This window comes from Mercenaria mercenaria, unplaced genomic scaffold (assembly GCF_021730395.1).
Source record: "Mercenaria mercenaria strain notata unplaced genomic scaffold, MADL_Memer_1 contig_5000, whole genome shotgun sequence".
Lineage (NCBI taxonomy): Eukaryota > Metazoa > Mollusca > Bivalvia > Venerida > Veneridae > Mercenaria > Mercenaria mercenaria.
The window spans coordinates 1-68,864 of NW_026463278.1; the positions used below are offsets into that span (position 1 = coordinate 1).

Here is a 68,864-nt window from a genome sequence, read left to right on the forward strand (position 1 = left end):
GATCTTGTTTTGCACTGTTTTACAAGTTTTAAATAACTTTTACATAAAACATCTAGAAGGGAATATTCTCATACGAATTCGGCTCTGCAAATACATTATGAAAGAAGTAAGGAGTGTTTAAAAATGCATTTTTTTTTTATTTATTACATCAAACAGATACAATAAATTGTAACTAAATTATTTTCCCCCGATTTTCGCTTTTATTACAGAGGAATAATTATTTGTTGTAATGACGAAAATATCGGATATTGTGCACCTTGTTAAGACATAAAACAAAAGGAAAACATAATAATAACGTTTTTTTTTTTAATTTGCTCACCTTCTTGCTCGCCAAGAAATAAAGGACGTAGAAAGGCACTATTTTTCTTTAAAATATTATGAACGATAATTTTTGTTTCTAAAAATGTCGAATCAAGAAAAGAAATCATGCGCAAATCAAATCGTTATAGAAAATGAATTCATTAACCTTAACACGATATTTAATTTTGTAGGAGCACACGCCAGTTCTCAATTTTCTGCACGGTAATGATGACTGTAATCTTTCATTTAATTGTTAGTTTATGAGAACGCAATTCTATGAATTCATATCTCTTTAAAATTGATCGTTATGCAAATCAAATGGACATTTATTATCATATTATATCCATAATGTGTCCATCAAACCAAGTCGTAACGGTGACAAAGTCTTCAAAAATATGCCGAGACCGTGACCAGCTAGACTTTTAACGATGACGCAAGCGAAGAAACATAGGATTACATAAGAGATGGACGTAAATCATACCCGCATGGATATTGACTATATATAGATATTATAACGTATTTTGAAATGTTATTTACACAAAAATAAAAGATGAACAGTGGCGTAGTGTTTATTTCTCATTGTTTCCAATATCTAAAATGGAGGTAAATCGTACGTCATTTCGGTCAAATGAGTCCCTACCCGAAAATTGACTACATCCAATCCAAGATAGCAGCTTTATATAGACAAAGAAGGGAAAACGGGATCAAGAGTGCCATCCTCCACTACTCACAAGGATTATCTCCAGTAAGGTGTGAAATGTCCTAGTCTCAAATAATTCTAATATATTCTTTTGAATGTTTGATATATATTTTTTCACTAGATTTTCTCAGTGTTTCTTTATAAACACTTTAATTTCAACAATAAAATCAAAGTAAAAGTGTTATCTTTGGAAATCTTTATGGAAAAAGAAACTGGAATACTAGAATAATAACTCAATTAAAATAATACTTTTGTATACTCATTGCATTTGGGCGATATGATGTTTTCCAGAAATACTGAGGACATATTAGCTAAAAAAAGATATTTTCCAAGCAGTGAAAATTCCCTACTGTGAGGCACAATTATATCGTTATCAGATTTGACCATTTGTTGCTATTATTGTTGACAGACATACAAAAGAATTGACAGACAAACATAACCTAAACACAAACACAGAGACAAACAGACAAATACTCCAATTTATGGCTCATATTCTTGTATGGCTGTCCATCAGGGTTTTGATATAATATTTGCGTGAATGAAAACATACATTCAGGCATTACTTCACGTTTGCAGTACACAACATTCTTACGCTCTATTACATTCTCTTTTTCCTTGTTCTGGTAAGGTAGTAAATTTAATAATAATGCGATAAAAGTGATTTGAAATTTGAATAATAACTGAATAATTTTACTAAAATAAATAAGCCAATCGGACAAGTCAATACTATAAACTAACAGACTACTAACCATATAAACATGAAATATTAGTCCTGAATTAAACTTTATGAATATTATTTATGATATAAATTTAAAATTGTTTTAAGGCAGCTAACTAAATAAAGACGATGATTTAGAAATGCTGACGTTTTGTTATATAATATATATATTTATCTTTTTATTTTAGTATTGTATTTCAATGTTTTATGTGATCGATGTTCATGTATCTAAATATATGTAGAAATTGAATGAAATTGATTTTATAGGAATTGTACCCTTAAACATTTTGTAATATGTTATGTTAAAAATACAGTGCTGAGACATTGTGGTAAAATCTAGAATGCATTAATGTCCCGAGATGACCTGAGCTAACCACCGAAATGTCCACAGATGTTATCAATGCCTGAAATTCACACCCAGAACATTTGTTAACTTTATGACCTGAACACTCACGGTGTTAATTATATGTGCAAAACATCCAAAAAATCCCTTGGACAGGCAAAGAGGGACTTTAAACAAGAAACTCTGCCTCTACTTTATCTAATGATTTAAATGATACGGATATATACTTGCGTGTATTTGGGAAATAGATTTTAGTTTTGTGTGCTTAGTTGGCAAATTAATCACGGTTTTGAACAATAAAAAGTATTTTATTTGCCAACAAAGCACGCAAAACTAGAATATATTTCCATTCTAACACGTTCGAATTACATTTGCCTATATGCCTTTTGCATTAAAAGTCAATGTTTTGATTTGATACTTTTAATTTGTTAGAGCTGTAACATGTTACTTACAGTAAGTGTACAATCTAAATTGCGTTCTTTAATGTTTAGGACATAGAATATGTGATAAACAAACTACCTGACCATAACAAGTTCTGCCATATTAACCAAAACGACGGATACTTAAATATTTTTTCAAAAGTGTCCCCTTTTAAAAAGGAATGCTACTTGTAAATAGATAAAAGTAAACAATTGCTGAGAGCTATGTTCAACCTATTTATGTGCATTTCAACACTGGGAAAGTTTTGAAAATGCATTGAAACAAAGATATGTAACAGTGCATTGAAAATGTCAAAAGTCCCCTAAAAACAGTCCTTTTCCAGATTTCAATGTATAATTCAGTAAACTGACGTTTGTGTTGTAGAGTGATATGCATGTTTTATATACTGCTGAACTTGCATGTGAAAAAAACCTTTCTTTCTTAAATTTTGTTGTTGTTTGCTTTTATTCTCAGTTTGTTTGTTGTTTTTTTGGAGGGGGTTGGGGGGGGGGGGGGGTGTGGTTAATGCCGTTTTTCAACAGTATTTCAGTTATGTAACGGCGGGCAGTTAACCTAACCAGTGTTCCTGGATTCTGTACCAGTACAAACCTGTTCTCCGCAAGTAACTGCCAACTTCCCCACATGAATCAGAGGTGGAGGACTAATGATTTCAGAGACAATGTCGTTGATCAAATAGTCACGGAGAACACACACCCCGCCCGAGGATCGAACTCGCGACCCCTCGATCCGTAGACCGACGCTCTACCTACTTTTATTCTCAGAGCTAAGCGTTAAGTATTTCTAAAGGTATTTGTAAAAGTGTTGCGTTCCTTTACTTATTCAACGAAAGTATTTCAGAATCGTAAACCACGTGACTTCCATCTCTTCTGCACAAACTGCACTTATAATAAACTTGCTACAGTTGTTCTTCTGTTTTTTCAAACATTTCACGGCCATATTGTTATTAAAGTCAAAGACTTTTTTCCTATCGTTTCATAGGTAGTCCGTGGGCCAAAGCCAAAAAAAATGAAAGTCGTAACCCAGAAATTAGGCAAAGGTTGAGCTATACCGTGATGTTATACTATTATTCAGGAAACCTTTAAGGGTGGATGTCGGTCTAAGTAACATGTCAGTAAGATTGAAAGACGCTTTTAAAATCGTTGGTGTCTAATGAATACAATTTAGCATTATATAGAGATAACGCTGATTTGGATGGTGGAAAAGAAATATATGTGACATTTATTATAATAAATCTTATCTTTGTATGCCTAAAATAATCAATAAATTACATTGGTTGAAAAAGTAGGGGTTGATTTACCCCACCCACCACATTACAGCATATACTTACGTAAGAACTCTTAAGAACTTCTAATCCTTTGAAATAGAATAGAACCCGGATGTTAATAATAAAGAAAACAAAATGGATGAATAATTAACTAGAAATTCAGAGACCTTTGCACTGTTATATCAGTTTGCTAAACCTATGGTTACTGTTTCATTTCTGGGCGATTTGCATACTGACAGACCTATTCTTTACAAGTGGAGTAGAAATTACCCATTTATTGCAAAAGCTGATACGACGGAAGTTCCATGTGGAGGTCATCAAAAGAGAAGCAGATCCAGCAATATAAATCATTATTCAAGATGACAGCTATTTCAAAATAATCCGATTTTTTTTACGTATGAGCAAATGCCTCCAAAATTGTCATATTTTGATGACTAATTCTCTTCTGTGCTGGCTTGGATCTTTTTGTATCATTACGTACCTTTTAAATAAGTCACTGAAATTTAAGTTTATTAAATTACCAGCAAAATAGGTTATTTAGTAACACAGAGTATTCAAGTTAAGATGGCCAGCATTTTTGCAAATTTCAAATAACTGCCTTACGTTCAATCAAACATGTACGTATGAAAGAGATATAATTCTTCAAATTTCAACGCTATAACAGAAATCACCTGATATTGATTAAACACGTTTCAATGAATTTTACCGCTCAAAAAATGATCACCTGAAATCGGTTACATGTACAAATATTGACGAGCTACTTCTGTTCAAATGTTCAGTATTATAAAACAATTCAAGTAGGTTTTCAAGGGATTAATGTTCAGATATAATTCAGATAATTGTTATAAAGAAACTGTCATGTCATTTTCAAACTGGTCCCCAAAAAAAAGTTTGCAAACATACGGATGAGATCTAAGTAATCATTGCTGTGATAGAAGTCATCTGATTTCGTTAGAATTATTTCATTTGAAAATTACGTTACCAACATGACCTACTTCTCTTAATTAGTTTGGCGCAATTTTCAAACTGTGTACGTGACAGACGTTACAATAATATAAATTAAATGCTGCTTTTATTCCTTTTAGAATTAAACATGTTACTCTCAGTTTTCATTCAAAATATTTTGAATGCAGCTATAATGTAATATTAATTTATATCAAAATGGATGCCTGACAGATGTTACATCTTCAGTGTATCCTAGTAAAGTAACGAGAAATGGAGAATCGAACGTATAATGAAATTGCCATTTTCTTTTAAAAGTCAAGTAAAATGATCTTTGTACAAACAGTTTTGTTTTTAAACATTTGAAAAGATTTACAAAGTCTATGTTCTAATGCAAACTGCGTTTGTCTGTCACAATTAAGGTAAGTATTTACGACCTCTTTTTAGAGGACAAAACCCTGATTACACAAACGGAAATGAGCTAGACAGTTCTAAACCTTAAAAAGCAATTTATGATATACGAGGAGTGTTCGATATGAATTGCTTATTGTCCTCTAGCTCGATATCCACGTGGGGCACGATAAAAACCAATACCTACCTGTATAGGGTTATTCAATACCTACACAACGGTATATAAATATACATGTTAGACTAAGTGTAAGACATAAAATTTGCCATTTGAATACACGCAATCATTGACCACTCTAGTAAAAATGGTTGGTAGAAGCGTCGACAAGAAAGATGAAATACGGGCTTACATCAAAGCTCGCTCAAAACTTGGTTGTTCTTTGAGGCAGCTGATGACTGAACTTTCTACTGCTTATGGACCTTCTTGTGTGTCTTATGACACAGTTCGGCGGCGGAAAAAGAAATTTGAGTCTGGTGTAGAGTCCATCAAAAATGCACCGAAATCAGGTAGGCCAAAATCTTCATCTCGTAAAGAAATCATTTCCAAAATAAAGGAAATCATTGAAGGAGATGCCAGATTTACAGTTCGTGATATTGCACGAAAGGTAGGCATATCACTATCAACGGTTCACCTTATTTTGAAGAAGCATTTGAAAGTCAGAAAGATTTCTGCTAGATGGGTGCCACATCTGTTGACTGATGAGCAAAAGAGGCAACGGGTTAAAGTGGCCAAAAAGCTGCTTCAAATGTTTCCAAAATATGACAAAAAGCAGTTTGCCAATGTCGTCACAGGTGATGAAACCTGGGTCCATTATTTTGAGCCCGTCAGAAAGGTTAGCAATAAGATCTGGGCCACTAAACACAGCAAACGCCCAATAATTGCCAAACGTTCTTTCAGTGCAAAGAAGGTTTTGTATGCAATCTTCTTCTCTGGTGAAGGAGTCGCAATAAAAGTGCCGGTGAAAAAGGGCAAAAGCATCACCGGAAAGTATTACAAAGACGTAGTACTGAAGAAACTTAAAAAGTATTATCAGAAACGACGTCCTGCCACTGGTTTTAAACATGTCTGTCTTCTACATGACAATGCCCCCGCTCATACCTCCGCAATAGTTACGGCGTTTCTGAAGAAAGAAAAAGTAACTGTTTTGCCTCACCCCCGTATTCCCCAGACCTTGCCCCCTGTGATTTCTTTTTGTTTCCGAAATTGAAATCATTCCTTGCTGGGCGGAAATACCAGTCCCGACAGGCACTTGGATCTGCCATTCATCAGTACCTTATTACTGTGCCCAAATCAGCGTACTGTGACGCCTTCAAGAAGTGGATACATCGGCTGAAACTTAGCATTTCTAGCCACGGGGAGTACTTCGAGGTCATGAAATGAGCCCTTTGGGCTAACTTGAAATTTGAAGTCTCCAGATAGAAATAAGCAATTCATTTCGAACATCCCTCGTATATATGTTGATGTTCCTTTGGTGGTGCTTTAACGTTTTATTTATTTTGTTTGACATAGAAATTTACAGATATATCACAATACCAAATCCCTTCAATATCCTTCAACAAAATCATTTCAATACGTATGCCTCTGAAAAAGTGTCAAACTATTATGAATACATCTATAGTGCTTGACATTATGAACAGGAAGTACAGTGCTTCACAGCTGTAAATTACGCAAGTCCTGGAATCAAGAAGTCGTGTATCGTATCTGTTTGTTGTTTGGTCATATGGGCAATACTAATCCGTATTGTTGTAATTGATATTTAAAGTAACGTATGTTTCAGTCCATTTTAGGATGTAGCTTAATAATACTACGGAAGAAAGCCCTCAACCAAAATGGTTTTTACAAATATGTCACAAAGAAATCAATGCACCACTGGCGTGTTCCAAGCAAATGGTGCAGACTCTGTAATTGTGTACAATATGCATATATGCATGTATGATGAACTTATTCTGATACTAATGCCAAAAAGAGACTTCTAGCAACCTCTCGCATCAAATTTTAGAGCATATTTCTGTCATATGGTGTACATTTGTGTTATAATGTGTCCTCTTGTGTAATTCTAAAACATACGTTACCGAATTTAGATAAAGGTACTTACTAGACTTAATGTTTTAATCTCAGTTCCATACCGAGATAATCTATATGTAACAATTGAATAAAATCGTCTTTTGAAAGAACTAGTTTGTTTGAGTTTGTTAATAGTTTTAAAAGTAGAATATTGAATTTAATTAATAGCTCAGAATTGACAACAATGATACCACTTCCACAATATGAACAAGGAGACTCATCTTTGCTTTTGTTAAGGAAGTGTAATATGATAGTTAAGTGATTCCGTCCCACAGTTTAAGTGATATTTGAAAATCACTATGGTCAGAGAAACAGAACTACTTGAAGAAACATGTTTTACCAGAATTAATTTGTTTCACTACCTATGTTGCACTTCATACGTATGATGTTCTATAACTTCAAAATGTATTTTACATTAGGAATTACATCAGCAACTTCGAATACATAATGCATATAAACCGATAATTTCAGTAATATATACAATCTTACCTTCCATAGCAAACAACACTTTGAAAATATAACAACCTCTGTCTTTAAACCAACACAGTCCATCTAAACCCCAAAAACTTTACTAGCTAAAATGTTATATGATGTTCTGTGTAATCTTGGTAACGTATGTTTCATCTTTGTAATGGTATAAAAACTAATTAAGTTGGTGCTTTGCAATGCCAATAAGCATGATTTTTGCATAAGCCTGGAATAATAATAATAATTTATGAAATATGAAATTGAATAAGTGAACTTTAAAACCTAGGTAACGTATATTCTGTTTTTAGATACCCTCATATTCTGTATTTCGTTTGAATGAAAGTCAAAAGTATTCAGACTGCACACACACTGTAACCAAGTGTACTGTTAATTCTCAATATGCTGTATATGTTTTAAGCAGAAGCCATACAAATTGGTAATCTATGCTTTTTACAGTAATGCTGAAAGAGGCATCATTGTTTTACTATAGTTTGTCGACATCCTATATTTGAGAATAGTAACAGGGTTAAGTCCAACAAAATGAAAACCGTCATGTGTGCATGTTCGGTAAACATGATTTATTGAAATAAAAAACATACAAATGCAATTGTTGGAGTGTTTCCAATGTTGCTAATTCTTCAAGATGGAAAATTTGAGTGGCGACTGTTACGTATGTTACATTTTAAAGTATCTTTATCAACTAAAAGTCAAAATCATACAAGTAAGCTTACTTTGACATCTTAAAAAGGAGGAAACTATTGGTACAACAAACCTTTCTGAATGAAACACAAAAAAGCTCGATTTATTGAGAAACAATATGTGATTTATAGGTATGACATTTTTATGCGCGTTGTCTAGAACCTAAACTGATTGCAAAATATTATATCTCATCATGAAAATATGTAAAATTGTGAATCTTAACATAAAAATTTGATGATGTTTAAATAAAAAGATATGGTAATTTTGATTATTGTACGAGGTAAAAAAAAAAATGGCGAAAATGTAACTCGGGTGGGTGGGGTATTTTAACCCCTAATTTTTGGTAGAAATCGTCAAAATTTTGAATAAATTATTACAGTGAGCCTTTAATTTATTTAGACTAGTACCATAAGCAAAATGCTAATATCTGAACATAAGTATTGAAACAATCTACGAACAATTTGAGTGTAGCCAACAATACATTCAAAGAGGGAGAGTTCCGCATTTTTCATACGAAAGCTTTACTCAAATGAGCATAATTTTTGTTGGACATATGGTAGAAGGCGACATCCGGTCTTAAACTATCCCGGAATGAATGTATTAATGGCTACAATGGATGAACCTTTGCCTAATTTCTGGGTTACGAAATCGAAAAACTAGAGGACTTACAGAAACTGGCCCACAGACCATAAAGGTTGTTTGTATCATTATCCATTAAAGCACGCACGCACGCACATCTCAATGGCATACATTTTCACTATTATGTTCTTACTTCTCCAGCCTTAAAGAATAATTGCCATTTGGCTTGCCCGGGTAATTACCCGCTCAGCGCAAATGTTCACGTATTTTGACGGCATAATTTTGTTTTACATGTCAGTGTAAATTTTTCATTCTTTTGAAATTTTATACCACAAGCGCTATCAATTTGAAATAAATCATAACTTCTATAAGTTCCATAGTCATGATACAAAAGAGGTTTCGCTTTCAATATTATTCCAAAGTTACATATACGCGTGAGCGTATCCTTGTAAACTTCCGATGAGTGTACTGTTAAATTGTTGGAAAATTGTTACATTCTGAAGTTTAAAACTTTAGACGCTTATGGAAATAAAAAATACACATTACACGTACTCATACAAATACTTATACGAAAACAGGGGTTGCAAGTTTGAGCCGCCGGTTCTTGAGTCTCCCATACAGATAATGGCAACATAGAAATACACATGTTTAGCATTCAATCGCTGTTAAGTTACAGCGAGTCTCAATCACAACCGCTATTTTCTTTCATTTATTTTCTTTTTCTCACCGGCTTAGCTCAGTAGAACGAGCGAAGATCTATAAATCATAAGTTTGATCCCCGGGTAGGGGATTGAAGACACGTGGCCGAAATCATCCGTCTTCCACCTTTGATATTTGTGGTGAAGTTGGAGTTACTTATTGAGAATACAGAATTCAGGAACACGGGCTAGCTTAACTGCAAGCCGTAATATAGAAAACAGCGTTAATCCCAAAAACAAACAAAAAGTCTTTCGAATATTTAACTGTTTTAGCAAAGTGCTTACTCGTATTTGTGATGTTTGATATGTTCCTAATGTTAGGAAAATATTATATATGGAATATGTTTCTATTATGTGTCTATGAATTCAACGATAAACTTTCTTTTCACGCACCACTGGAGAACTAAAACCTCTTTGCAAAGGATGGTGTTTCTATCTAGCCAAGTTGCTAAATAATGAACCTTTTCAGACCAACTGCCTCCATACAACAAATATACTCTGTTACACCGCGGTTATTCACAGAAGACGCACTAACCCCGCGGTTATTCACAGAAGACGCACTATATTCAAAATCGGGGTGTCCGAGTACTCTTCAAACACATCAATATTTTTTTTCCGAGTTATGTGTTCTGGTAAAATGAATATTTCTCATGTTCACCTCCTTTTTACTTTTTTTCCGTACTGAGCCCAGGTTGGCAAGGTTCTGTATACCCCAGTGTTATTTTTCTGAAGACTAATTGTCGTTCGGATCCTTAAGAATACCTGTATTAACTAATAAATATTTTATGGCATATATGTAGGCCTATATTTGTTTGCCTCAATGCTATTAGGTGCATAAAGTACAAGTTCTTTATGTAACCATTTTTATTCATAGATACAGGCACTTGTTAAAATTAAAAGGTTGAGATAATTCAAATGCAGGATTTTCAATATATTCTGTCTTTTTTCTTATTTATTTTTGTTATGTTTACAATGTAATGTGCACCAATACATGAGTTTTCATGTATTACCATTAACTTGCGAGATAAATCATTTCAGTCTTAACGGTGAATGAAATCATTGCACAGTTGTAAATGACTCTTTTGATTAAATTCTACTTAAAATAGGTTAAAATGAGTCTGTCATGATCAGGATACATAAGAAACATTGAATTACATATAACTTTTATCTGGGGTGGGGAATAGTAATGTAGTTTAGTGCAAAGGTAATGGAGTGCAGTCTCATATAATGAACATAAGTTCTACACTGACATAATTTCGCCCAAGGTAGCAGAATTTTAAAGGCTGTTTTGATTTAATTATACTAAGAAAAATAAAAATGTGGAGTTTACCTTAAAAATTGGAGATGCGGGAAAATATTCAGTTGCGTTATCTTTTGATTTGGGGCTAGGGGTAGCGTAGTGTGATTTTAGGCTAAAATGAATTCGGTGACCCTATACTTTTATTTTTTTTTAATTTTTCAATCGAGGGAAAATGAACTTTTCAACAATATGTTTGTTTTTGGTCAAATTCTATCGTTTGGGTTTTACATTAGACAGGATTTAAACAAACATTTTATTCAAAACTTAACGTCGTATTAGTCGCTCTTACGTCACTGTAACGTAAATATTAACTTTCACGTTAAAATGATCTCTACAAATAATACTTAACTTTAAAGACATTTTAGATAAAATATGACGAGTAACAAGCAATTTGATACTTGTTGAATGAATAGAGCGATTTACGAAAACAGTCTAGCGGACCTGAAATCATAAAAATATCGACGTCAAAATAGCCGTGTTTGAAAGATTGCAGAGAAAAGATACAGAAATATAAAAATGTAAAATACGCATAAATATGAGGAATATGCTGAATTTTATATTAAATACAATGTCGAAACGGAACCCGATAACTTCAACTTAAAATGTGTATAGAAATACACTGTCACGTCATGACGTTGCTTTTCGATGCCCGTATTTTTATTTGCGTATGGCAATTTTCAAAGTTATTTTGCGAAATATCAACCGTGAACACATACCTTTTCTATTTCATTTATTTAATCAACATACCTCAAAAAAATGTAATGCCAGGAAATAAAAAAAAAAACTTTTAATAACTGTTTAGATATAGCTTGAAAATTTGTTCTTGAGTATTCACTTGCAATATGAAAAACAGTAAACAGGCAGGAAAAAAATGAATTCGGATCATTTTCTACTAAATAATGGCGGAAAAACAAACTTTTCCGTGATCAAAGCAGGTACCGCTAGGTGGCGCTACACGTAACACATTAGACAGGAAGTGTGCAAAATACATATGCATTTTTGAAAAATATAGTCTTCAGTCTACATTTAGAGCAAAGTTCTTTAATGTACGTTAATATTTGACTTTTTTGGTCTAAGTTATGGAGCCACCTTAAATGGTAATCGTCAATATATTTTTCTTTTCGACTACCTGATCTATACATCTTTAACTAATATATGTATCTTTAAACTATTTGAAAAGGCATATTTTTTTCCAGTTTAACCTTGCCTGATCTGCCTTTTTCGATCAGTGTAGATCATGATCAGCCTGCACATCCATGCAGTCTGATCATGATCTGCATTGTTCGTCATTTATATAATATGTTTCTGGTATGCCCCACTTTCAGCAGTTAATGGTTATGTCTAAGTTGAAAGATGGGAAAATGCATTATAGAAATTCTGCAGGGTAAGGTTAATATAAATCACCAATAAAATCACCAATATTTTCTAAGTCATGGAGACTTGAGACAAAAGTTATTTACTAAAAATATTCACGGACTTGCTTTTATGGAGTTAAATGACTATTACTTTTTCATGTATTTAGTTTAGCAAATATTTGGTTTTAAGCATTATGACATTTATTGTTTCGCATTTTGCAATATAAAAGTAGCATTTATCATTATTCAATAGTATCCTTTATTGAGAGTATTAATTTATCATAGAACCATTAAGGTGTTTATTATTGTAAGAGCTTAGCAATAAGCAACTAGTGTTCTTTGCATTTATAATTTGACATTTACAGTGTCAGAATATTATCTATGGAAATTCATTCTAATTGCCAAATGCTTAATTTTAAAACAGTGCAAAATGCTGTTGCCAAATGCTTAATGTACAAATATTGACTGCCAAACAGCGATTCACAAATGATAAATGGCAATAGTTAATTGAGAGCTGTGAAATGATATATATGCCAAGTTCTAACAACTAAGTGCTTGGTCAAGGAAATACTTATACATACGAAGGAATGAATGCTTGTCCTTTGTTACGTAACTTTGCCCTTTGTTATATAACTTTGTTGTTTTAAGTAAACTGTAGACACAATTGAACATGTTATTGTTTCAATTCAAACTGGTAGTTACATGCATTTGTTTATGAAATGCATAAGCTACTTCACATTAAATTTAGCGTTTCGCGTGTAATACTAGTATATATGACAATGACTAATGTTCACAAATAGTATGAAATTTATAATCAATGTCCCTGTAGGAGTGGCTTGTCAAACTCGTTCTAGCTACAGAGAATACGTTACCTCCGTATGACATCTCAAAAAACAACTGTAGTAGACAAACATAAAAACTTGAAAACTTCAACATGTTCACACTAATATGTATTGCAGTCACACACAGAAATGACTGCAAGTATCATTGACAAATATTAGATGATACTGGGACTGTCCAGCTGCAATATTGTTAGACGAGCCTAGCACGTGATCTTCAATACACATTTTAAAACTACAGTAGTAGAACCATCTGACATTTGGCAAGTCAGTTGAATTGTCTCTTACCTAACGTATAACAATAGGTGAACTGCTAAAATATTCATAAATCATAGCAAATACAAAGCAAACAGTTAATTTACATAATATTAATACAATATTACAAAGATAATTTGATGAAAAGCGGTAACAAAGAAAATAATGCACAATTAGCTTTACGCTTAAAGATGGCTATTTGATGTTTCAAACAGTTTGTGACTGAACTAACTTACAATGGAATCATTTTGATATAAAGGGCAAATAGATATTTTTATTATATAGCTATATAAATTCTGTCAAAAATGCAGCTTGCATACTGCAAGGAAATACGAACAGTCTGAAAAAAAATCCAGTACTGTACCTTCCGTACTGTATGTTGCCGGACTACTTTTATTAATATGCATGAGCTGACACAGTTATGTAAATAGCGCACACAGAAACATCACTCATTTCATTTTGACATCAACAAATATTTAAGATTTCGTTCGATTACAAATAAAAAAACAAAAAGATGGAGGTATATAATAAAAGGGTCATTACAACAGTAGCTCGATCTGGGATTCTGTATTCGGCCGGCTCTCGTGGATTTTGCAAGAACGGATCACACCCGGCGAATGCGCGCCTCGTGAGATCCGATCTGGCAAAATCCACTCGAGTCGAATACAGCATCCCAGATCGAGTTGCTGTTGTAATAACCCTATTGTATTAATCAGACTAAAAGTACAAGCTAATTCTTCTCAAGACAGAAGAAGTAATGACCTGTATGAAGTAGTCTTTAGAATTCCATCTTACAGTTTTCAGAAATATCCTAGATTTGATGCGTGTAAATATAAAATTTCTGTATATGAAAATGAACATGTAATCAAGAATACATACTTAACTTCTGTCAAGTCTTCCAGTTAGCTAGGCGGTAAGAATTTCACGAAAATTCTTGTTCTTCACTCCTTTTCCTCCGATCCTGTTTCTTCTTCGCTTGGTATATCTGATTCAGACTCATCTTTAGGCATATTACCAGCATTAAGAAGAGAATAATTTCTACCGGGAATTTCTAAACTTCTGAAATGAAAATAGCCCAGGTACCAAATGACACTCGCAACATGTGCGCAACACCCTACTACCCTTGCACCAACTTTGCATGTGCAATACCATCCTTGAATAGGGTCATCTGTATTTGGTTCGAATAAAATCCACAAGGAGTGTTCCATACTATTTTAAACATGAATAGTTCTCTTCCTTATGCACGTATATTAGATAATCTCCATCTTCCATATGTTCTCTTGTGTAGTAAGGGGCTTGCTTCAATTTGAATACACCTAGTGTAATGTCCCGTAGCTGGTCATAAGTAATTATAGGAAAGCAGTCTAGACATTCAATTTTTGAATCTACCAAATGATAAACAACCCTTTTGGTAAGCATTCCAGTTTCCTGAATACGTCAAACAGGTCATTACTTCTTCTAGAACGAATTAACATTTTTCGCGCAATATCTGCAGATTCTGGTTGGTCTTGGCTGAAAGGTCTTCTATATTTTTTAATCAATGCACCAGTAATTTGCAAATAATCTGTGATGACAGCAATTGTGTTTTTGCTAATTACTTTATCCAAACGTTTGAATTGTTTAAGTCTGCCATTGGCACTTTCAACTACCCATCTCACCTTTATTATAAGTCGAATTTGATTTGCTTCTTGGCAACTGTGCTGTTTTTGCCCCTTCTTTAAAAAACTTGGCATACGCACTTGAATACCTCTTTCCTCCAGTAATTCTTTACTGTCCCGAAAACCTGTGTCAACAATACATGTGTCATTTTCCTTCATCAAATCATCAATATTTCCTTCATTAGTTGCCATCAAATGTTCAGATATATTCGCGTCATTGTTTTTTTCCATCTGAAAAGTAGGGACCCAAAATTGCTAGGATATAACCATCTGTGCCAACCATTACCATTGGTTTCACTAAAGGCCTGTGTGTATGCATCGAGTACGACCTACGTTGAAACTCATAATTGGAGCTTTTTTGAACATAAACATAAGTTCCATCCATAACAAGTACTGCTTGATCATCTGCATTTATGAAAAGTTCCTTTGCATTAGGTGTAGTATGATTTTCACAAAATTCGGAATGTGAGATATGCTCAAAATCAATGTTTTCTGGAAAAAAGGACTCCATTAGATCTAACCTTGCAGATGTAATAGACCTTTGTATTTGAGTAGGTGTAAATTCGAAGAGAACTGACAGAAGCTTGTTTGACAAGGCTGTTCTCAACTTAACCAAACATATACCGATGCAATTTCTTGCAGTACGAACTTCTCTATCACGAAGTTTATCAACCGATTTTACTATATCTTCAAATTTGCCTTTTGAAATTCCAGTCAATGTGTGAAAGTCATCATGTAACATATTATATGTGCAATCAAAGTTCAGTTATTTTGACTGCAACATAAATGTCCGTACATTTTTAGAAGATGTAGAATGTCAGTCCTTGAAAGTCGATCAGCCAATTTATTTTCTTTTATTGATTCATTTCTGAAATGGTATTTTCGATATGTTAGGCACAGCACCTGTTCTTTAAGTCTACAAAAATGATTTTTTCCACAAAAACTTGAGCAATAACTGAAGATGGAAATTTCATGATTTTATTTTTTGAAGTAGCATTCTTCTTACAGACTATTCAGGTCTTGTGTGAACGGGCTGAAACCGGTAATTTCAATGAAGCGCTTTTCGGGCTGTTCAGAGGATTTTCAACATGCTTATTTCCTGTTCTTTAAATAGGTTGCCCTGTCTTTCTTTTAGCATAAAGACTAAAACAGGCGCCACAAATATACTTTTCGTCTCCAGGGGGTCTTGTGAGACATTTACTGGCGTATTTTTTCAATTTTTCGTCAAGAATTCGCCTCCTGCTGTTAGATTTACACCTCTTTTTGCATAGGCAACAACTGATTGACTTTGACATACCTGAAGAAATGAAGTAATTCTTTAAAACTGTTATTTATAAATATTGTCAGTACACGTCAGTACCTTGAAACCAGTTATCACCATCGATGATGCGAAAGTTCCTTGAAAATACGTTAATATACAACACTTACCTGACAGTTATATAGTTACAGTTTCCATATGAAAATACAGTTTTTGAAAAGTAACCGGTTAGTATTTGCTTCTAAATCGTGCACTTCTATATATATGGTGTAGCACAAAGCGGAAAAACTTAATGCGTATGGACGGACAGATAGACGGACAGACAGACGGATAGCAATGGTAAAAACAATATGTCTCACCTATGTATGAGTGAGATATTCATATCTATGTTGAGACATACGTATCTTCCAATCCAGTTTTGTAGGTAGTAACTTACATCCAAAACTTTTACCAGGTTTGTAAGTCCAAAAGGGGGCATAATTTGGCCAAGTCATGTCAAAGTTATGGGCCATGATGCTATCATCTAGTTTTATAAGCTCGAAGACACAACTGGAATTTCAGTCTAATACCTGCATCAGTTTTTGAGATGGGAACTTGATCCTCTGAGGTTGGTTATTGGTTAAAAAAAATGTCAAGCTGTTTGCCTTTAAATGATAGCTATATATCAGAGCGGACACAAATGGAAGGCTCAGACCTTTAACCCTAAATTGTGGCATTGACCGTGAGCCGGCATGGCTGACTCATGAGTTTTGCACATCCTCTTGATGAGGTGATCATTTAACCGAAGCTTTTTAAAATTCCTTTAAGTAGTTTAAGAGATAAAGGGCGGACACGAAATTGAAGGCTTAAACTATTGACCTTGACTTGTGTCCTTGACCTTGAGCCAACATAGCTGACACATGAGTTCTGCACATCGTCTTCATGAGATGATCATTTGAACCAAGTTTTAGGAAAATCCCTCAAGGGGTTTAGGGAAAATGGACCGGACACTAAAGTGTTACGGACAGACCAAAGGAAAAACGGACGGAGATCATTCCTATAACCCTTCCCCCCACCACTTGTGGCGGAATATTAAAAGTTGCATTTGGCTTATGGCCTAATAACAGCAGACACTTCTAATTTGATTCAAATCTTTCACAATTTAAAATGATGGAGAGGACAAGATTTTGTTGTTAGACAGATACATGAATGATTTGTTTGACAGATGGTATGTCTGCCTCAATAAGAGGTGACATAATGACAAGTTCTTAATATGGTTTACATAAACTTTCGTTGATTTATCAACGCTGACCCAGTGATATTAACATCTGTTCAGATAAAATCAATTTTCAGTTAAAAGTATCTATAAATTATAAGTATTTAAATTCAAATAGGCTTATTTATTTTCATAACCAGTGTTTAAAATTCCTTTTATACTTATTTACTCCAAGGCAATGTCAATAGTGATACTTGCAGAAATGTGTTTATTTAAGTGTGTGTTAATAAACAAGTGGACCCTGAAGGACCTGTATCGCTCACCTGACCTAATTCTAACACCTGATATGTTAGAATCAAAGCTGGTGTTGATTTCATAGAGACCAAAATTTTGACGATGTTTCATGAAGGTAAAGTAGTTAATGTGACTTTTTCTTGCGTTTTATATGAGTGTTATTCTAGCGCTCCAAAAAGCAAGGTGCTGTTTTAAATTGGAAAAGTACAACTCAAATTCAAATTTGGTGTAAACACCATCAAGACAAAAATTTCTGACAAAGTTCCATAATGAAAGGGTAAATAATATGGACTCTATAGAGTTTACAAGCTTTACTTAGATTTGACCTGGATACATAGTTTTTGACCTCACTTGATCCAAATTCAAACTTGACCTTAAGATCATCAAGATCGACATTCTGTGCAAGGTTCATGATAATAGGGTCATACATATGGACTCTTAGAGCGTAAAAAAGGTTTTCCTTTGATTTGGCATTGAGATCTAGTTTTTAACACCACCTGACCAAGATGTGAACTTGACCTAAATATCACTAAGATAAACATTCTGTACAAGTTCCATGAAGATATGATCATAAATATGGACTCTAGAGACTTAACAAGCTTTTCCATTGATTTTACCTGGAGGCTTACTGACCTGGAGACCTAGATTTTCACCCCACATGACCCAGATTCAAGCTTGACCTATAGATAATCAATGATAACATTCTGACCAAGTTCCATAAAGATGTGGTAATAAATGAAAGCTCTAGAGTGTTAATTAGCTTTTCATTTGATTTGAACTAGTGACAAAGGTTTTGACCCCATATGACCTAGAATCAAACATGACCTAATGATCTTTAATAATAACATTCAGTCATACCAATTTTCGTGAAGACAGGGTCATAAATATGGACTCTAGAGTGTAAACTAGCTTTTCTTCAGATTTGACCTTGTGACCTAGATTTGTACCAACAGTATACAGATTCTAACTTGACCTAAAGATCAGAAAGAATAATGCTTAATTCAAACTTAAAATTAGGTCTCTTTAGAGTGTTAAGCTTTTCCTTGACCTAATGGCCTAGGTTTTGACCACACATGACCCAATAAGTCTCAAAGAAATATTAACATAAATGTGACCTCTCAAGTAATAACAAGCTTTTCCTTCAATTTGACCTGGTGACCTAATTTTTTACCCCAGATGACCCAATTTCACCTTGTGATTTAGTTTTTAACCTAAGATGACCCAATATGGAACTTGTCCAAGATTTTATTGAGGATAACATTTTGACCAATTTTCTTAAATATTAGGCCAAAATATGACCTATAATGTGTTAACAGTCAAATTGTTGTGTTGACAAGAGGGCCAAGCTTGCCCTAGGTCGCTCACCTGAGAAACACACCATAACAGTGTAAACATGTTAGACCTAGGGATTACATGGAAACAAATATTCTGGCCAATTTTCGTTAGAATTGGACCCCAAATATGGTCTCCTGAGTTTAAATAAATATTTTATTTGATATGACCTAGTGACCTAGTTTTTGACCCAAGATAACCCATATTCAAATTTGACTTAGATTTCATCAAGGCAATCATTCTGACCAAATTTTATGAAGATCAATTGAAAATACAGCTTCTATTGCATGCACAGGTCGTTACTTTGAATTGACCTAGTGCTAGTTTTGACTACGAGACCCATATTCAAACTTGACTTCATTTTATCAAGCAATCATACTGACCAAATTTCATGAAGATCAATGGAAAAATACAGCCTCTATCGCTACACAAGGTTTTTTTCTTTGATTTTGACCGATGACCTAGTTTTTGACCCCAGATGACCCATCAGCTAAGTTGATCTAGAGTTATCAATGCATTAATTCTGACAAAATGTCAGAAGATCATCGAAAAAGACAGTCTCTGGCACATACAAAGGTTTTTTCTTTGATTGACCCTGGTCAATGTTTTTGACCCAGTTTACTCATATTCCAACCTGCGCTAAATTCATGAAGATCAGTTTACATTTGATTTTACCTAGTGACCTAGTTTTTTGAACCCAGATAACCATTTTCAAACATGGCCTAATTTGATCAAGGTTACATTCTGACCCAAAATCTCATGAAGATCAAAGTAAAAATATAGCCTCTATGCATACACACGGTTTTCCGTGATTTGACGAGTGACCTCAGTTTTTGATGACAGATACCTTTTTTCCGAAAACGGCATAGATTTTATCAAGGCAATCATATGACAAAAATTCATGAAGAGCACATTGAAAAACACGAAATCTATCGACAACGCATGTTTTTCTTGATTTGACCTTTACTTAGTCTTTGACCGCAATTACTTTTTTTACGAACTCGCCTAAGTTCATCTAGTATTCAATTCTGACCAAGTTATATTAAATCAGTTGAAAAAAACAAGCTTCTATCGCAACGAAACACACACGACAGACACGGACGCCGGACATCGAGCGCTCAGAAAAACTCACCTGAGCATTGTCTCGAGAGTGAGCTAACAAAGAACACAGGTACGATCACAAAGCTCAATCTAGGAGTTCGTGCTCAAGAGAGCTAAAAAACAAATCCATTACTAGACTCTAGAATTCAGTCCAAGAAATCAGCGGCCTTTTCCAGATTTCACTTTCCATTTCGCCTTCAAGAATAGCAAACTTTGGGACTCTCATTTGAAAACTTCACTTGATCTATCTTCAATAACTATAAACTCTCCTGAAAGGATGCGAATTTCTTTTACTACATTAACAGTTCGTTTGTGCACGGTTCATTTCCATTTGATTCATGTTTCGTCTTTCATTTTCTGTAAACAGAAGAACGAAATTTCTATTCTGTATGGCAAACTTGGAATTCCTTCCATTACTTTTAAAAGTTTATTAAGCTCATTGAGAAAGCAAACAATCATTTTATTTCAAATGTTTGAACTTCTTTCTTGTTTTATGCTCTGAGCTTTATATATGACTCGGATAATGTTGCTTCTATTTCCAATACAAACTGAAGAGGTGTTCTACGCAATCCATTGCTGTAACGTGTATTTATAGCCTGAAAACAAACACCATAAACTGTAATTTATAAGGTTCTTGAAAGACTGCGATCGGAATAATAGCAAGAATCCTCAATACCTTATGATGAAAATAAGTTTATTCAGTTGTGTGTTTATACCCCATTTTATAACTGTTTTTAAAAGTGCCCTACACGACGGAATATCTCGAGTTCATAGCAGGCTACTGCATGTGTCCGAGATGATTACATCACAGAATTATTTACTCAAAGTTGGTGAATCACAATTGAATAAAAATGCTCAAGTAAGAGACGGAAATCTAATTTTCGAATCTTCAGGAACTTCAGGACCCGAAGTATAAAACACCTGTACAATCTTGATGGTTTTTCAAACTTGTCAGCCTCATACCCATGAAAATTCTGACCAAGTTGAAAGTAGGAGGCGTTTTAGACTTGTCAAAGACAGCAGTTCAATTTTAACCGGACCCATCGGGTTATCAAACTATGTCCAACATTATGCCAGACAAATTCTGGCCACGTTATGAAATCAATCTAAAGAACACTGCAAGGTAGAGAAACAGACAATCTAGTGGACCTTTAAAGACTACCCTCCAGATGTGTTGCCATAATATGGTCTTTAATTACATGCATTAAAAATTCTTTAAATATTGCCTCGAAAGAAATTATGTATAATAGTGTACACAAATTGCTTAAGAAGTAAATCAAAACAGGTTACTGATAACTGAAATACAATTGAGTTTATGTAATTAAACACTTCAAAATTGCAGTCAAGCATTTTTTGTGTGATTTAAATTGCACACCTAATACATGTACCTATGAACATTTTACAGACTTTAGCCAGACAAAGTATGATACTTTAGAAGATTTTGCTAATAATGATTAACAAATACATCTTCAACAATTACTATCCAGAAATAGTAAATTTTAAAAAAAATAGCTTACCTCTGATCGTGTATCATTTTGCATAAAATCCATAATAAACTATTCTTGGGATAACTGTTCATCCATAAACCATAACGTTGTTACAAACATTGCCAAACTCAATTAAACAAAGAAATCGATTTAACATTCTGAAACAAAATGTTACAAAAATAGACTGATAAAATACATCTGTAAATGTTTATATACCACGTCAGAAAGTAATTCTATTATGATTGATATATTATAAACAAACACACTATGCTAGAATGACATTCACATTAAAAAAATACGATGAAAGTCAAAGTTATTGTTTGCTACCAAGAAAGACACTGTATATTTTATCTACTGCTTTAGGATATACGCATATTAAACTAAATAATTTAATAGCAAATCCATGTTTTTTTACTATTTATACACTAGGGCGTTAATACGTCTTACAATAATTTCTTTCAGCTGCACACCCTGAATTATTACGCTAACCTATAAATGTTCACGTGCATAAAATGTAAATGCACTCTTTTGCTAATCAATTCATTTCTTAAATTAAGTATCATCAGCTTGTTTCCCAATTAGGGTATAATGCGATGTGGGCAAAACAGGAAGGTGATAGCATCCAAAACCCATTTGCCCATTCAATCTAGCAAAAACATATACATCGCAGGATAAAATCTTCTTTTGCTTTTAGTATATGCTTCACACCCTACGTTATGTGTTTCACATGAAAAACGATCTTAAATTAATTTAGACATTACTATAGGAAACCAACTCACAAGGTAATAATGTTAAGGAAATGTTTAACTTCTGGAAATGCCACAAACTTTACCCCCTAAAAAAGAGTCTGTCCGAAAGACACCAACGGCTCACTATTTGATTTATTGACCCAGAAGCAGGAAAATGCTACCCTAAATATTTGAAAATGCTACAATTTTAATCCAGAATCGCATTCTGTTTGGAAATAGTTACTTGCAATGCGAAACTTTAACCAAAGTTTGTATGTTCAAAAGGGACAGAATTCGACTAAAATGCATGCCAAGTACGGGAGTTGATGCAATAAACTCTTTTTATAATCCCAAAGCACATGTGAAGTTTCTGCCATTTGGTTCTACAGATATAACTTCTGCCTGCAAAATCGTTTACAACAAAAGAATTTTCTATTGTCTAAAACGGGGCATACTGTGCCGCCCAGTATACCTGTAAAGGCTAGAAAACTTGACTCAGGTGAGGAGTTAACTATCTAGAAAAAAAAGCTGGTTTAGAATATATATGCCCTTAAAGTAATAGCTGTATGTAACTGCACCAAATCTTGACTAGATTTATCTTAGTCTTAAAGATTTAAAAGGGTTAATTAATGAAATATAGTGCTATAGAATGGTACCAATGTCATCTACATTGTTGTGATGTGAAAGAATTACTTCAATGTTTGAAACAATCCTTGCTGTAATGATAGATGTAGGTAAGTGAAAAGCATCCAAAGATCCGGATCCCGAGGAAAAAGGCCAAAAATCATGAATAATAGGTGCCATAGTGTGCGACGTAGTACCATGATATTTACTTAACATTCAAAGTGAAAGAAAGGGGAGTATAGAATATGCATATGTCCTGCCCCGTGTCATATAATGTGGTGATATTGAGCACGGCATAAAACTAGAAGCCAATCTGAGATATAGGAAAAGTGCTTGATAACTTATTCTGAGAATATCTCTCCATACACTTCAAACAGTCAATTTAAAACTGAACATGTTTAATGCCGATTGGATTACTTACTGTTTAACTTGATTACACAGCTTTTCTTTATCTCTCTCATCCTAAGTACTGTAGACTACGGGAAAATATAGAGGTTACCAGGATTAAAAGATACAGAGTCTTTTGGTGAATTGAATGGGACTGCAATAAAAGAGTTTTTACACTAGCGCACATGTTTTCTTAATCGGCGTTCTTATATGTAGCGATAAATAGTAGACGCATTAATTAAGATTGTTCTTAAGTAATTTTGTATGCAGATATTCATTGTTAAAAAAATGACCAGACATTTAATAAATTCGTTACTCAACTGCATATACTTTGAAATAAAACCAAGTCTAATGTCATAGGTAAGAAATAGTATACATTTGAAAACGTCTGTTTATCATTCGTTCTAAAATTGCATCCATAGTGAAAATATAATTTCAATTACTACTCCACCACAAAGTAAAAATACATACAACAAAATAAATGAAAATCATAGTATATAACAGCCATGAATTAACATTCCAATAGATGTTTGTCAAAGAGTATTAATTCTTTCAAACTCTTGACCAAATATGCCCAAGTCTAACAACAATGACTGATTCACTGTAAACTCATATATCTATTCATAAATATAGAACTCAAGTATATGTGCAGGTTGAAGTTTATGTTAAAATTTTATTACGTAAACCTTTTCGCTTACTTTTTTCAAACGAATTAATGTCAATGAAAGTACGAAATCAATCGAAAAACACTTCATACATTGTAAAATGTAGGTTTGAAGAGAACTCTGGCAAAGGTAGGAAGGCCGTACTTCTTCAAAGAAAGATCAACTGCTGTGCCAACAACTGCCACACTAAGAGACCAATAGTCTTATAGCTTTAGCTCTGGCAGTCTAAAACGATTTTCAGTACGAAATGACTGGTCTCTAGAAAATGAAAATATATACATGTCAAAAAACATTTATAAAACATAATATTTGCATTTCTTCTGTAGCACTATCGGTTAAAACCTGAACCTATGTACGAGTTTTAATCAGAGTATAGCTACACTTGACGTTTCCAAGCGAATAAGCAATGATAAATATACTACAACGCAAAAAAACTAGCCAGATGAAACTGCACATTCCGGTAATAAAGAAAAAAATATATTATTCAAATTTGATGTTACAAAACACGAAAAACAAAAAAAAAAAACAACAGAAATCCATGACGTGCGGGACGGGAGCCCTTAAGGCTCCCGCCGCCCGGAGGGAGGGGCGGCGGGAGCCAATTAGTGTTGGAGGCGCCGTGTGGGGTTATATTTCAATGGTTCTGGGGCCAAGAGGTTTGTTTTTGTTTGTTTAGCTTGTAGTGTAAACCGAGATCTGAGCACATCTTGGATTCGTAGAATAGGCAGTCCTTGCCAGGTCCCAACATCCATATTAGTTACACTTCCTCAGTAACCAACGGTGACCCCTGCGCATGACCCCTGACTACTACAATCAAATATGGCTTTTTCTTTCAGTTTAGCATTTCTCTACTTTCATTTTTTTTCTTGCCGGAAAATATGCATAAAGGTCGCGTGACTCATTTTCTTTGTCTAAAACATATTTATGCCTCGAGATTGCATAAAATAGGTTGCTGGCCTCCTTAGGTTATAAAAATATGGTCAATATTTTCCTAATTCTCATCACACGTCGCACCATTGATCAAAAAATCATGTGAACTAACCCGGATAATCACCAGAACTCATAAGACGAATCTCCGGATGAGTGTATAGTCAGGGTACCTAAGTCGGACTAGAATACGTTCAAAACCAGTACAAATCTTATTAAGAAGACCTCCGGCTCTCAGAGTAGCGATCGTCAGTCAATAGAGCAGCAGCTTACAGTATTACGAGCCACCCGGGAGTTCGAGAGTCCCGGTCTCTGAGCTGCACAGTTTCTCACCCTTTACTTTTGGTCCGCCACTTTGGACTGAGTGATAGGTAGACACTGAGAGCTCATCCTTCCTTCGGCCGATGAATTGCTATATATACATAAGAGGTTACGCTAAAAGCTTGGAAGAAAAATCCAAGACAAATCTTGTTTCAAAATGGTGGGAAATTCTATTGTCACGGTATAGGACATCGAATAATTAAACACGGTGAGATGAAAGTAGGTTGCCCTGGGGACTCAGTTTAAGCATCTGAAGATGTTCCAGACAGCGCTGTGGAGTTTGAATCCCCACAAGTTCCGAACTGTACTTACATTCTTCTAGAAACCCTGTGACATACAAATCTTAATAACCAGTAGATAAAGTAAATTGCTTCACCCTAGTAATAGAGTTTATGACGTGAAGTTTCCATAGACATTAGTCTTCAATACGGGTTGTTTTTGAGTTATCATTCTCATCTAGTAACATTAGCCTCGCGCGTGGAACAAGAGTATTTCTAATTTGTAATTTGAATCTGAAGAATAAGATCTAATTGGAATAAAGAGAAAATATCTCTCAGTGAATAAAAATCCGATAAATTTCTAGTTTTCTAAAACCCTACTACTTCGCATATCAACATTGACGAAAATAAAATTACTTAGAACTTCAGTACAGTGTCGTAACCTACCATTTATGGGTACCATGATAACAGTAGACTTTATGTTGGTTCGACCTAATGATTAACTTTTAGGTATTTGACTAAACATGGTCTCAATCTAAGCTTAGCTCTAGTGTTAAATGTTTTTATTTGAGCTTTATTTGTCTGTTTTGGTGTGGTTTGTTACATGATTGTGTTCTCCATTCCACATCTTGAGGCACGAGTAAGGCTCAACCATCAGCGCGCCGCAAAATAAGAAAGATTCAAATATATGATACACTTGCGTCTTCTCTCTTGTCTCCGCACATCGGACATTCTATTCTAGAAAAGTATTAATCGATATCTCTAGTCTTACGATTGCTTTTCATCAACATATCCCTCTTTACTGCGTTAACACTCCCACTTAATCATGTCCAGCAGACAGCAAAGTCTATACCTGGATAGCATTGCAGGGTCCAGTTCGAACAACAGCACACCAGCAGGGGCACCGAAAGCGTGTCTGTAGACATCGTAGGATTGTTGTGAAGGCGGTAAAGTGGTTTTAGACTCCAACCCTTATGTTTTTTGTCAACTTTAGTAACTATTGCGCTTTGAGCTTACTGTCTACTTGTCGCACAGATCGAAATCCTGTCGGTCCTGCCAGATCTACAAAGAGTGTGCCGGTGGTAGGCCCAGGTACAAAGGCATGGTCATCCATGGTGTTATAGTAGGTGATTTTAAGTTAAAGGTAGTTGACTCCGGGTGGTTTTTCTGTCAGAGCTGGGTTACTGGTACGATTCTTTCTGTAACTTCAACATTACAGAGAGCATAGCACACGAAAAAAAACATACAAACAGCTGCGCCCGGTACCCTAATTCAATCTCCATGGTTAGATTATGTTTAAAGTAAAAGGTTTCGCAAACTTTGTATTTTCTGTCATATCTTTGGTACTGTTACGTATTTCTTACTGGAATTGTCACTGGAACATTGTCCAGCAACTTCAAAACTGTGGCAGGGCTGGCATATATACCTAAGGTCAAGGTCTAAAAGTGTATTCAGGAATGATGGCATGGATTGGTTTTACAAAAGCTTCGTTTATAGATATACGGGTGGGCGTTTTTAAATATTTCTTTATTATTAGCATCTGCTTGTGGGAGTTACATTCTCATAGCTCGTATTTATTTTTTGTCTATTTGCCCCTTCATACTCAAATTTGGGCAATCTGCGCTTCTTATAGAACGTTACTGCAACATAAATAAGATTTGAAACTTAAGTTGGTGCTTGGATCATCATATCGCTGTGTGGTAACAATCCCCCATAACTCTGATTTGTATTTTGAGGTAGTTGATGCCCCTTTTCATACTTTAATGTTGGACAATTTGTTTGCTGGGCATAACTTTGTACTTAGAAGAGAATGACTTGAAACTCAAATTATATCTATACCATCGTCCATAAGCAGGTCGGTAACAATCCAAATTATTCTTATTTGTGTCGTGACAAATTATCCCCTTAGTGTATCTTCCTTTAATAAGTCTCTTATTGAGATATATAGGCATTTACTGTCATATCGCTGAATAGTGACCGCGGTCTTACTGACACTCCTGTTTAAAATTCTGTTTTATAATGTTAATACTTTGTCACAAGAAGATCTTATTGTCAAATTTGCTTCAGTTGAACGACAAGCCCCACGTGGGCGCTTGTTTTCTGATGTCTTATTATAAAAACTTACTGCATGATTGTGCCAGTCAATAGTCAAAACTGTGATCCTCAGCTACCTCGCAAAACTTACTGATATCCTCAATTATGCAGGAAGTGTATATTATCAGGACTCCAAAAAAGTTTTTAATGTGTCTCTTTGTAATAGTTGCACAACTCAAATAGTCATTAACTTATAGAATATGAAAGTAACTTGACCCAAAATAATCCAGAGTTGAAATCGTTTGGAACTGAGGATTTTTATCGGACATTTAACCACATATATGTTAAAACTCTTTGAATTGATTTGAAATTTTTTTTATGCTATCCCGCACATAGATTTGTACAACACTAAGCAAAATACGTGAATGATGTTTTTCGGAATTTCAGTTTTGGAAAGAGTCAACTCATTAAAACCAACTAAGGCAAATGTGCGGTGCCATCTAGGTTCGGATTACAGACAATTAGAACAAAACTTTCGTAATTTCATTACGTCAGTCCACCCAACGGTTATCTCAAAAAATTCAGATAACAAATGTACTTTTCATTTTTCTTTAAATATGCGGCTTTCTCCTGTTCTCTAAATATAGTTTTAACCTTTACCCTGCTAAATTTATAAAATGGACTAGCCCTGTCAGATATTTGGGCATATAATTTATTATTAAGAAGGGGTGTTCACTCAAAATTTAATGACCGAATAGCAAACAAGGCAGGCCATGAGCGCCCGCACATCTTCCTGCAATGTCGCAAACAGAACAACTTGCCGCCAAAAAGTCTTACATTCATTTTGCTGAAGCTCCATGGGTGGTTCGACTGGACAGCCACGTGATCATTTTTCCGGCTAAGTTTTTTTACTGATAAGTTACAGATACGTTTTAATGTCCCAAATTGTACATTTATGTGTAAGTACAATTGCCACTTTTTACTGTAGATGAATAGTCAGACAGTCGTACACAGGCGGAAAGAAATCCAAAATTATCTTAAGATTTCTATAATTTACGAACTTAACTCGTACTCCAAAACGACATGTGTGCGTTATTAGCTCCGCAATTCAAATAAAAGGTATACATTTTTTATAGGGACAAAAAAACTTGTTTCGAAAAGTTCAAGGCTTACGCCTTTGATAATTGGTGTAGCTTCCTAGAGAATCTCTAACATGAAGTGTCAAATTATGCCCGGTTGAAAAAGGACACACACTGGGTCACTTGGTTACATAAGTTATATAGGTATAATACTTCAAAAAAAATTATCAATCATATTTCCTACACTGTTTAATTATTATTACCTGATGACCCCACTATAAGGTCACATGTCTGTGACCGGGACTGACTGACCTACTTCCTTGTTTTGTTTTAATCAGCCTTGAAATTTGGATGACATGTACAGTTTGCACACTGATCTGATAAACTGACTTTCAGTAACCATGAATGTACTACTGACACTACGTCCTATTCTTTAGTCATCAGTTTTGCCATTTTAAACAGGTGGCTCATATACTTAGTGAGCGATCAAGAGCATATGACCAGTTGTTTTGTAAAAAATATTAAATAATTCGTCCTATCACGATTCTATTTTGCGCTGGCTTGTTTTTTATTCTACTTTATTTATTTTCTATACCATTTCAAGCAGTCTTACTATTACTTATTTTTACGACATTTTGTTCGTGGTACAGGTCATGTAACGGATCAAAAAGTCATGCCGAATGACACAAAATGTTGGACACAGATCGTATTTGAGACTTAAATCTTCAGATATAACTTAAATAAAACTCGGTTATATTCAAACTGCGAAGTGCTTTCGATGGCGAGTAAAACAGTTGTTTCTCTTCTTGAAGCATATACAATAGTTACGTAGCATTCAAATGAATGCTGTCAAGTAACAAGATGAATGAACATTGGCAGTGAATAGGTATGGAAAGTTAGCTTCTGCCAGATCGAAAATGATGTTTGCATGCATATTTTATCGAGCAGCTGCAGAACGACAACGAAACTCTTGTTGAGATTATTTGTGGACAGACTGTTTGACGGTTAGCCCGTTTTGGCGAGACGTATTACTTAGTTGTAGACAAAATTCTGCGATAAAGTCCGGAAATCGCGCTGGTGAAAACAACTCGAATTATGATGTTCCCCTAATGAAAAAAATATGCGTCGAACAAAGCTGTTATTACTCCCCGAAAGAAAGTCACTTGCGTCGGGCCACTGCATTTTTTACCAGCATCGGAAGATAGTATCCGTTCAGGAATAGAGTCTTGTCCTGGAGCCACTACTCTGCCTTACTGTTGCCCTCTTTTCTCTGTCTCGACCTTCCGTGTGCTTGCAACCTCCGACTCTCGATCCATAGGCGGAACGCCCCCCTACGAACTGAGCTGATCCAGGCACACGATCCGTTAACAGTGCTGAAGAATTTGTCTAATTGTATAGCGATGTTTAAAAATGTTAAAAAAGTTATTTTTACGAGCGTTAAGGCCTGCAACGGCCGCATACTAGCGTTTTTTATAAATCTAAGCTTGTTTACATAAAATTCATTTACAATTAATTGCCAAGCCATCAGCTGCATAACCGACAATTTATATTGGAAGCGAGACAAGAACAGACGAATACAATACATATCATTCGCGCTAAGTAACCATAAGACAGTTTGCTGAGGTATTGACCACTAAATACTCTAATAAATAGGGCCTTGAGCTGCTGCAGCGCGCACGGAACAATGCACACACCTCGGGGGGGGGCCATTTGAAAGGTCTATGACTTATTATTTTTTCTTGAGGAATGTTGTCAGTGCAGTATACAAATTGGAAAGAATACTTAGTTTCGTGACATTCTGGGCTTTTTTAAGAACGAAAATGCTTACCAACATATCAAGGATATCTGTAATAATGTGAGCCAAAAAAATGCATCACTAGAAAGGAATTGTATTTTCTTCAGAGCCAAAAATGCAACTATAGAATCCTAATTTTCTGTCAATTTTTTTTCGCGCCATTTTCCTGTTTGTTGATGTCAGTATACCTAGCTGAATTGTAATGTTGCACTTACTTGGAAACAAATATTTTTAAAATGCAGAATTTAATGAATCCTGATTTTGGAAAACAAGGACATCAAGGCGATTAAAATGAATAAGATCTCGTATGCTTGATTTATGTAAGACCATTCGCCTTAATTTGTTCGAAATTGTAGTAGATTGACGAGTTTTCATACTTCAACATTTTCTGTTAGGTAAATGACGACAGTTAACCTAACCAGTTCTTTTATTTTGTACCTGTCAAACTTGTTCCTCCGCAAGTAACGGCCAACTTCCCCACATGAATCTAGTGGAGACAATGAATTGCAGGTACATTCTTTATCAAATCGCACAAGAGACATACGCCTCGCCCGAATCGGTACGTAGATCGGCGCATTCTTAAGCTTAGCGGCGGAACGGGAAACAAGTACAAATAACCCTGGATTCTACACAATGGTTTGAGTTGAAGCTTTTTTTTTATCCACTGAATGAACAGATATTACTGCCAAAACCAATTATTGCTGGTTATTAAGCGCACCTTCCTCAAAGGACAAGGTGAGCTTTTGTGATCACCCTCGTCCGCGTCAGTCCGTGCTCCGTCTGCGTCAACAATTTCTTATCTGCACGATAAGATTTCATTAATGATTTTATTTTAAACCAAACTTGCACATAACTTAATCACCATAAGATCTTGATTCCTTTCGTGAACTGGCCAAATCCTCTTTTGCGTTCAGAGTTATGCCCCAGAAATGGACCAGATGTACTTTTTTGACCTTGTCTGCTCAATAGCACTTCATTTATGATTTGAATTTAATCAAACTTGCACACAACTTTTATCACCATAACGTCTTAGTCCTTTCGTGAACCGGCCAAACTGCATTATGTTTCCAGAGTGATGGCCCCTGAAAGAGCCAAATTACTTTTTTGACCTTGCCGCACTATAGCAGACTTCTTTTATATGTGAATTTAATCAAGCTTCACACAACTTGGCTCCATAGATCTCGGTTTCTTTCTTGAACTGGCCCAATTCCCCACTTGGTGCCGAGAGTTATGCCCGTGAATAAGGCCAAAATTAGCGATTTTAACCTGGCTGCACAATAGCACTTCATTTATATTTGCTTTTAACGAAATTTTGCGCACAACTTGTATCACCACAAGCTTTACCCTTTCTTGAAACTGCAATTCCAGCATGGGTTCTAGGGTTAGCCCCTCAGGTCCAAAATTGGCTATGTTGCCGTGGCAACCATAGAGAGATTTCTTTTATGTTTGACATGATATGAACTTCCAAAATATCTTCACCAACAATAACTCTGGATTCCATAGTTATTTAATATCTGATTACTCCCCTGACTGTAATCAAAATGGATTTATATCATAAGTACTTACAGGACTTATTTGAGAATTTCATTTTTGTCATTAGTTGGACTGAGACCATCAGTGGTAAGATGGACTGATTCAAATTACCTCCATTTATTTTGAAATTAAAATGGATATAAAACTTCGAACCAACGAAGATACTGATCTGAAATGGCATTTATGTCAACAGATGACCTTGACAAGCAGTAAGATACATATTGACTAAATGTATGACAATTTCCTTGCCCTGTATTTTTTATCTAAAGAATACACGTACTATCTTCAAATGAGATGTGTTGAAACGGTATTTATGTCTTTCATGGAAGAAATATCGATTAGGTAACTCCTGATAGAACATTTATCAATATGAATACTTACTAATATATTGCTGAATAGGCTTGTAACTCTGTATCTTCTACTTGCATATACAATGCATCATACCTCCCCTGATGTAATAAAATGGATGTTGATAAACTCATTTGAGTTCCTCATTATTGTTTTAGTTTGACTGAGGAAACCGGGGTAATATATGGACTGATTTTATTCAATTACCTCCGTTGTTTCAAATTAAAATGGTGTAGCTCAATACCAAGAAACACTGAATTTGAAATGTCATTTGTCCTGCATAGATCGACAATCAGGTGCGAGTTCAGACGGGAGTTACTGAATTTTTAGCACATTTAACCTTCCCGTTATTTTAGGTGCGAGACAATATTATAAGTATGTAAGAAATATATGTTAGTACAAATAGGAGGCATTTGAGTGGGTTTTGTTGTTTGGGTTGTGGGTTAACGCTGAGATGGTTGCAACATGATTTCAATCAGTTACGGCGGCAGTTAACCTAACTATTTCCTGGATTCTGTACCAAGTACAGACCTGTTCTCCGCAGTAACTGCCAAGTCCCCACATGAATCAGAGGGGGGAGGACTAATATATCAGACACAATGTCTTTCACATAATACCACGAAACATACGCCCCGCCCGAGATCGAACTCGCGACCCCAATCCGTAGACCAACGCGCTGAACCTATTACTAACGGGCGGCCGCAGCATTTGAGCCTAGACCTCTAAGTCAAAACTATGATCAATCAGTTGGACAATGGTACTCCCGGGAGGCGATACGGACCTCATGGCCCTCTGGACTTATTGTTGTAATTGAAAAACGGCACCATCTAAGTTTGCTTTTTACGAAAATGATAATTTTGTTTAACTTAATTACTTTTTAAACTATTTTGTTTTCTAGATAGATGATACAGCGTTTTGTGCACATACGTGTTGAAATCATGAAAGTTGCGGTCCTGTTTAATTTGCTGCGTACTGTATTATTGCTTGCAGAGAATAAATTTTATACAAAAATAAAGTTGATTTATTTCATGTTGAGATTTAAATATTTTTTATCGTTTGTCCTGTCCGTTCGACCTTTAACTCACATTTTGCTACTGATGCATACCAACGTTTCAGAAACTCTCTAAACCGATAAACGGGTTTACTCATCTATCACGAAATCAATAATCCAATACGCAGCGCTACCAGATCATTCGTCGAATTTCCGTATTATTGTTGGTTTTTGTATGTATAAACACGGGATGGGTCGATAATTAACACTTTGGTCTTTGTGTCTGGCGGCGGTTTGCGAAACATATACTTGAATGAAGTTTTAATATTATTAAAGTGTCGAACTTTTAGATTATACTTTACAGTTGTCAAATAAAAGTGATATGTAAATACGAATATGTTCTCTAAAATATTTAGGAAATCGTTACATTTTATACATCAAACACAAAATTTACGGGATTTCATTACATGAAACTTCCATGTTAAACAATAGATCTATGTACAAAAAAAAAAAAAGAAATATTTACGCAGAAAAGAAAAGAAAACATCTGTAAATAAAATAAATATTCAAGATAATGAATAGGCCATCTTAATATTTTAAAAAGCGTAACATTTTTTTTTTTTAATCTAACTCATATTTACGATCATTAATGATATCTGCTGCTCATCGCATGCAGACTGATCATGATCTGCATGTTGCCATGTCAACAGTAACTGATTTGGTATGCACCCCTTTCATAATTTATAGTACTGTCCAAATTGAAAGAATAGACTAGTTCAAAAGAGAAATTTACATGAGACGGATTAATTTTCTTATATCGTGCTTAAATAGAAATATCATATTTCGTGACTTGAATATACTGTTGGAGGGACAAATACTTAACTACATAGTATATTTTAAACTATAAATACATTAAAAAATCAACTTTAAATAACAATAACTTAAGCAATAGGCGCCATTTTAGAATAGCAGACTTTACTACTAGTTTAGTTTTTTTCCATGAAATTTGGGCCAATCTTTAATAGTAAAATATTACGAACACGTCTATTAACGATTTATTATAATCCTAAATTCATCATGACAAGTATAAATATTCTGTGAAGCCTAAATTCTCCTACTGTCATACATTAATAAAATATGGGTAAAAATCATAAAATAACTCCCGAATGGAAATGGGAAGAAGACTACAGAAAAGACAGAAGAATGTGAAATATATACATACAACGCAAAAACCCAAAAAATACCCCTTATTAGTATCACGGGAAGTAATGTAACGTTTTTTTTATGACCCGATTTGAAACAACACTGACCGGAACATAGTGTTTACCCCTAGGCAAATATTGTAATGTCACATAAATACCAAAGGGGAATATTAAAAACATTTACAATTAAATCATATTATGCAATGTGTGCAATCATTGGGACAAAGAAATAATAGATAACCAATTTTAAACGAATAATTAAAAAATGTATCAAAATTAATGCATTAATTTAAGAATATCTAATAAAATAATGCTTATATAGGCAAATTTATCTGAGTTCCGACAGAGCGATGTTGACAAAAAAGTTTCGGAATGTACAGCACGTGCTTGAACTAAAGATCACTTAGATATCGGGAGACAAGTGCATCTTACAGAACATGAGGTCCTGTTTGAAGATATTCGGATTATATTCCTGTATGTAGCCAATATTTTCGGTCCAAAAGTACTAATAAAATCCGGACATTTAACTTACATAGAATGCAGAGCAGTAAACAAAACATTACTACTTGAATGCATTTATAATTATCTCCATTTTGTACTTGATTCTTCCGCCAAGCTCATTTTCAAAATTGTAATAAATGGAAATCGTGATAGGGGAACAAGTAAAATTGCACAGAATCTTTACTCAATTTAAGTCATATTGAAACTGTTTCCTTCTGAAACTGTTTCCTTTTGTCCTCTGCCAAAACGGAAAAGATTTTTCTGTGTTGCCCGTCCCCTGTCCAGACTGGGTGTTTATAAATGAGGAGTTATTAAGCTAGAATCGCCCCAAATTTTACATCACGTTTATCCCCACCTGACCCGTAAATGCATTTATGGCCCTTGATTGTTAATAAACAGGAAAAGAGTAGTCAAATTAAAAAGCACCAGAGTCATATAGGATAATTCATCATAGTGCAACTACTCATTGAGCTGATCATGATGTTGTGGCAGAGGCGGGGTGTGTGGCTCTGTGGCCGAGTCGGTCGGTCGTTTGACGTCAAAAAATGATGCGTGTGCGTTACATTTTGTATGCTATATCTAGGGTAACGCCCCCTCGGAAAGAGATAGTATATCTCAAGTGGTGCAACCACGTACATATCATCTGATTAGTCCTTCTCTTTTGGATCACAATATCACTTTGTAGTCTGTAAATTCTATGAAATATCAAAGTAAAATGAAAACTATATAATCGAACCTTCGTTACGGAGATAATTTTCTTTCTTTTTTTTTTGTCGCGTTCTGCTGCCAAATACACAAACTTGAATAGCAATTTAGATGGACAAAGCAAATGGTAGAATTTGCTGTGCCGAATTATTACGTTCCCCTCCCATTTTTTATACAAACGAAATAATACATTAATCTGGATTGCAGAAATAGGTCTACAACTGTTTGAAATTTTTAGAAATATAGAATCAGGTGTGTAATACTTTTATATTTTTATAAGCCAGTAAGCTTTTCGTCTGACGAGAAAATCATTACCACACCCCCCCCCCCCAAACCCCCTCGCGTTTTTTACTAATGTTGGGTAACAGTAATTTCACGATTTGATTATAAACTTGAAAACTGATAAGTATGTTAAACACACTTAAAACACATTGTTTGTTGAAGTTTAATGGGATGACTTTTTCGACATCGGGCAATATTTTTTCCACTGTTTAACCGGCAAGCGATCCTTCAGTAGCTAATTGCTCAGCAGAAGAAATTTCCCTGCAATTACATTTCATACAGGAAATAATAGTACCGCTGTATTCGGGGGGGGGGGGCTAGATATCTAGCTAACATTAATAGCATAAACTGTGACCGATCGACTTAAATAAGATATACTTTATAAAAAAATATCCCTACACGAGAATGAAAAGGTCCCCCATAAGACGAACAAAGTAAAATATATTTGGCCGTTTTTGACATGAGTTTTATCGCAGAATTTTCCATTCGTCACATAATTTTGTATTCCTTTCCCCAACTATAGACAGAGTGTACCCGCATGAACACTGTGGTTTAAAATTACAAAAAAAGTTTTTTGTTTTGGGGGTATGGGATACATAGACTAGTGCTTTATTCTATTAAAGGGTTCGAATTTTAAACTGCTTGAAGATATTTTTAAACAGCTGTTCTTCTATTACCCCAATATTTGCAATATAAAAGATTGTACCCAACTATTCGATACTAAAAAATGTACTAGTTGGTAGACTCCATTCTGATTATAGATCACAAACTACACGTAACGTTTTCCGCCAAAGCGGTATTGCACTTTGGATCCTCTGACTGGCAGATGGCATATTGTGTCATCCCGTTTCCATTAATTGTTTGTTTTAGCGGAGTAGCATTTGCCGCAGTTTAAATGTGTATAATTCTTTATAACTAATATAGGTGTATTACAATTTTGCGAAAGAACTTAATGTTCGTCTTTTTATTAGATATTACGACATGCCTTATGATAAATTTTTTCTGATGGTCCGTGATAGATTAGATTATAATAAATTACATTTATATAAAGTATACGCATTTCTCCCGTTCTTTGTTTTTGTGGGATTTTTTAGAACAGATGAAAGATTAAAGTGACATACTAAAAAAAACGTATCTAGCTCCCGAGAATATTCCTGTGTTTTTTGTCCCTAATGTGAATAATCTATCATTTCAGCCTGTAATCTGTGACAGGTTGACTCTCACGTAAATTTTAAATATTTACAATTATTCAGCCTCAAAAGTTATTTACAACATTCATACAAAATAATGATGATAACTTTTGGTATACACACATCCTTGTAACAGTGATTAAAAACGCAGTAAAATCCATTAAAAATGTATAAGATCATTCACCGATGCATGTGGAAATATATGATAATTTTCATCTTATACGTCGTTTTTATTATCGTTCAGACATAATGTTTCTTGTTTCAGTTTTGTTGTGACGCTTGTATGTTCAGTCTGTCCTTAACAATAGTTAATATGTAAATATTATAGGGGAAGGACACATTAAGTGTACACTAACTTTGTTTCCTAATCCTCCTTTTATATATTTAGAACTGTTGGATCATAATCATGTTTATGCATATCTCTCTGATAAAAATTACTTTTTATACTAATTTCATCTTTTCATTTTAATGACTTATGTAAAACACGTGCGTTTGAAATAAAGAAAGTTCACTGAAATGGAATTAAAATGTAGTTGAATACTTGTTAGATCGAAATCGGATTGGTCAATGAAAATAGAAAAAAAAAACGTTGAGGTGGTGTTCGTAAAGACAAAGCTTTAAGCAGGAATGAATGGAAGACCAATTAGGTAAATATTTTTATCCATTTAACGTGATATGGAAGCAACATAAGTTTAAAAAAATCCACTTGGGATCTACACGGGCAGCATGCGTCTCGCAAGCGGCGAGGCCGCTCTTGACCTCTCCATGCTACCGCTGCGCCAATGCTATAATGCTATAACACTCGAAGCCCCTTTCGCATCGCTTACACGTTTTAAAACTAATTTGATTGCTGCACTATTTAACTAAGGCGGTAACAGTGGAAACTTTATGATGTGCCACGCTAGTTTAATCGGGTGGCACGGATTACAAAACGCGGCGCCAGGGTATAATGTAACAATAATGTATTTACAATTATATACATATCAAATATTCCCGAAGATATGGATTTAACTTCATGGGAAGAGAAGTGCATTATACATGGTTTAGAAATAATACTTTGACTCGAGAAATATAATAAGCCTAATCAATTAGGGCAATGAATGGATAACAACATGGAAACAGATAAATCTACACTAGTGTATGTATTTTCTGTTATAAGTATTTGCCATTTCTACATCGTTATTTTATGTGACACAAATACCATAACTGATAATAACTTAGTGCTAATAGTGTTTAATGTGATGTTTTATCTGGTTTTTGTGTGTAATTTTTATTGAATGCGGGGGGGGAGGTCAACTTGGTTTGGCTCAGAGATAGTTATATAGCATACATGGCTGGGTGTTTTTGCATCAGGGGTACAACATCTCACCTGACGCCGAAAACGACCGAATAATTGCTCTCTGCATTTCAGCTGCGTAATGGCCATTAGTATGGCCACGTTATAGCTGTCAGCAGATAACGATAAAGTGCCTGGTGAACCAGTCGGCCCTTGATCAAGCACTAAATCTTAACTTTAAATAAAATAATGTTCCCTCAATCCGAAAACGTTTGACACATTTTGGGCGTCCCCATTGATTGTTCTGGTGTTTGTATCCCTAATCGCTCTGTACATCAAATATCAGCGTTTTGGCGTGAAGACACAACCATGGAAGAAAGTATCGACGCTGGGAAAATCACATCCAGCGAGTACACAAAAAACACTCGGCATATACGACCGGTCCCTTAAATCACCGGTTAAAATGTCGTCTGTGGAAGAAGGTAAAATATTGCAGTGTTAGCATCATACAAATACAATATGGCATAAAACGGGCGCCTTGTGGTTTCTCCAAACCTTTCCGTAGGCTCCCATAATTAATAATGCTACGTATACAAAATATAGTGCTACTTAGTGCAGACTTCATTGATTACAATTATCTAACTATTACTGTCATAATTTCTCAATTAATTACTTAAAAGTTCTTAAGTTAAAGTAGAAAACGATTAGAGATAGGTATTATAAAATTTATATCATAAGGAAATGAGTAAACGCAGCTATTAGTACAACCACAAATTAAGGTAGCGGAGGTCTATGATAAATGTCGGCCTCTCTTCCAGCTCGTGTTCGTGCCCAACTGGGTCTCGACTAGTGACTCTTCCATAGGACACCGAGTACTGTTTGTCCATGAAGCGACTCGAGGATTATTCAAATAAGCTTGGAAGGATTTTCGTCAACAATCAACGAAAACAAATTAAGTATAAACTAACCCACAAATTAACAAAAAAACAATCTAATACTCACAAAATATTGGTATGAATTAATTATCAACCACCATGCAACAAAATGGGCATTGTATAGATATGCTATAGAATGGCACAAAAAAAATTCAAATTACAATTACATATTTAATACACGGTACTAGACTTGTCAACACATACATTTATACATAACTTATATACCAACTGGTGTTCAGTGCTGGGTGACATACTTAAATTGGTACTGTTTCCAGCACAATCGGCCTAGAGACTGAATTTTGAGGAGGGAGATATGACGCCCTCGGTGGGCTCTGCCGGAAATATATTGTTTCATCCATACCAGATGAGGACTTTTGTCGACTACCCACGTTAAAGGGCGACTTTGGTAGCCAAGGGGAACCTTCGAATGATTGATACTGACTGCTAACTAATGGTTCACTGACCCATCAATCTGACCACAAGAGTAGTGGAGGATGGCACTCTAGACCACGTATTCCCTTCTCTGTCTCTATAAAGTCGTAATCTTGGATTGGGTGTAGTTAATGTTTAGGATGTGACTCATTTGAACGAAATGACGTATGATTGACCTCAATTTTAGATATTGGATATTATGAAATGATAGCAAACAATCCTGCTCTTTTTGTGTAAATTACATTTTAATATACGTTAATATATATATACACACAATATCCATACGGACTTTGTTTGATGGACCAATAATCATGCCCTAAATTGTTTCAAAATTAATTTACATTTGATATTAAAATTCAAAGGGATACCTTTTATTTTACAGTGAGTTTGTTTCCCAGTCTCATCAGGATTTTGTAATTGATACGCATAACACTTCGGTCCAGTAGCCAGCAATCTGACTAAAGTACTTGATATTCTAAACGAAGATCTGATGATGACCCATTCACATTCATCTTTCTGTATATTTGGATTTCCGAAATTGCTATTTTTTTCGCAAATCTATTTATATTTGAACCAGTCCGACGATACGTTTCAACAAGCATTTTGCTGCACCATCAAAATAGGGTCGAATGCCACAGGATGAGGAAAATGTGAAGTCAGTTCGGTACTCGAACCCGGGACCCCTCGCTTACAGGGCGAGTGCTCTACCGACTAAGCTAACCGGCTGTCTGACACCTGACGTGACCAAGTCCATTCCCTAAAATTTGATTTTTCTCAAAACACGTAGGGCGTAGTCGCGATGTGGCCGTCCTAACACAGGCTAAATATAGATTTTTAAAACTTCTACTTTCACTTACAAAATGTAGCCAGCAGGGCTTTTATTGGCTAGCGGAAGGGAAGTCAAAACAAGGCTATCAATAGCACGTCTTCAGATCCTACGCGTAGCGCAATTGGAGATTTACTTTAGTCAGTGTGACTAGCCACAAAGGTCTTGATATGATTTCCTTGTATTTCATCTGTTAGATCACCTAAATAATCGCCCAACGAAGGCATCCTGTCTGCTACTTTTGATGTAAATACAACAGAATCGGTATCCGCGTAAAACGAGGTGGTTCTAGCTTTTCTAAGTAAGAGCATAATTTGAGTTTAACTTGAGCAGTGATATAGACAGCAAAGGCCACGTTGGTTTTCCCTGTGGGTCCAACAAATGCATCCTTAAATTTCAAACAAATCTCTACCATTCTATTAGAGAAAAAGTTTACAGCCGTTATTTATTCCATATCACTTATCAGTTATTCATAGTTAATGGATGGTTCATCAATGAACTTCACTTAATTTTTGATCAATTTCTGACCAAATGCTCCCCAAAATTAATTGAGCCAAATCACGCATTCCCGTATTTTTCTCTATATTGTTATAATTAAGTTGAACCCCCTCTTTCTCATAATACTGTTCAATATACATTTGTTTTTTTTTTCCTTCTGTTTTACATTATTTTGGCCAACCACCCTTTTCCTGCTTGATTTTAAGAAATGTGTTTAGATATTTAGTAATGGGACCCCTTTCCTTAGCAACAGGATCATATTGAGTGCTTTTCTCAAAGTACTATGCTTCATTAATGCAACCAAACCTGTATCCCTTATCAAGTGTTTTTAACTTCGTCCTTTTACCCAAGTTCCTATAAAAGTTCCTTCTTTGTTCGTATGCAAACATTTAGTTTGTTGATACGTTTCAAAACATAGTTTGCACAAAGATATTAGCAATATATCGTTCATTTTACAAGGCAGGACAGGTATAAATAAGTCTCACGGTGGAATAGCATAACACTTAAATACCCTTCATATTTACCAATCTCGGCATTTTTTTCTGTAATTATACTTGTGTGACCCAATGGATTTTTTCCTGTCTTATTGATAAACGGATAAAAGGGATGTCACAGCTTAATAGTCAATAGTTGCTTCTTTAAATGTGTAAATGCCTCTGTTCGACCCCCGAAAAAAGCATCTCTAGGGTTTAAGGGAGTTACAATATCAAGCAAGCTCCTCTATTAAAGTCCCCACTGCCGTGTGTTATTTTAATTCTTTTTCAAACTCCCAGATAGATACTCTAAGTGTAACAAAGTTCTTCTATATACTCCTGTTTTGTCAAAGTGTTACAACTCCCCCGTGGTTAGTTGACTGACAGGATTTACTGTTAAAATTGAATATAGTTTCGGATTACCATGCCTGAAATCACCATGAAACTCTAAACAGAATTTCTTATCTCCTATTCCATAATAATTATCTACCCTGTAAGGTCCAATTACCTTTTTGCCTCCATTTCTAGCATGCAGTATACGAATACCCAAAGCATGAGACTAGTATTGAACCCTTTGTAAGACTTTCAAATACTGTTTTCTTTGAGCCTTTTCTAAACAGTGTTTAACAAGCGGAGGCAATGGTAATTCTTTGATATTTCCTCTTTAAAATCAAACGATGGGTGTTGATTGTCTTCATACCACTCCATAAAATCTGTTCTTGAATCGGTTTTGATACCATCGGGATTGTAAAATTTCATATCCTGTTAATGATTTAGTACAGAAGTTTGATTCTCTTGTCGGTTAAAGAGATGGGGAAAGTAACCTTTAGATGATTCAGAAAGTCCAAACATGGCTGGCAGTTTTGAAAGAGCCATTGGCACAAAAGTAAACAAAATCAATCATTTTGATTTTACAATCTGGAACTATCAAGAACATGACTTTTCCACCATTAGGTATCACTGTCGGAACGATAGCATTTGTGTACAAATATAGGAGAATGGGGTAGGAGTCATAACCTTGGAAATTTTAAAATACGACGGTAGCATTGAATTTTTTTTAAGAAAAAAAACATCTGCAAAATGTATCGATAGTATTTCGTCCCGAAAATATCAGTTCATTTTTCAACACAACTAACACTCACCCAACTCTCTATCCATGCATATAGTATATACTTTGTGAACCACATATAGATTCCGTATTTGTTCAAAGACATCGCACTTTGACTTTTTACAATGTATACAATTCCCATGTTCTCCATTCTATTTTCATAGTCCTATTTCACGTTACGGACTACGTCTTGGACTATGAATATCAATTAATTGTAATTAACCTCCATTATGCATAACTGATTACATTTGTCAACATTGGATGTCTGTCTGTTTCTATGGTTAACTTTCTATGTACGTGAGCATAATACTAGCGCGTGTGCCATATAATATATACAATTATTTTCCTGACATTTCCACGTTGCATCCCGTTGTTATACATTAGTGAACCATAGTTACACTTGCGTAAAACAGCTTTGTACCGGCCACTGGTTAGGCTAACTGCCCGACGTTACATAACCTACATGCTGAAGAAAAACGGGACTTTATATACATACTCTGATATCTCATTGCGCGTATATTTGACAATTTATTACACTACGCTGTAACCTGTATAAATATGATTGTAGAATTTGTATATCCGGGATAAATAAAATATCCAATGACATCGTTTCAACTTATGTATTAATTGAACTTTCTCGAAGTATTTTTTAAATACAATTACTTTAGATAAACATGAGCTACTTTTAAATGAATTAATCGATCACACTCCAATCCAAAATGGTCACACTCAGGCTTAACTTGTATTCTTCAATTTGATCTTGTTTTGCACTGTTTTACAAGACTTAAATAACTTTTACATAAAACATCTAGAAGGGAATATTATCACTGCAAATGCATTGTGAAAGAAGTAAAGAGTCATTATTTATTACATCAAACAGGTACAATAAATTGTAACTACATTATTTTCCCCCGCTTTTCGCTTTTATTACAGAGGGATAATTATCTGTTGTAAAGACAAAAATATCGGATACTGTGCACCTTGTTAAGACATAAAACAAAACAAAAAACATAATAATAACGTTTTATTTTTTAATTTGCTCACCTTCTTGCTCGCCAAGAAATAAAGGACGTATAAAGGCACTATCTTTCTTTAAAATATTATGAACGATTATTTTTATTTCTAAAAATGTCGAATCAAGAAAAGAATTCATGCACAAATCAAATCATTATAGAAAATGAATTCATTAACACGATATTTAATTTTGTAGGAGCACACGCCAGTTCTCAATTATCTGCACTTTAATGATGACAGTAATCTTTCATTTAATTATTAGTTTATGACAACGCAATTCTATGAATTCATATCTCTTTGAAATTGATCGTTATGCAAATCAAATGGACATTGATTATCATATTATATCTCCTAGCTTGTATTGATTCAGTAATTTGATCACACTCATTTAAAGATAGAAACATTTTGTCATTTTATATCCTCGTGGTTTTGTCTCATAGACACGAAACATTACTTGGTATAGTTTGTATGAACGGGAATAAGCATTAGCTCACATTATGCTGTGTATTATCTGCTTTCAAAGCAATCAACTGGTACTAAGTAATGTTGCGATATACGCAATCCTAATTTATATACCAAGAACAATTAAATACGTTTGATGAACATTTTATACATCTTGAGATATATTAGTGAAAACATATCGTTTAAAGCGTGTACTAAGGCAATCTTGAGAACATCCATTTCGTACGGTATACGAGACAGTTGCGTTCTATAAATATAACTGTTTACTGTTTTGTTGCTATTAAAATTTTGCCAATAAGTCCTCGACCAAGTGCGATACATATATTCAGATGATAAGTGAGCTGTGAGAGACATGCGCGTTTCTCAAAAAAAAAAAAAAAAAAGAAGAGAAAAAAAGGATCTAATTATCTTGTGTCTGTATAAATCAACAGGTTCGAACTGAAAAACGCCAGTATTACTATATTTAGTTTCCTATCAAAAGCAATAGGAGTGACAGGCGTAACTAAAAATACCCCAATGTAAAGTATAAAATTATATTATAAGAACGCTTTCATCAGACAATATCATTCTGACATCAGAATTCTAGCCCTTAACATGTACTTTTTCCAAACGATGTGGAATTGTTTCAACAATGAGGACGAAGTGATAAATTTTGACGTCACGTAGTCAATAGAATATGTTCCCGGGGGTAAGGTTTCCTTCGTTGAAACGCTATCTCTTTTGAATTCTCCGATATTAGTAATGAAGGCGAGTAACTGCTAAGGAGGAGGGAGGTGAATGAGGAGGATGAGGAAGTAGGAGGGAGGATGTAAAGGTGGAGTAGGAGATAGGTGGAGGAGAGAAGATGAAGAGGTGGAGGAGAGGGGAGGAGGAGAAGGGAGGTGGAGTTAAGAAGGGGATAGAGAAGGGGGAGAGAGGCGTAGCAGGGATATGGTTGAGGGAGGAGGAGAGAGTAGAAGGAGGAGGATGTGGAGGATGAGGGAGGTGGAGGAGAAAGGAAATAGAGAAAGGAGGAGGGAGGTGGAGGAGGAGGTAGGTGGGTGAGGAAGGAGATTAATTGAATAATAAGGAGAGGAGGCGGGAGGTACCAGAGGAGAATGAGGAGGAGTAGGCTTGAAATTCAGGGATAAAGTTGTAGAACCCACTGGAAAAAACAACGCGGTCATTGCTGCTTATAAAACAGCTCAAATTATGTTCTTACTTAGAAAAGCTTGGACCCCGCGCGTTGTACACGGATACCGATTCTTTTGTATTTACACGATAATTTAGGTGATCTTACAGACGAATTAAAAATGAATTAACATTGAGATCTTTGTGGCTAGTGGACGAAAAAGTTATGTATATCAATTACAAAATCCTGACGAGGTGCGGAAGCAGACTCACTGTAACATAAAAGGTATCACTCTGATTTTAAAAATCAAATGTCAATCAATTTTGAAACTATTTAGGACATGATAACTTGTCCATCAAACCAATTCGTAACGGTGACAGAGTCTTCGAAAATATGCCGAGACCGTGATCAGGCTAGACTTTTAACGATGATGCAAGCGAAGAAACATTGGATTACATAAGAGATGGACATATATCTTACCCGTATGGATATTGACTATATATAGATATTACAACGTATTTTGAAATATTATTTACATAAAAATAAAAGATGAACAGTGCCGTACTCTTTATTTCTCATTATTTCCAATATCTAAAATGGAGGTCAATCGTACGCCATTTCGGTCAAATTAGTCCCTACCCGAAAATTGACTACACCCAATCCAGGATAGCGGCTTTATATAGACAAAGAAGGGAAAACGGGGTCTAGAGTGCCATCCTCCACTACTCACAAGGATTATCTCCAGTAAGGTGTGGAATGCCCTAGTCTCAAATAATTCTAATAGATTATTTTGAATGTTTGATATATATTTTTTCACTTGATTCTCTCAGTGTTTCTTTATAAACACTTTAATTTCAACAATAAAATCATAGTAAAAGTGTTATGTTTGGAAATCTTTACGGAAAAAGAAACTAGAATACTAGAATAATAACTCAGTTAAAATAATACTTTTGTATACTCATTGCATTTGGGCGATATGATGTTTTCCAGAAATACTTAGGACATATTAGCTAAAAAATGGCATTTTTCAAGCAGTGAAAATTCCCTACTGTGAGGCACATATATCGTTATCAGATTTGACCATTTGTTGCTATTATTGTTGACAGACATACACACGGATTGACAGACAAACATAACCCAAACACAGACACAGAGACAAACATACAAATTACTCCAATGTATGGCCCATGTTCTTGTATGGCTGTCCATCAGGGTTTTGATATAATATTTGCATGAATGAAAACAAACATTCAGGCATTACTTCACGTTTGCAGTACAGAACATTCTTACGCTCTCTTACATTTTCTTGTTTCCTTGTTCTGGTAAGGTAGTAAATTTAATAATAATGCGATAGAAAGTGTTTTGAAATTTGAATAATAACTGAATAATTTTACTAAAATAAATAAGCAAATCGGACAAGTCAGTACTATAATCTAACAGACTACTAACCATATAAACATGAAATATTAGTCCTGAACTAGACTTTATGAATATTATTATGACATAAATTTTAAATTCTTTTTAAGCAGCTAACTAAATGAAGACCATGATTTAGTAATGCTGACTTTTTGTTATATAAGGTATATATTTATATTTTTATTTTAGCATTGTATTTCAATGTTTTATGTGATCGATGTTCATATACATTGTATCTAAATATATGAAGAAATTGAATGAAATTGATGTTGATTGGAATTGTACCATTAAACATTTGTAATATGTTATGTTACAAATACAGTGCTGAGATATGGATCCTGTATTCTTTCCTTCTCACAACATTGTGGTAAAATCTAGAATGCATTAACGTCCCGAGATGACCTGAGCTTACCACAGAAATTTCCACAAATGTTATCAATGCCTGAAATTCACACCCAGAAAATGTGTTAACTGTATGACCTGAACACTCATGGTGTTAATGATATGTGCCAAATATCCAAAAAAGTCCCCTGGACAAGCAAAGTCGGACTTTAAACAAGAAACTCAGCCTCTACTTTATCTAATGTTTTAATGTTACGGATATATACTTGCGTGTATTTGGGAAATAGACTTTAGTTGTGTGTGCTTTGTTGGTAGATTAATCACGGTTTTGAACAATAAAATAGTGTTTTATTTGCTTACAAAGCACGCAACACTAGAATATATTTCCATTCTAACACGTTCGAATTACATTTGCCTATATGCATTTTGCATTAAACGTCAATGATTTGATACTTTAAATTTGTTAGAGTTGTAACATGTTACTTACATAGGTGTACATTCTAAATTGCGTTCTTTAATGTTTAGGACATAGAATATGTGATAAACAAACTACCTGACCATTACAAGTTCTGCCATATTAACCAATACGACGGATACTTAAAATATTTTTCAAAATTGTCCCCTTTTAAAGAGGAATGCTATATGTAAATAGATAAAAGTAAACAATTGCTGTGAGCTATGTTCAACCTATTTATGTGACATTTCAGCACTGGGAAATTATTGACAATGCATTGAAACAAAGATATGTAACATTGCATTGAAAATGGTGAGTTTTTAAAAGCGTTGATCAAAAGCCACCTAAAAGCAGTCCTTTTCCAGATTTCAATGTATATATCAGTAAACTGACGTTTGTGTTGTAGAGTGATATGCATGTTTTATATACTGCTGAGTTTGTATGTGAAAAAAGCCCTTTCTTTCTTAAATTTTGTTGTTGTTTGCTTTTATTCTCAGAGCTAAGCGTTAAGTATTTCTAAAGGTATTTGTAAAAGTGTTGCGTTCCTTTACTTATTCAACGAAAGTATTTCAGAATCGTAAACCACGTGACTTCCATCTCTTCTGCACAGGCACTCATAATAAACTTGCTACATTTGTTCTTGTGGTCTTTCAAACATTTCATGGCCATATTGTTATTAAAGTCAAAGTTTTTTTTTCCTATCGTTTCATACCCGAGTCCCTGTACATTTCCCATAACATAGCCAAACAATAACACATGATCGTAAGGGAAAAATGGAGTTTTAGTTGCTGATATATATAATGACGGAATTATGTCATTTTTCATACTAACAAATTTCCCTGTGCAATATCGATCATAAAATGTCTCACCCCTGAAATGGTTTTTACTGACATACCACTTGTTTCGTTTATTTCTAAATATTACACTTCGTTGAAACTCACAGTAAACGTTCGTTGACGGCAACAGCTCATCTAGTTTCCGAAAATAAACGAACATATTCACTAACAAGTCATCGTCACTTTTCAATATCATTTTAGCATTTCGACAACGTTCTGTAAGCCATTTATAACACATAACGCCCTTGAATGTCAAATTTAAATAGCCATCAATAAAATCACCCTGTAAAATATCTCCATATTCTTTGAACTCTTTTTCTACACGTATCTGGACAGATGGGTTAACACTTCTACCAAGAAGGAATAAAACTCTGGCGGTACCCAAATGAGCATAGTGAGTATCATTAGCCCAAGTTTTCCTAATAGCTTGCTTTCGATCATAGTGGTTTGTTGCAGAATTCACCACTACAAGCACAGTTAATTTTTTCACAAACACACAGATTTCTTTATTCTCTAATACAAACTTTACGTTCATAGGATATTTAGGATTTGTCCAGTTTATAAGCCGAACCAAATTCGGTTGCATTTTGACAGGAAACTTCAGTTCTTTTCCAGCTTCTTCCTGTAGACGAACAGTTGAAATATGTTTAGTCCTATCCGATACATTTTTATAACTAAACATTGTGCTTTCATATCTTGATTTAATAAGCGTATAGTGTGTCTTGCTATAACCTCGCTGAGTGAGACCTGATAAAGAATAACACACAAACAGTATTACGAATACATAAAGAGAACAAAATGCGATTAACATTTTTCTGGTAAATGGGTTAACCCTCATCTTCATCAAACACTAAAGGAATTTAAGTAATCCGTACATATATATGTATCCAATACTTCTACTCACTTGAAAGCACAACATCGGATAACTGCTTCATATTGATACAGAATAAATAATATAACGCGTTTTTCAGATATTTACTCACAAAAAAAAATTGTGATATTTTCAAAATTAACTTTGTTCGTTATCTCTATATCCTACACAAGCAATGGTATTAAATAAATTGTTTAAAGTGTATCTTCAAACTTTAATGCACGCGCGCGGCGTAAGACTATAGTTTACTTCCGCTATTAGACATTGTCGGTTAAGGTGACATAAGAAAACTGACAAATCACAGGTCGCCCAACACGACATAAACAAAAATGTTGCATGCTCGGCTTAATTGAGCCTGTTCATGGACGGTAGTGGAAATGCAAGTTACCGTCTACGCCCTCTAATCCCTGGTTGAGCAGAATTCAAAAATTACACATGTTACAAGTACCAACGTATAATTTAGAGACACTGTATTCATACGGCGGTTCACATTAAACCTTACATGATACACATAATGCAATTCCATGAAAAGCGGGGTATGGTCCCCAGTTAAAATAATGGTGTTGCCCTGTGCGAGAAAAAAAATAGACACAGCTAAACAAACTGGAATTTAGAGAGGGGATCTGAGGTAATGGCGCCTGCATATCCCAGAAATTGTCAATAGGCAAAATTAAAAAGCAGACATCATATCTTAGGGGCGATTCAAGAATACCCAAAACTGTTAAAGCGGGAGTATTGAAACCAAAACCACCGATGCTGAAATGTGTCAGCTGAAAAATTAAACAGTACAGTAACAAAACATAAAGGTCGCGCTGAACGATCTGAGGAGATGAACTGTGAACATCGTATGTGTGCTTTGCAGGGATCGTTTCAAAATACATTTAGTCATTTATTTGTTTGTTTTATGTAAAGTGTCGTTTTAACAGTTTTTTTATGTTATGAAACGACAGGCAGTTGCACAAACCAGCGTACCAGTATAAGTTTACCTGCTCTCAGGAAGTGACTGCCAACTTCAGGAGGTGGATGAAATTTTTTTCGGACCCAATCTATCAAAGTCGCCATGGAGGAGATATAAGGATCGAACTCACCACCCAGCGATCTGCGTATTCTCATTGGAGCAAAGTGAAAGGGTAAATGACATTGACACAGTTTTTTATGTTATGAAACGGCAGGCAGTTGCACTAGCCAGCGTTCCTGGATTGTGTACCAGTACAAGTTTACCTGCTCTTAGGAAGTGACTGCCAACTTCAGGAGGTGGATGGCAATTTTTTCGGACCCAATCTATCAAAGTCGCTATGGAGGAGATATAAGGATCGAACTCACCACCAGCGATCTGCATATTCTCATTGGAGCAAAGTGAAAGGGTAATTGACATTGACTACTTCTTTTCATTCCCCGTCTAATCAGAAAATCGGATAATAATTGCCAAAGCAAATCGTTAGTGCAAATATCATACAAAAGTACTAGAGCATGCACTTTGCAAAATGCATAGAGTATCAGGTCTGTTATTGTCCTTATTTGAGAAGATGTTGTTTATCTTTCTAAACGATACTGATGAGTCTCTGAGCTCTAGCGTAATTTCGTTTCATTTATTGCTTATTGCTTATACTGTTACATTTGAAATTTAAAAGTAAACCCGGAACTTTTTTATAAAACAGTTTTGTTGTCTATATACCTGTATTATTTTTTTTGGCAAGCAAAACATAAACCTAGTTATATAATCTGTTTGGAGAAAAACTGAAACTGTTCAGTTTTTCATTAAGTTTTGATCTTATAAGATGACATTATCAGATGACTGTCGCGGTATTTCATTGGAAAATTCTAGAATTTTACGATAAGGGTATGAAATTTTATCGGTAAAAGTAGTATACTCACCTCTTTGGGGGCAAACAAACGGGCGCCATCTTGGATGACCTAGTTACTATATATAGTAACTCATTTGTAACTCATTTGCATATAAGAAATAAATTCACTGCGCATGTGCGGCGGCCATTTTGAATTCTAAGTTTAGAATGACGTATTTATGAGAAGTGTTTAGGAATGACCTTACTCTGCTATTTATATCTCCATGAAGTAGATAGAACCGATTTATATATACCTATCTAGGGCGGGTCAGGTGCTCAGCCCTACACGGAGAGATAACACGAAAACAAAAGCTATAGACATGCGTAAAAAAGAATCCTTTAACCTCTTTCCTTGTATAAAAACCATTTGAAAGAAAATGTATAATAATGAGATGATGGCAATAAAAGATTGAAAGAACAATATGTCTTTGTTATTTATAACCTATACATTCGAATTTGATTTGACAGAAAAGATGAAGCGTTGGTAGGTGTGGTGGTGTACACAAATAAAACAACATATTTGTTTATTGTATTTTATCTATTCAACATCGTTTCACAAATTGATACCATGCTTCTCAATAAGCGTCTCTTGCAACTCTAAATTAATAATTGCATTAATGATATCTACAGATTTCGTAAGTAAAATAAGATTATGTTTATTATTCTTCTCTCGGACTGGAAACCAATCGTATTGAAATTCTTGGCCACCACCTCGTATCACATCGTTGACAAAAAGCGCTATTTCCTCGTTCTCAGGAATATAAGTCATCCAATCACTTTCACTGATCGCCTCAATATTCAAATTCATCTTATGAAAACGAATCATGTCGATCAAAGTCGCATATAGCTTTTTAATTCCGTTAGTATTTATAAAGAAGAAAGATTAAAGCTATACACTGACTGAAATTATAAAACGCACTCAATTACATATAAGCGGACAAATGTTAAACTCCGTGCTATCGCTTGTCAAAACTCTACTTCCTGACTGGCTGTAGGTAATGAAGTGTTATATACTATACTTGAGTTCTACAGGTAAATATCATTCGGTTAAAGGATCTGGTAGAATGCATATCACGGTTTATGCTGTAAGAACAATTAAGTATTTCCGTTTCATTTTCGTATCAGGTAAATTAAAGAAATTAATAACATTTTGCTATAATCATTTCTATACTTATGTTTATGTCGCGATCATAAAGCGTTAACGGCGCTCTTTAAAATCAATATATATGTAGCGTGGAGTAGACGTAAAGCGATACAGGTCTTAAACTGTCAGGTTTATTGGAAAAATCGATCCGTGTTACCGCTTGTCAAAATACTGCATTCTGATTGGCTGTTGGTAGTGAAACGATATTTATATTCAACCATCTAGTGTTTGATTCATTAGGTGAATTTATCCGGAAGAATGCGCATCACTGGTACGTTGTATGAATAATTTAGTTAAGTATTTCTATTGTATTTCGTATCAGGTTTATTAAAGAAATTATAATCATTTCTATAATTATATTAATGTGCTCATAAATCGAATCCTGCGCTAAAATTATCATATTTGTACGCTATAGCACGGTGTACAGGTTTAAGCCTGTCAAAATATTTTATTGTCTGATCAGTATTCAGACTATGATTACTGTTGTCATTTTACGGTAAGATGCAGAAGAGAACGCGTGGCATTTGACTGAAATCCTGTATCCCCGCAAAATTCATCGGCTCATCTGCGTCGTAGATTCACGACAGAGTCAAAGTTTTCCATGTAGCCGGTATGAATTCTAAAGAATGACGATTAACGGCTGTGCACTCTCTTATATACAATTCGCGTTCTGAATTCGCGATGTCATTCGTCAATAATATTGAGCGTTGATTTGTTAAAATTTCGACGTTTTCATTGGCCAAAACGACTTTAGTGGAAATGTTCCATTGGTTCGTTTTTCCTGCCTTCTGATTGGCTATTTTATATTTAGAAACGACGGTATTAATCTGTATTCTAAATGGATAAATATAACAGCGAGTTTAGACTTATTTTGAAAATAGAATATAAAGAGTGGCGTACAAGTGTTGGTTCATTTTAGCGTGGGATATCGATGAGTTTACATCTGTTGAGTAGGTAATATTTTGTCTTATAATTTCATTTTACAAATAGTATATCGGTTATTCTCATATAGTTTCAATGCTTTTTATTTTAATGATTGGTGAAGTCATACACAGTACGTAATTATCTCATTATTATACATTTTCTTTTAAATGGTTTTTATACAAGAAAAGAGGTTAAAGGATTCATTTTTACGCATGTGTATAGCTTTTGTTTTCGTGTTATCGCCCCGTGTAGGGCTGAGCACCTGGCCCTCTATGTGCGCGACCGCGTCCTAGATAGGTATATAAATCAGCTCTATATACTTCAGGGAGTCATTTCTATTCATAGAACATAAAGTCATTTTCAGTATGAAAACTAGATTTATTACTGTCGTTTCTATCTATAGCATTGTGAAGTCATTCTTAAAATAGAAAGATGATGTCATTCTAAAACTAGATTTCAAAATGGCTGCTGCGCATGACGTAATTGATCCAAGATGGCCGCCACGCCTGCTCAGTTCTGCCCCTAAAGAGGCGGATATACTACTGGTAAAATTACGGTACATACACCAATACATATAAACATAGGAAATATCTTCTAGATAATAAGACTTAGCAGGCATTATATCTTCAATAAAGCATTTATTTCAAATTTTGAAGCAAATAAAGTGAAACACATGTGGTGAATTCATCTTACCGAATTTTTGAGGAAAAACCGTTAATTCGAAAATGTTCATAAAACAAGAATTTATTTCTTTATGTAGGTAAATATGTTTAAAAATACGTATTTATTTTCAGTTCTAGTACAACCGAATCATCACTTTAAGACACTATAGTGTAAATGCAATTCTATCTTACTTGTTTAAAAAATTACATACCGCGTTGTGCTGCGTATAGAAAATTACATTGTTTCTTAAACCACGCTGTTTTCTTGGCCATTTAAAATGATTAAATGATACACATATGCATACAAACGATAAGCCACTTTTTTATTAAGATTATATAGAAACTTTACTATTAGTATGCTTTAGATTTTCGGAAATTCTTATTCAATGAGACTAAAATGACAATAAAAACACATAGGTTCAGTTGCTGTATTAAAAACAAAGGAAAGTACTGCAACTCAATAACAAAACTTTAGTAATGCAATACCATAATCAAAGTATAGTACTGCAACCCAAAACTCAAAGTTTAGTACTGCAAAGTATAGTTCTACAACATCATAATCAAAGTATAGTACTGCAAAACCACCATTAAAGTAAAGAAAAAACTGCAGCACCATAATCAAAATAGAGTTTATGTACGGTACACTGCAACATCACAATTAATGTATAGTACTGCAACAACAGAAAGTGTTGTACTGAAACACGAAATACAAAGTATAGTTTTGCAACATCATAGCCAAAGTAAAGTGATGCAACACCATAATCAAATTGTGGTACTGTAATATCATAATAAAATACAGTACTGCTACATCATAATCAATGTTCAGTACTGCAACATCGTAAGTTTCTCTTATACTTGACTGAAAGCTAGAGCTTTCACTGTAAATACATCTTTTCTACGTTTTCTAGATGCGGTTTTTGCATTTTTCCACCAAAATAAGACAATTGTGCTTGAAGTTAAAGTCATTAATAGATATCAGTAACCTAGTTCCATGAGTATGTGCATCTAATTCTGTCAATACATGTCTTTTGTCAGTATACTCCTTTCTGCAATCAACAAAAAGGTATGGCATGTAAAGCACAAAAATGCTCCTGTATAAATATATAAGAAAAAACCTTAAGACTCAATTACATTTGAAGATTGAATTCTGCTTAAGCCGGTGCTAGGGGGCGTGGGCTGTGTTGCATTTTCCATTGCTGCTTATAAACACACTCAATCAAACCGAGTCTGCAATGTTCACTGTTTGCCTTGTTTACGGTGCTTCCGAGGGATCTACTTTCCAGACTTTATATTCTTTACAACAGCGGGTGTTAAGTGCTGTGTGGCGGCCGTAAAAATTGGCAACGATTTCATCTCAGTGTTGTTGTATTTTCTGGTCCTTCGGGATCATTGATTTCAACTCATTTAGATTTGAAGACTGGATTCTGCTAAAGCCGGTGCTAGGGGGCGTGGGCAATGTTGCATTTTCCATTACTGCTCATGAACACACCCAATCAAACCGAGTCTGCAATTTTTACTGTTTGCCTTGTTCTCGGTGTTTCCGAGGGATCTACTTTCCAGATTTTATTTACTTCACAACAGCATGTGTTACGTGCTGTGTGGCGGCATTAAAAATCACCCTGACTTCATATCAGTGTTGTTATATTTTCCGGTCCTTCGGGGTCATTGATTTCAGCTCACATAGATTTGAAGATTGAATTCTGCTAAAGCTGATGCTAGGGGTGTGCGAGCAGTGTTGCATTTTTCCATTACTGATTTTCCATGAACAAACTAAATCAATCCGAGTCTGCAATTTTCACTGTTTGCCTTGTTCACGATGCTTCCAATGGATCTACTTTCAGATTTTAATGTTTAAGAACCAAAATACGTATATACTGCCTGTACAGCAAACAGAGCAACTAGAGAACACCCTTAAGGACTCGGCGAAACAGGCCAGAAAACATATATCAAAAGAGTTCAGTCCTGGTGGAATTTAATAACTGCTTATCATTGAGTCATCCCCCTCTTCCGTCAGACGCAATCAAAGAGGAATGCGTAGTGTCCAACTGTTAACGGCTTGAACACTATTCATGCGGTATGTCTTAAAACAGTTGGGTCGTAACCTCTTTTAAAACACGTTTAATAATTCTACAAACTACAGTTGAAAATAACCATAACCCTTTAAATATGAAAATAATGAGCAATCAAAACTAATACCATAAGACATATAAAAATCGCCGGCATTTGATAATTTCGACATTAAGATGCTTACCTTATTGCGTATTCAACTTTAATATTATACTTAGAACATCACCTGCACCTATCAATCAGCAATATCATCTGAAAAGAAAGAGTTCAGAACACTATAAGTATCCAAACAAGAATTATTTGACTTTCAAACATAAATGCATAAACTGAACCAAAATTAGAAACTATCATTTTGACATCAAGCAATTAATTTTTTATTGGTAATCATGAATAATAAGTACCTAATTACTTATGTTAAAATGGTACCAGTAGCTCCCTTGCTTGGCGCTCAGCATTAAAAGGGAACTTGGCCTCTTCTCTCATACCTTCGAGGCGATGGATTACATCTGGAATGAGGTGTCGAGAGTGATTACTATAAGTTGTAGAACTTCCTTCACAATCAACCTAAAATAAATTGTGTATAAACTAAGTATAAACTAATAACCTATGTAATATTATTTAATGACTTGAAACTCGTCATTCCCTTCTTGTTTTCTTTCTCTACAAACTGCTCTGTGTTGCAATCGATTGCTTACCTTATAATTAAACTTTATCCAACCAAATCAAATAGTATTTAGGAGTTAAATCCCGGCCAGATACACTTTTGAAAATTGTCTTCCATTAAAACTTTTCATTATGACGTCACAAATGCAAGTATGGGTCGCCTTCTACACAATATATTCTGGGAATGAAAAACACATTTTTCAAAATATTTTCTTATGAAATACGAGAAAATAGCAAAGTCTATAAATAAAAATTTTCTTCTGTGAATATAAGGGAAAATACCCTTTTGAAAAATTTACAAAGAAATTCTTTTGCAATTTTGTCTAAGTTCTGACCTTCCCTTATTAGACTACCAATTTTTACCAGATAATAGTTTATTATTGATTTTACTACAATGAAATAAACTGGCATTTAATTTACTGTTCTGCATAGTGTTTGTTCATTGATGTATTTCTTAAGTGTATTACTTCTTCCAATCCGTTATAGTCAGATCACTAAAGGTTTTGCTTAGTCTATCTCAATATGCCTTTATGTTCAACGGATGTTTGTGTAAGATACTGCAACTACTGAATTGTACAAAATGCTTAACTTCATTTTAAGGCTTTTAATTACATAAACTCTATAAAATTTTATTGAATATAAAGAAACGCGTTTCCTTTTACATCGTAAGCGCTTTGTATATATTATTGTACAAAATTGATTTCAAGGCAATATTTGATATCTTTTTTACGCTAATGGCATATGGGATCACCTGTGGCAGGTAGTCGTGCATAGCCCACTAGAACAGGTTCGACAACCATCAAGACTGATACAGATATTCTATAATTACAGCCCTAGAATTTCTAAAAAAAATATTTAAAAATTGAGATATCCCGCTCTCTTACCTGGGAATTTTTCTAACAAATGTTCACAAAACTTGGTCACAGTTAGTGTGTGACCTAGTATTTCAGACAGATTCGGTAGCTGCTAGGTACTCACAAATATTCCCTTGTTATCATAGGGTTGGTTGGTAAGTTATTTTGGGTTTAACGCCATTTTTCAGTAGTATTTCAGTTATGTAACGGCGGGCAGTTAACCTAACCAGTATTACTGGATTCTGTACCAATACAAACCTGTTCTCCGCAAGTAATGAATAAAAGGCGGAGGTCGAATTATTTCAGACACAGTGTCTTTTATCAAACTGTCACGGAGAACATACGCCTCGCCAATGGCTCGAACTCGCGATCCCGCGATCCGTAGATCTGCGATCTCCCTATTGAGCTATGCGGGCTGGCTCGGTTATCATAGGGGTGTTCAACACTCAACTGGCCAATTTTTGTCAGCAATTACACTTATAGTGTTCAAATAGTTGAATGACTTGTTTCATCGGATGGCACTCTTTTAATCAAACACATATTAAAAGGGAATGTTTTGTGCTATAATTTATGGTGTATTGTTTGACATGTATTTCAGAAACAAATCACAAAAAAACAGCAATGGATTCTGTATAGAAGACAAACCACTTCAGTCTGTAAAGTAAATGGGAACAAAGGTTAAATGAGTCATAATTACAAACAGCTTAGAACATAAAACAAGAGGAACATTCAAAATAATCTAAAATGAAATGATTTAGGTACTTCTCATTGCATTTTTACAAAACTGCGACTTTGTTACTTTTTATTTATTCAATGCACACAGTGTAATGTTGTCCCGCAGCAGCTCTTGTTTTCTCGTCCAATTCATAGCTTTGGCATCGGTGAAGTGGTTTTGATATAACTTGGCACAAATGTATTCCATAGTGAGACAATATGTTTGTTTTCTATCCTGTTCATATCTCCGTTCGATCAGCGACGTAGGACAAGTATGACCATCTTGTTTATATTTGAAAGAAATGTTTACCTTGATAAGACATGTTTGGTCAAACTTGGGGATCAAATGTTTTATGCCTACATTCTGCATGCATGAAGTAATGTACTTCCTTTGAATGAACTGTCTGTTTAAAAAGTCATTTCCGAGTTTTAAAATGCTTGTGTCACGCTTGTCACACACTCTTTTAAGATGGTGTCTAGACTGTAACATAAATCTGCATGCCTAGCTTTTCTACTCAGCCTGGCGACGGAGTCGGCCTCACACCTTGGCTAAAGTATTTCATGCCTGTACATATAGCTATCATATAAGTGCATTTAGTTTTGAAACTTATTTTTCTTTTTAGGTCAATTACCAACCACACTGGGTCAAATCCTATAACTCTGATATGTACTTTGGCCAAATTATTCCCACGTTTGGTCTTAGAACATGCTGGTTAAAGTTTTGCATGCACGTTTCTATCTCCACAACTAATGCAGACACTGGATTGAATCTCTATAGATATCTTAACATTTAGAGTAAAATTCCTGCTTATGGGATAACAATTCGAATAGTCTTACGGACCTAAAATCTGTGATCACATTTAGACAGAGTATCCAATGGAAAGACGTGGTCCTTGTTGAAAAGTTCGTCACACTCGGATGTCAGTCTTTAATAAGCACTGAACAATATTTTCTCCCTTTTCTTTTTGGCACAAGTAGTTTCCACTGAAATATTGCCTTATGACAAAAGTCCTCATTACATACATAAAGGTCATACCAAGGTCTGGAAATGTATGCCATGTCTTGTTTTGTTCTAACCTTACTTTGCACAGAGAAATTTGTGTTATAAATTTGGTGAAACATTTTCGACTTTGAGGCAGTGTGGAATAAATAATGAGCCCCACAGTTTTGTTCCTTTGGCATCAACATTCCAGTTTATGGCTCTTTGTCATTTCCGCCATTCAATTGTCTGTGCTACACCATTTTAATTTATAGAGGCCCACGTTTCAGAAGCATAACTCAACGGTTATTTTTTCACGGAAGAATCTTAACCGGATGTCAGGTAAGAGTTGCAAAGAAACGCATTCTATCCGATTTTGGCATCATTGCAGATGATAACTGGTTTCAAGATATTGACGTGTATTGACAATTGTTAGTCATATCTGATTGAAAAATACTTCATTCCTTCAGGTATGTCAAAGTCAATCAATTGTTTTCTGTGCACAAAAAAGTGTAAACATAATAACAGGAATCGAAATCTGGACGAAAATTTAAAAAAAACAACACCAGTAAATGACTCGACCAGTTGAAGATAAATATATATTTGTGGTGCCTATATTAGTGTTTATGCTACAATGATTGCAGGGCAACCGATGCAATGATCAGGGAATATACATGGGGGAAAATTCTCTTAACAGTCCGAAAAGTGTTTTATTGGAGTGTCCGGTGTGAGCCCACTCGCACAGACTTGTATAGTTTGTATGAAGGAAGCTACTTTAAAAATAAAATTGTTAAAACTCTATCTTCAGCTAATACGGATAATCTGGATCTCCTACAAAATGTACGGCAATTTATGTTGCAATCAAAATTTCTGAACTTTGATTGCACATATAACATGTCAGATGGTTATTTCAAAAGGCCAATTTGAGGATTTAGTAAAAACCGTTGACAAACTTCATGATACAGAAGTACGTATAAAAAGAAATTACATTGGTATCATTTTGTTTTATTTGAGAACAAGCTTGATAAACACGTTTTTATCTGTTCTTTGCTGAATTTCTTCTACTTTTAATTGAGGATATTGATCCAAATAACATTGGTTTTGAGCACATCATACATACACAATTTGTAAACCCTATATATCCAAATGGACCTCAAATTACTAAACAAATTATGCTTATCAGTTAAATCTAACATAAAGAGTGTTAACTGTTACGTATATAAAGCCAATTGTCTATGTTGGCGACCAGGTGAATTAGCGAATCGTAATTATTTGAACAATATTGACAAAGAGTTACAGAAGGATCATTTGGGTGAAATTATTTTGCAATCGGACCTGCGATTTAAGAGGAGATGTCGTTAGACGAATTTTCTATTTGGAGCTCCGGTGTTCCCTGTCTACAACTAAGGGGATCCGTTTCAACAACTTTGAAAGAGAACCTTGAGTTCCAAGAAACATCATGGTCAATTTAGATTAACTTCCACACAGTGCTTTTTGAGAAGATGTTGTTTGAACAACAGACGGACTGCCGACGGACGGCGGGCGATGAATGATCACAAAAGCTTACCCTGAGCAGATGTTCTTAGGGGAGCTAAAAACGAAAACTTGGAGCGACTAGTTGTTCTAATAAATCCAAATATAAAATAATGATCAGAAAGTACTTTTATGTGTTAGGTATTCCTTTCAATACTCAAGAATTTGTAAGCCATATTTAGACGTTAAATTGTCAATTTAGCCGATTAATTACTTATTTAATCTTGCTTGATTGGTGTTGTTATTTTAATATAATTTTGTATTTTTATACAAAATAATTTCCTACTCTGCTGCTTGTGCCTGAAGTTACACTTTTCTATAAATTCAAAGTGGTTGCGCTGAATATAGCATGAAGTTTGTTTAATTAGAAAGCAAGGACACTACATCACTATGGTAGGAATATGTGTATATAAAGTAAACGTCTGTAATAATATTGTAATCATGAATTTTATTCAGTTCCTTATTATTGTCTGAAAAGTACTGACTTAAAGCAAGGTATTTATTTATAGTTATTTATATATTGCCAAATGCCAAATAGCTATTTAGTCTTATTTTTTATCTTAACATTCAAAGTATGTTTTGTCATCAACAAAAATGGCTTACATGTTTTAGGTTTTCATAAATAATATTTTAAAAAAATGTAGTAAATTTTTCCAACGAAAAAATTGATATGTGATCACAATTACAATGTCTTATAAAAAGATATTATACATTCGTTAAATTTGTATACATAAGAACTATTTAATACTAAGACTAGGTACACACTTTTATCACTAGTCAGGCGGATTTTGAACCTGAAAAAAAGTTAATGAGGGCCGGAATTTTAATACTTTTAGACGAAGACCTTATTAAAGTATTAACATCCCCGGTTCATATGGGTGTTGTCTGCAAAAAATATATGACCATTACATGCAAATTATAGATTTCAAAATGCCTTGTGATAAAACTGATATTTTCACATAATTTTTGGCACTGATGCAATGATTCGTGAAATTTTTCAAATTATACTGGACTTGATTTTTAGTTATAGCGTAAATAATATATATATATATGTATGTAATAAAAGAACTTATTTTCGTGTTCAAGTGGTAAATCTTTTAAGCAGTGTTCACTGGTGATGAATTATTCTTCTGTCCTTGAAAATAACAATTTCGTCAGAGATTAAGAGAGCTATTACGACACACATAAGCATTAAAATGAGAAACTCATATATATCATATAAAATGAAAATATAGTACTATTTTACAAAATAAAAGGTCAAATTATATTTTTTCCCAGAAATGAGGCTTCAAAGATTAAAGCTAATGTATTTGTAATATAAAGTTCGTCTCCAGACCACGACGAAAGAAGAAAGGCAAAAGTAGCTCCCAAGTGAGCATTTTGCAATCGAGAGAGCTACAAAAGTGTACACTAGAGAATTCGACGGGTGTACTTTCACTTTATTCTGCTATCAATTCATATAGTATTCATATAGTATATAATATGGTTTTCTTGTAAACTGTTCTAGTAACAATACTCATCTCAATATTCCTTTCTATATGATAACTAGAACTGTCACAGGTGGGACGAATACCCACACAATATGGTCTTGTAACAGAAGAATGGCAATATAAGAAAGACATGGTCACAAGAAGGTGAAATTTAAATCGAACTTGACCTGTATTTTATCATGTTACCCATTAGTACCAAAATTTATCTAAATTTGTCAAGTCTTTTGTGAGTTATTGTCCGGCAACCGTGAGTTTGACAAATTTTAAGTTGGTTTGTAGTCGACCTTTACCTGTATTTCATGATGCCTTTGAACCAAAAACATTTAAATCTGTCAAGAACTGTCACTGGAGTGTTTAATGCCTCCAATGGTGGATGAATATTGTGCAACAGCTTGAGTGTGTGTTAAAATATCAAATAATAAGAGAAGTACAGATAAAGTGTATCAAAACACTATAAAAGTATAATTCTTAGCAAAAAGGGGGCATAATTTAGGAACTTTAGTGCAAGAGTTATGCACCTTGTTCCATATAATGTGTGTGATGATGTCGGACAACTACTTCAAGTTTGAAAGAAATGCATTTCGTAATATCTCTGATACAGTGAAAATGCTTTAAAATCAACCTTAAATTCTAAGTGAAAGGGGACATAATTCATGAAAATCTGGTGTCAGAGTTATGCACCTTGTGTCACATGATGTGGGTGATAAGGTGGACCATGCTGTTCGCTAACGGTTTCTCTAATTGCAGTAGGTTTTGGCAGCGAACAGCATGGATCCTGACCAGACTGCGCGGATGCGCAGGCTGGTCTGGATCTATGCTGGCCCCAAAGCCTCTATGCTGGTTTTCTCATTACGCGGCTCATATAATAAAACATGTTCAAATACCAACAGGAACTGATTTACAGAGAGCTGATTACGGTCTGCATAGCGCATGAATAAGGGTGAGATTAGCCGATCGATTAATGTCTCCTAGATAGAGAAGTGTCCTCCAGACCACTGCTGTAATTATTCGTCGTAGAAAAAAAAGGAAAAAAAAAAAAAAAACGAAACAAAATTGCATCCCTTAGGAATTTAAAGAGACCCATTTAAATCGTTTAAGAGTGGTGTTAAGTTTTACTATTTGCAAAATGTAAGATAGTTGACAGAATAACACATAAATATGTAAAATTCATAAACTTCTTGTCTTATTACAATTCGTTGACCATCTTTTTTAAAGATATTTCTTGTTTGAAATGATATAATACTTTACCAGTGTGATTTGAAGGAATTTAAAAGATGCAATACGGATTCTTTTTGCCTGTTCATATTTAATTGTGAAATACAAGACGACTTTCTTACAGAATTTATATAGGTATATAATAAAATGTTTTACCAGTCTAATTTGAAGCAATAGCTTGTTTTACAGGTCATTTGAATATGGGACCTTAACAGTTTACTCTAAAATTTTACGAAAACAGTTTTAAACAGTGACAAAATTATGTAACGAATGTCATACACAATTCAAAACATGCATTTATCCACCGATATATTCATCTATATATTTGAATAAGGACTGAGCGTTATGCATTCGGAATTAAGTGTTTCACATTACGCAATTACAAATCTTCATTTATAATTTGACAATTTACGTTTGATAATCTATAATCGACACCTAACACTTATTCGTTTAAAACTATTTCTGATTTTAACGCTCAAATACATATGAATTATTAATATAAGGCAAAATTATACTATGACAATGGCTGAATGCATGAATAAAATGAACAATGACTTTAAATAAGATATATGCGCAACCCAAATAAAAGAGCATTGATATTCATAATCCGCATTCGTAAGCAGTTCCTGCGAAATTCTAAAATGGAATTATTGTTGCGTATAGATTTATACAGAGAATAAGTTGAAAATCTTTACTTAATTTCAGTTTCCCGAAGTATTCATATAAGAACGATGAAGCTATTATACGGATACGTCATTAAATTCATTAATGGCAATTTCAATGGTGCAAACAGATGAGAAGTGTTTTTAAATCTTTTTGAAAAAAGGTCGAATAAATAGTAAATTTGATCATTCCGGCATTTTTTTCGAAAATAGCATTGCATTTCTTTTATTATTTTCAAATCTAAATTTCTTGTTCAAGCCAGGTGTGTATGACTAAAAACATGGACACTTTCTGGATTTTGGACTTTTTGGTGTTAATGCTTCTTTGTCAGAAAATGTTTGCATTTACTTATACAAGCAAAGATGGTGTCAAATTGAGCTATAACTGTAGTGTTAAACAATCATGTCGTGGTGAAAAGAATAGAATTTGCATATTGCCAGGAATTGCACTTCCGTAATGTGTAAAAGAATGCGGTATGCATCCCCATTGCAAAGCTCATAATTATAGAAAACGGTACAACGCTTGCTATCTTTATTCGTCGGAAGAAAACGAAGAAGACAGAAGTAAAGAAAGTTGCATAGAGGTCAAGGAATCAGACATTGAAATTAAAGAGGTAACTTGTTAGTATTTTAGGGTATATGTATAAGAATAATATAAACAAACATAAATGCATTTTAACAGACTGAATTTCAGAGCGTGATACGTACGTCTGTACGTTACGGCAACGTTTATATATTGTAATCAGAAAAAGCGTCTAATGAGAATACGTAAAACTTACAATTGGGATCTTACGGGCAAGTTATAAACTCATGTGAGACTGACCTGTACAGTCGTGTTTCAAATTTTACATCTTAAACGACTTACACGTTCCCGTACACGTATGTAATAGCAGCAAAAAGGAAAATATCTGGGTGCACTCATTGTGTGAATTCCCAAATGCTTCTTCTTTCATATTTTTAATTTACTTTATACAGGGTGGTCGACACACGTAACATTTCGGTATCTTACAAACGGGGGAAATTCGCTGGATTCATTAAACATGTTTTTATTTCTTGATATATTTTAGTAAAGATGAAAAGAACCGAACACAGGAAAGTGCGTGCTTTCCGTGCCACAAACGTCTGTCAGACATTCGTAATGCATGCATTTTTTCTGAAACATTTGCCCCAATTTATTTGTCTCGGATCAAATGTATAGGCAGCGTACACACTGGAATTTGGGTGAAGTGTTTGAATAACGTATTGTTAAAGTGTGGCAGACGTTTTGTGCTGATGAAATGTTTCTGCATTCGATAGATTTTATGTTATTAAAATTTGTCAAGTAACAAGAAAATTACAAACACAAATGTTACATGAATGGAGCTATTTTCCCCATGTGCTGTTCATGGGCATGTGCGTTTTTGACAACCATTTTAAACTATGAAATACGTTAAGGAGACTTAAATGGATACGTGCGGTTTCTAGGATATATGTAGATCTGATTATTCATCAAACAAAAAAACCTGAAAGACTGCACACTAACTGGATGGCTTGCCGGTCAATATACCAAAACATTTTGCCCAACGTCCAGATTATTACATGCCATCAAAAATAGATTCCAAGGCTTTCGAATGAAGTCCAGCAAACCTTTGTTATTTATAGACAGGTTAATAGTATAAACTATGGAACGTCGATTTATATAGATATTGAATGTTTCCCAGTGGATTACTAAAAATAACGATTGACTATTACCGGATTAACTCACTGTTTTAAACATAAGCCTTAAGTCTTGGAGATATACTCAGAATATACTATTATTATATACCTATACAAATTTTGTAAAAAAAGCGGCTTGTATTTCACAATTAGATATAAACAGGCATAAAAAGTCCGTATTGTACTTTTCAAATTCCATATTACATCTTCCGTGTTGTACCTGCCGGACTACTTTCATTGCTATGCATGACCTGTCACAGTTCTGTAAATAGTGCACTTAAAACATCACTTAATTTCATTTTGATATCGATAAACATTGAAGATTTCGTTCAATAACAAACCAACAACCAAAAAGTTAGAGATGTATAATAAAATGGTCATTATAACAGTAGCTAGATCTGAGATTTTGTAACTGGCTCTCGTGGATTAAGTAAGGTCGGATCACACTCGGTGCATGCGCGCCACTTGAGATCCGATCTGGCAAAATCCACTCCAGCTGAATACAGCATCTCAGATCGAGCTACTGTTATAATAACACTATTATATCAAACGATGGAAAAAAAAACAGATTTATCCAAAGCTTAGTCGGCAAAGTATTCTTCAATTTAAGGGGAGACAAATGTGTAGGAGATTGGTGCTAGACAAGAGTCAATTACGCCAAACTAATACGAAAAGTGTATGTTTATGAAATACAAAAATAAAAAAAGGAAGTATTAAAATAAAATTAAAACAACGAGTCAAAAATTTGAATCATATTGAAATATTTGGAAAAAAACAACATTTAAATCGAAAATGAATACTTTGACAAATATAATACATACAGTATTTTATTATCATTATTGTCATTTTCATATCAAGCATAGTCATTTGTCAAATTTTCGATTATTCCTGTCTGGACACATCTTGAAAGTATAAAGTTTTGTTGAATGTGTCGTTTTCTTTCTGTTATCAGAGACCTGGTGACGACAATACCGAAGACCAGACATGTGACTCTAGCGAACAAACGTATAATAAATACACAGGTATATTGTTTACTCTTTTGATCCTATGTAAATTCTATTTTTTCCAGTAAATAAACATATACCTATTCATATGTCTTTTTCTTTCGTTGTAAGAAACCCTGTATAGTATTGAGATGGCTTCCTGTGAAATTTCACAACGTCGCAAGTCTTTCAAAACCAACATTCATCTTTTATTTTTGACTCCAACCTGTGAGAAAAGCAGCATTTCTGATATGTTTAAACTGTACATGTATAAGATATTGAAATTAATATTATGTTCTGTTTTTCAATTATCTCTTGATTTCGACGTACTTTGAAAACCTTTGTTAAACTTAGGTGACTGATACACATGTTTTTAAGTAGGCCATTGTCTTATATTTCCAAACTCGTCCTTCTTGTAAAAGTAAGAAATGCTAAAAATGAATAGCATAAAAGTAGTTTCCGACCTTCACAGATAATTCACGCAGAAAAGACTATCGAACAATAATGAAACTAATGCTTAATTGATATCGTACTGATAACTTGTTTCATCCGACAACCTGTCTTCATCGACATCTTCACTTGGTGCTTTTAGATGCCGGTTTATCCAGGTTTTCGTGGGAAGGGAGTGATTCTTCTCTTTTTCTGCAGAATACATATACAAAGAACCACCATTAAATGGTAAGATTTTAGGAAACATGAACAGTATTGGTGACAGCATAAACATAAATGATTTATTTTCCCTGTTAATTCAGAATGCATATGCAATGAATCAAAATCAAATGGTAAGATTATAGGAAACATGAACGGTGTTGATGACAGCATAAATATATTTTTAGCTCACCTGTCACGGAGTGACAAGGTGAGCTTTTGTGATCGCTTTTCGTCCGTTGTCCGTCGACCGTCGTCCGTAAACTTTTAACTTTAAAAGACATCTCCTCATAAACAGCTTGGCCAATTTCATCCAAACTTCACAGGAATGATTCTTGGGTAGTCCCCTTTCAAAATTGTTCAAACAATTGAATTCCATGTAGTGCCATGGCAACCGAAATGAAAAAATTCAAAAATCTTCTGATCCAAAACCGGAGGGCCTAGGGATTTGATATCTGACATGTAGCATCATCTAGTGGTTCTCTACCAAAATTGTTCACATTATTTCACTAGGATCAAATATGGCCCCGCCCCGGGGGTCACATGATTTATATAGACTCATATAGGGAAAAGTTTGAAAATCTTCTTGTACATAACCACATAGCCTAGGGCTTTGATATTTGGTATGTAGCATCATCTAGTAGTCCTCTACGAAGATTGTTCAAATTATACACCTAGGGTCGAATATGGCCCCGCCCCGGGGACCACATTTTTTATATAGTTTTATACAGGGAAAACTTTGAAAATCTTCTTGTACAAAACCACATGGCCTAGGGCTTTGATATTTGGTATGTAACATCACCTAGTGGTCTTCTACCAAGATTGTTCAAATTATACCCATAGGGTCAAATATGGCCCCGCTCCGGGGGTCCCAAGTTTACATAGACTTATATAGGAAAAAAAGTTTAAAAATCTTCTGGTTGAAACCAAATCACTTAGACCTTTGATATTTGGTTTGTAGCATTGTCTTATGGTCATCAACCAAAATTGTTCAAATTGTACCCCTTGGATGAAAAGAGGCCCTACCCTTATATAGGAAGAAGCTTTAAAATTCTTCTTGTCTGAAACAATACGACCTAGGCTTTTGATATTTGGTATGATGCATCGTCTTGTAGTCCTCTACTAAAATTGTTCAAATTATGCCCCTGGGGTTAAAAGGGGCACCGCCCTGGGGTCATTTAGTTATTATGTGAGTTATATAGGAAAATTAATTAAAAATCATCTGATCCTTTTTCCAAGACTGTTTAATTATAATTACCTGATAACCCCAAGTAATATGATGTCACTGGACTGTGACATTGACCTACTGACCTACTTTCTGTTGTTTTTGTTTTAAGATACTCTCTTGAAATTTTGTTGACATAAACAGTTTTGCATAAAAATCTTAAAACTGAATTACATTGATCATGAATGTGACCTACCGACTTTCTTAATATTTTGTCATCATTTTGAAATTTGAAACATGTAGCTCATATTGCTCAGGTGAGCGACCCAGGGTCATCAT

At 34.6% G+C, this 68,864-nt stretch overlaps 1 protein-coding gene across 1 annotated transcript; it reads right to left on the bottom strand.

The window, feature by feature from the left end:
• Nucleotides 1–48,131: 48,131 nt before the first annotated feature.
• LOC128554389 (beta-1,3-galactosyltransferase 1-like) lies at nt 48,132–50,345 on the bottom strand. Its single transcript, XM_053535671.1, has 2 exons — nt 50,270–50,345; nt 48,132–49,159 (listed from the first exon to the last, which is right to left on the bottom strand). The coding sequence occupies exons 1-2, from the start codon at nt 50,343–50,345 to the stop codon at nt 48,132–48,134; spliced, it is 1,104 nt and encodes a 367-aa protein (XP_053391646.1).
• Nucleotides 50,346–68,864: the final 18,519 nt, after the last annotated feature.

Excerpts from the sequence above, each read along its gene's own strand:
- LOC128554389 (XM_053535671.1), bottom strand. The coding sequence starts at position 50,345 with ATGGCGACTTTGATAGATTGGGTCCGAAAAAAATTTCATCCACCTCCT. Across the intron at positions 49,160-50,269 it reads CAGTCACTTCCTGAGAGCAG|GTCTCACTCAGCGAGGTTAT; the intron begins GTAAACTTATAC and ends ATTCTTTATCAG.